This window comes from Saccoglossus kowalevskii, chromosome 20 (genome assembly GCF_978046115.1).
Source record: "Saccoglossus kowalevskii chromosome 20, keSacKowa6.1, whole genome shotgun sequence".
Classification (NCBI taxonomy): Eukaryota; Metazoa; Hemichordata; class Enteropneusta; family Harrimaniidae; genus Saccoglossus; species Saccoglossus kowalevskii.
In genome coordinates, this window is record NC_140660.1 from 19326530 (window position 1) to 19391680 (window position 65151).

The window sequence follows — 65151 nt, forward strand, 5'->3', positions numbered from 1 at the left end:
CAATGAGAAGGGTATATTATCAGGTTGTCAAATGAATATTGCGAAGTATGCACACAAGCAGCGTGGTGTCATATCGACCGGCCCATACCGGGGGTTGTTGTGAACCATACTGTCTGAGTTAGAATCAGACGTCAATAACCTAGAACGTGTCAATGTTTGGGACGTAGTTTACTATTCAGCATTGTGTAAGATTTGAACCTTAACGATACCAGAGCTTCATATTTTGGCTTCTGATTGGCTAGCTAGGACTTATATTTTACACAAGATTATCTCCGTTTCTACCATGAGGCTGAATAAACAGAATATTTAATTGAAGCAGGATTACAAAACTGCAAGCATTTTGGTAGACATTTCAATATATTCTTTCACAAATCATTGAATTTATTTATTTATTTATTCAGTCAACAAATATCCATTGGAAGGTGGAAATAGATGCATATTAACCAAAAACTTTACAATCTAAAAAAAACACAGACACAAATCTAAAAAAAATAAAAGATTATGAAATATACTCATTACATGTACATATTCCTTGAGATAAAAATTACTTGATGCAGATTTTATCTTGAAACAAATATATTTCTCATAACCATACTAGCGTATATAGTTCCACAATAGATTTGGATTATTCTGTTGTTATAATCTAACTGAGATTAACATTCATATTGTCATGGTTTCTGAATAGATTCTGTGTATTTCATTGAAGCAAGATTACAAAACTGGGAGCATTTTAGTAGACATTTTATCATATTTTTTGACAACTCATTGGATTTATTTATTCAATCAACAAATATCCATTAGAATGGTGAAAATAGATAAAATAATTACAAACAAAACAGAAATTGTACAATGTAAAAAAAACAGATAACAATAAAATTCAAAAGATGTCCATTCCTTGAGATAAAATGACTTAATTATATCTTGAAACAAAATATTTCTCATAACCATACGCATATATAGCTCCACAATAGATTTGGTTTATTTTGTGGTTATAACATAACTGAAATTATCACTATTGTCATGGTTTCTGAATAGATTGTTATACATTTGTAACTTTTAATAATACCCCATATTCCTTTCATCTTTTTGTCATTCCATATAAAGTACACATAAAGTGCGTGTGAAATACATGTTGTTTGATACCATGGCTAATATGAGTGAAATAAACTAAAATAAAATGAATGATAAATATAACAAAATGAAAATAACAAACTTCTTCGTATGGGTCTATCATCTACCAAAATTCCAGATTTTGAGTATAGATAATCCAAAAATTTATGAAATTGTCAAAGCTGCCCGAAAATATATAGTCATTCTACTCCCTTCTTGCTTAATTTTACCATGCATGAGACATTTTATCCACGTAGATTTCTGGTCAGGTTGAACATGTACTGGTGACATCACAGGAGTATAACTCAGTATCATGGCTACATACACAACAATGTCATGTACTGCTTCACAGGGACTAAGAAATGCCGACCACAGTTAACATGTATAGGGAATAATAAATAACTCTTAATACATAAATTCAAATTTTACAATTTTGCTTCATTCTACAAACACTTTGATGCAATCATTGCCCCTGCTCACTACAGCTACTCTTCCAGCATTGCATGCTACACCCCATGGAGAACTCAGTGCATCATTATCACTGTCAATCCTACAAATGAACTGACCATAGCTGTCATACTTTGTGACCTCATGTAAACTGCTTACATATACATAATCATTCTTATCTATAGCTACTCCTTTGGGACGATTCATTGGACTGTCACCATTGGAGGAAAATTCAAACATAAACTGGTCATCAGAATTGAATACCTGAATACGGTTGTTGTAACAATCTGGTATATACACCAAACCCTTACTATTAATAGCTAGCATACAAGGGCAAATGAACTCTCCCTGCTTGTCTCCGCTATCCCCAAAAGACTTAATATACACACCTCTATGTGTATACTTTCTAATACAATCTCCATTCCATTCACTCACATACACATTCTTATTAACAGGATTAATTGCAATTCCACATGGATTATCAATTTGGGGACATCCGAAACATCTAATTAACTTTTCGTTCACATCACTCACAACTACTTGTCTGTTATTATGATCTAACATAAAGTATTCATTATCATCTGATATTGCTACATCCCATGGTCTGAATGGCTTTGCAAATCGCTCGGTAAATCTGAATGATTGTTTGTAATTTCCGTCTCTGTCATGAATTGTTACTCTGTTGTCCTTGTAATCAGCTGTGACAAAGTCACCATGTTTATTAATTGTTAGTCCCATTGGCCGGTTGAGCTTCCCTTCGCTTCCTGTTGTTCCTACTGTCTGTACTAATCCATTTATAATGTCAATGTATGATGGAGATCTTAATATTTGTTGGTGACCGATTTTCATGGCAATTTGCAGTCTTCCTGCTCTGCTACCTGTTATTACCACATTAAATGTCCCATCTTTATTGCACGTTACATCAGTGTTATCCCACAAGGCATAAGGATTACCTGTTTTCACTTTAACATCTTTACGGGAAATAGTCTTCATTCCTCTGGAATCTCTGGTTGTGATGAGCAGCTTGACGGATTCACCTTTCAGGAGTTGTTTCGGAATGTTTTCAACTGTGCATTTGGATGGACAGACGTCTGATTTGATCACCCCCATCAATGCGTGTGCAGCAAGGTCACTTCCTGGTTGAAACTCGGTGATATCATGAGTGATTGGCGGTTTTATTTCCATAGCAACCATCTCGTTTATGCACTTCATAGTTTCAATCCTGGTAGATAGCAGATGAACAGAATTTCCATGATGCAGCAGTGTTTCTAGATAATGATGCATGCTTACTATGTTGCCATGGTTAAATTGTTTCTCGTCAATGTTCATTTCCACATCTTTTAATCCCATCCGGGCTTTTTTATCTAGGGCATCTATCAACATCTTACCTTCTTTCTGTATCCTCTCTGTCATTTCCTTTGCTCTTGTTATAACTTTCCTCTTTTCTGCCTCACACTGATCTCTGATTTTTGCTCTTGCAGATTCATCTGCTGATTTTCCTGCCTCTGCTTGTTTCTCTTTCACTTTTAACAATCCTAACATTTCCCTCAGTTGTGTTTTATATTTATCTGCTACCTCCTGTAAATCTCTATGCCTATGTGCAGGAATTCTGTGTTTAACTTTAGTACACTTGTAGCAGACAGGTACCTGGCATGTTTCACAGTAGAATTCTAAATCGCTGTCTTTATGGACACTGCAGATAACTTTAGATTGTACTGTTAAATGACCCCTGGATTCTATCTCCTTGTACTTGGCAATTGTAAGCACTTCATGATAACGGAGAGTTGGTATACGTTTATGAACAGTAAAACATCCGTCGCAAATGAACTGAAGACAGTCTACACACCTGTGAGTTGCGATCTTCTCTTGACATACCTCACACACAGGTGAATGGTCAAGGCTCAGCCGTGTCTGGTATGTGTGTAGTAAGCTCGATAAAAACAAGTTGGACTTCAGTTCCTGGATGGGAGTGTCACACTGAATTCTGCATGTAGCGCACTTCAAAACACCTCCAGATTTAGCCTTTAAAGTTACCAGACATTGCTGACAGAATGTATGAAGACATGGTAGAACTGTGTGATTCTTGTAGATATCCAAACAGATGGAACAGCTGAGGAAATCTTCATTAATTTCATCTTGAAGGGAATCTGATGTGACAGGTGCTCTAGCCATGGTTAACAAAGTGTTTCAATCACTTTCAAAACCTGGGCTCCTTAGAAACGTGTTAATTTGCAATGTGCATATTTTTATGATTAGCAGTTAAAGTAACAAGTCCAGTTTAATGTTAAACAAATCGACACCAGCACCAAATTAGGGGGTATTGTTATTCTTTGCATAGAAGGAAGTACAAGAAATTAAATGATACTCAGGAATTCACTTATCTATTAGGTACGTTGTAAATTTGCCAGCCGGACCATATAAAAAAGTTATAAAAATATATTATGAGCTTAAATGTTTGTTTTGCTTTACATGAAATAATATTTTTATTTCCCAAAAAATGTCAGTAGGCAGCTATGGTTCTTGAGAACACATTTGTTTTATTTTTCCTTGCTTCAACTACTATTTTATATCAACTGAATGTAGTACTATGTTTTATTGTGTTGTTGACTCCCAAGACAAATGAGCTATTTCATACTTGAGGTCTTTTGTTTTATTAGTTACATTGTAAATCTGATAAAAAGTAAACAATATAAAAGATATTTTGAACAGACTTCCTCATAAAGTAAGACACTGCGAGTCTGCAAGGCTGATGTAAATTACTTCATGAAATCTGTACTCAAACTCCTACTTTGAATAATAGTAAATAATAATCCGTGATCATCTATTTGTGAATTCAATCGTATCCCGGATACAACACATTTATTATATTTTCAATCCTGTAGAATACAGTGTTGATTACTCTACCCGCTTTTTTCCAAATAATTAAAAATACTAACATATTAAGTTGTACCCGTTACTTGTAGTACTGTTTCTGTTACAGTACATCTGATTTCAAATTCTACCAGGTTTGAAAGAAATGGTCAACATATAACCTGATTCAATGTCATCACAGACTCAATGGGAAGACAAACGCAACTGATCAAGCTTCATTCATTAATTAATGCAATTTTGTAACAACCTTGGTTAAGATCCCACAGGTGCTTGTGTTCGATCGGGCCCCTTGTCACCAGGATAATGAATTATTATTGGGTAATAGTTATTTGTAGTGTTGCTTGAGATCAGTGCACCAGAGTTCAAATCATTCAAGGGTTGAACAACAAAAAAATTTACAACGTAATCTCTACCCACGGTTAGTCTCTTGCAACCCCAATGGAAAGGACACATCAACTGGTCGAAATACATTCACAACATGATGCGCCTATGGCGGGAACCTTTGTTAAGGTACTACAGGTGATTCTGTTCGATCAGTATCTGATGGCTGGAGAATGCATTATATTGTCAAAATATGGTGGTTACATTATTTTGTAACATTTTTGGTTCTGTGGCATGGAATGTACACACTATTTGAAGTTTGCACATTTAATGACATTCAAGTATAACCATTCAATATCCGGAAATGTCACCTGATAGAAACATATTAATAGGAACAATTGTAGAATTTATTTTGATTTAATAAAATTCCCCATTATTGCAGGGTAAGGTTAAAAATTGGAATGACTTAAATACATTAGGTTTAACCCATATTCACTTTCAACGATGGCAGGGTCTCATTGCGGCTATCCCTAAAGACTGGAAAATAATTAGACCAGTTGTTGTGCGGCCTGATCTTCCAATCAGTGTATATGGTCGAAAGCAAATGATTAATCTGTAACCCAAAAATTCAGCCATAATCTCATCTCTTCTTATTTTTTTATTACTCTATCTAGTCAGCCCTTCTTGAAAGACTGGAGGGGGTAGAAACTGGATGGGATTTTTTCTATTCAATGCCATTTCTTGTTACAATTTGCAGTACTCTTCGTGAATTTCAATGGAAATTAAACCATAACATCCTGTACACAAATGCTATGCTGTATCACTTTCAATCACCTTTAGTTATTTCTGACATGTGTACATTTTGCCATAACTTTAGTGAAATTCTGATTCATCTCTTTTGTGACTGTCATGTGGTGCAAGATATTTGGACAAGGTTTTATGATCACTGGGGTCAACTTTTGCAGTGTCCCCAGCCACTTTCGGCAAAACAGATTCTCCTAGGTGATGAAAGTTTCTCGCACCTTTTGAACCATTTAATTATAATCTTTAAAAATGTATCTATACAAGCAAATTTAAGAAAAAAATTGCCATCCTTTGTTGCCATAAAAGCTGAAATTAGTTATATAAGAAAGATAGAAAATATGATTTCTATAAGAAGAAATACCACTTTACTGTTTCTAGAAAAATGGGCCGATTTTGCACCATAAGACGACGTTACTTTGTTTTGGCGGTGTACCCGTTAGTATGTACGGTTTTTTTTCTTTTTTGTTCTTTTCAAGCCTTTGAGGGAGTATGTACAGACAGTGTCATCTAGTATGTCAATTGTTTCATGCAAATTTTATGATAAAATAAAATATCAAATTTCTTTTTCTTTTGTACAGCAAAGCTTATACTGTATATGATTGTCTATATTTGAATACAAATATGGCAGTTTATTTGTTTACTACACACTAATTGGCTTTTTCTAGTTTCTTTATTTTCTTTTTCCTGTCTGTGTATTTGTAATTTTGAAATGTAATAACATTACTTTAAAAAAAAAAAAAGGTTCCCCATTATTTGGTCATTAGTATTAGTCATGATGGCCGAATAATAGATAAGAGGTAATCTGTGCGAGACCAGGTCTTAATATCTTGTGCAAGATAATCTCTGATTCTGTCATGAAACTGAATAAACATGTATTTGACAAATCGTTGACATTATTTATTTAATCATTGAAATGATGAAAACAGATACAACTAAAACAACGAAAAACGAAATAAAAATACAGATACAATATAAAAAACTAAAAAAAACAATAAATCAAAGTCAAGAAATCTAAGAAATAAAAAGATTATGATTGATGTTTTTGGATTGCCATGTACATGCATTCATTGCTTGCGATAAAAATGACTTAGTCAGTATATTTAATTTAAAAGAAAATTACCGATTTTATCTAGAAAATTAAAGTAATTATCATAAACGGGCTAACATATATAACACCACAATAGAATTAGCTTATTTAGTGGTCATAAGCTAGCTGAGATTATCATTCGTGTTCTGAATAGATCTGTATAGAACATTAACGCCTCTCAGTCACTGCATCACATTTGTGTTTAACATGATCCCATGCAACGTGTATCTGCATAAAATGCATGTAAAATACGTGTTCTTTGATACCATTGCTAAACAATTATGGTTAAAATAAAATAAAATTATATGAAATGAAATAAAATGACGTATGAGTATAAGTAAACCCCAACCAAAACGTTCAAAATTGATTAACATCTTCCCCTTTAACATGGCTAGTGTAAAAAAACTACAAATTATATATATTTTTCTGAGTAAAATCACTGAATAAATTATAAAAAACGAAATAAAATTTGTTTCCAAGGAAACAGTGATATAGTAATTTCACTGCGGCGTTAAGTTGTTAAGTTAAAGTTGGAAATGATTCAGAATACAAACAATTTCATAATTCAGCAATTACGTCAAATACCACAAGCTTTTTAAAACTGAGATTAAACCTTGCATATTAATTAATTGGCTTAAACCTGCATACCATATCTAACCTTAGATTGTTAGTTACCTATCGATATTGATAAGCTAATTTGCATACTAATTAACTCCTAGTACTTTAATTATGTTTTGTTTATATTTAACATTTTATATTTTTTCAAATATATTGTACACACATACTGCTTTTCATGAGTTAATTAATCGTAATCAGTTAATTAATATAATCAATTAGTGTTGGATGTTCTTTGTGGCAGTTTAAAGAAATGAATTGAAGCGGTGTTTGCTTTTTACATGTAAAAACGTATATCTGCAGTACTGTATATACATATTAATTACCTGATTTGCATACTAATAACTTACTAATAACTGTTATCAGTTTTTTAAACATCCCTGGGAGTGTGTTTATGTTAGTTTTGAAACGATCACATTCTATTTTACTATGGTTGTATGGTTTATTTATATGGTGTGCTCCCGAGCTCCTAGTATACTTCAATTGATGTGGTTGGACCGACTTATTGTCTTGCTACTATATTGTATTTATTGTATTTTATTGTGTTTATATGCTTCACTTTTCTAACACTGAGATACACTGATTGTCCCTGTCCACTACAGCTATTCTACCATCATGGCACACTGCTACGCCATGGGGACTATTCAGTCCATCTTTCACACTATCAATCCTACAAATAAACCCACCATTGCTGTCATGCTTAGTTACTTTATGCTCACTACTAACGTACACATGATCATTCTTATCTATGGCTACTGCCCTGGGATGACTCATTGTGCTGCCACCAGTTGAAGAGAATTCAAACATAAACTGGTCATCAGAATTGAATACCTGGATACGATGATTTTTCATATCTGGTATATACACCAATCCTTTACTGTTCGTGGCTAACATGTTTGGTCTATGGAACTCTTTCTGTTTTTTTCCACTTCTTCCAAATGACTTTATATACACGCCACTCTGGGTATACTTTCTAATACAATCTTTATCATACTCACTCACATACACATTCTTATTAACAGGATTAATTGCAATTCCAAATGGGTTATCAATTTCAGAGCTACCAAACTTTCTAATCATTTTTCCATTTTCATCACTCACAACTACTTGTTTGTTACTATCATCCAACATAAAGTATTCATTATCATCTGATATTGCTACATCACATGGACTGAATGGCTTTGCAAACTGATCAGTAAATCTGAATGATTGTCTGTAATTACCATCACTGTCATGAATGGTCACTCTGTTGTTCCATCTATCAGCTGTGACAAAGTCACCATGTTTATTTATGGTTAGTCCCCAAGGATAGCTAAGCTGACCCTCACTTCCTGCTTTTCCCACCAATTGGATGACAGGAATATAGAATGGTGATCCTGGTATATGTTGGTTAGCTATTGTCATGGCAACTTGATGTATTCCCACCATCTTTTTTATTATTGTCACATGAAATGTCCCATCGTTATTGTCTTCAACATCAATGTCTTCCCATGATGCATCAGGATTTTTTGTCTTCACTGTGACATCTTGACGGGGGATGACTTGGTTTCCTTTGGAATCTCTGGTTTTGATGAGCAGCTTGACGGGTACACCTTTCAGAAGTTGTTTCGGAATGTTTTCAACTGTACATTTGGATGGACAGACATCTGATTGAATCACCCCCATCATTGCATGTTCTCTCCATGGATGGAACTCAGTGATATCATGACGATTGAGTGATTTGGTTTCCATAGCAACCATCTCTTTCATGCGCTTCATAGTTTCAGTCCTGGTAGATAGTAGATGAACAGCATTACCATGATGCACCAGTGTTTCTAGATAATGATGTGTGCTGACAATGTTGCCATGGTGAAATTCTCTCTCATTGATACTCATTTCCACATCTTTTAATCCCATCTGGGCTTTTTCGTCTAAGGTTTCGATCAGCATCTTCTCTTCTCTTTTTACTCTCTCTATCATTTCTTTTGCTCTTGTTGCAACTTTCACTTTCTCTGCTTCATAGTGATTTAGGATACCTTCTCTTGTAGATTCAGCAGCTGATTTTAGTTTTTCCACTTGTTTCTCTTTCACTTGTAACTGTCCTAATATTTTCCTCAGTTGTGTTTTATACTCATCTACTACCTGTTGTAAGTCTCTCTGCCTGTGTTCAGGAACTCTGTGTTTAACTATAGTACACTTGTAACAGACAGGTACCTGGCATGTGTCACAGTAGAATTCTAAATGGCTGTCTTTATGGACACTGCAGAAAACTTTGGACTGCTCATTTAGATGACTCTTTGATTCTATCTCTTTGTACTTCTCTAGTGTAAGCACTTCATGAGAACGAAGAGCTAATATGCGTTTATGAATAGTAACACATCCATCGCAATTGAACTGTGGACAGTCTACACACATGTGAGTTGCTGTCTTCTCTTGACATATCTCACACTCTTGTGGATGGTCAGTACTCAGCTGTCTCTGTCGCTGGTATGTGTCAAGTAGGCTTGATAAGAAAAAGTTGGACTTCAGTTCCTGGATGGGAGTGTCACACTGAATTCTGCATGTTGCACACTTCAAAACACCTCCAGATTTAGCCTTAAAAGTCACCAAACATTGCTGACAGAATGTATGAAGACATGGTAGAACTTTAGGATTCTTGTAGATCTCCAAACAGATTGAACAGCTAAGGAAATCTTCACTAATGTCACCGAGAAAGGAATTCGATGTGGCAGGTGCTCCAGCCATGTTGGACAATAAGTTTCAACTACTGTCGGATACTGAGTTGCTTAGGAAAGTTTGAATATGCAGGCGTATTTCTTTATTGGTATTTGCATTGGCCAGAGTACAAGAATGACAAACTATATGGCTTCATAAAACTGTCACGGGCCTAATGGGTATTGTTATAAGTGTAACCCCAACATATGATTTGATGGCAAATATCTTGCATGACTGACCTAAATAACAGGGTGACTACTGACCCTATTCTACATTTCGATATACAAGAATGTGCAGACAACTGGAACAACTGTTTTAGCTTTGCTCACAGTTAAGTTAGCTTTCATTATGAACACGTTTTCCCTATTTTAACTAAGGGCTTGCATTTGACAACATAGAAGGAAGTACACGAAATTAAAAACAATACAATAGAACTATTTGAAATACGAGGTCACTTGTTTTATCAGTGATGTTGTAACCCTACCAGCCAGACCGTAAAAAATGTATACACATATATCATAAAATTAAATGTTTAATAACAAATTTTGGGTTTGTTTGCATGATAGTATATTTCTTAATCAAAATTACGGGTTCAAAGAGTTAAATGTCAATTACCAATTAATTTTCTCTCTATTGTCATCAATGAAAGTGGTAGTCCATGGTAGTATTTTTCATAGAAATACTAGATTTGAATTTGTTAAATGAAGCTGGATTTAACCAATGAAACTCACATACACTATAGTGCAAGTAAACAACTAGCCCGCCATTTTAATGACCCTTGACCCTATCTCAATACTGCCACTAGATGGCGCTATAATTCATAACACATACAGCATATACTATTACCTGGATATGACACTTGTGTGTCTATGACGTAATTATATTCAACCTGCTTGTTTGGCCTTTACACAGTTTATGGGAAAAGATTTGTCCCTCTGGCTAAAAACAAAAGATACACACACCATTCTGCTAGAGGGCAGACTAGTGTATAGATGGCCTAATTCCTATGTTCCCAGCGAACAGTGAGCAAAGTGCAGTTGTTTGCAATTTGATTAACCATATTATTAAGAAAGATGCCAAAAATATTTTTTTTTTATAATTTCACTGCTCATTCAAAATAGCACTCTTACATTCCAGGTCAAGTTTTGTTTACCATTTTTTAGAAAAAGAACAAGAAATGAAAGATTTCAACCAGAACGAATATATAATTATTTTTGAGAAAATACGAATATACGCAAACACAATCTCTGTATTTTCATATTAAATACGCAAATTTTCATTTACTGCGAGAAATTGCGATTCAATTTTTACCTTTTCTTCATAGCTCAATATCGAAATGCTGATCTTTCCTGATGTTGAGATACCATTCCTTCAACAAACCACAGGGAGCCCAGGAACTATAATCAACTGAATGGACTCCTTAAGAGCGGGGGGGGGGGGTTATTGGCTGGTATCTAGTGTAAGAAATAGACAAGACTGGTTACGAACCAGTTGAGCGAGCCTAAGCGAGCCGTAACCTCGGTGTGATTCGTAACCAGTCTTATGATTGGTTGTTGACAAATTTTGAACAGGTTACGCCTCCAACTGAGCTGTGCGTTCGGGTCAACCGTTAATTATTCATAAATGGAGTAAATTTGTGTAGTTTTCTTGATTTATTCTGCAGATATAGGTCAAATATAAGTAAAGCTTTGGCAAAATTTGAAAGAGCAACTAATATTCTTCAACCTGGTATTTATTTTTATTTTTCATTCTGTTCGTGTTTTTTCCAGTTTAAAAAATATGAGCTCTCTGGAGCCTTCATCCCTGGTCTATTTCTTACACGAGACACCAGCCCCGACCCCCCCCCCCTAGGGCAGTGTATGGCAGTGGTTGTTGCAAGGGGCCTACAGCGGGCGCATCAACTCTGTGAGTTTATTCCTGGAGGCCTATCTTCGGTGGCAGAGCTACGTCACAAGACGCTCCACGTTGCTACGACGCGCACCACTGTACATGCATTTCTATGGGCTCTGTGCGCGCTGCTGTGGAACGCCGGTCGAGCCGGTGAAAATTCGAAAAAACAACATAAACTCAACTTTGAAGTAATCCCAAACAACAAAACTTATATATGTTACACACGTAGGGCTAATCTTGTTGCACTGGTCAGAGGAGTCTCAACAATCATCCCAAAGTAACGTTTTCTGCGAGTTTTGGGCCTTTGTTTTCACCGCCGCAGGTTGCCAGGCGGTGAAAATGCCCGGATGTCCGCCCCGAGGATTGCAGACATTAGAATTTTAAAGGGGGCCTATTTGCCTCCTGCGCGGTCCCGTTTTAGAAGGTGAAAAACACCCCCTTTCCCCGCTAAATTTGGAACGCACATGGGGTAGTAACGGCATATAGAGTGACCCCCCCGTCTCATGTTGTTTTTAGAATCAATATAATTTCAAACAAATGAAATGCATTATGCACCCCCCCCCCCTCTTCATAGAAAGCTCATGAAAGATCCTACAAAATCATATTTATTAAATAAGTGCAAGTTTCACTTTTTTCAAACATTGGTAAAGAACAACGACTTTGTAACGCTATGGGAAGTGCGCCCTCACATCAGGACAATAATTTCTCGTATCACACCTAGTCCAGTGTGCCTGGTTTTCATCAATCAATGTTGTGAGTTTGAAGTCACGGCATGGTAAAAATTGTAATTACACTTATAAAGTGCTGTAGAATACTTTACTTTCGCTTGGAATTTATTTTCGCTATTTTCGCTGAAGAGATGATTCCGTGAAAAAAAAATCCAGCGAATATACTTTTTTTTTTATATTACACATTGAACTCATCAAAAATCAGTGAAAGTAAATTACATTCAAAATGCCCAAAAATTAATTCCAGCGAAAATAAAGTATTCCACAGTATATGATAAAACTTTTATGGACTAGATACATATTTTGCTGCCCTTGATTCTGCAGTGTAGCTTACGACGACCGCACAACCTCAGACTGCAGAAGCCATATCCAGTCCATTAAAATTAGTATAATCATTACTTTTATACTGACTAGCACTCTCAAACACAGCTTTATTCATCGGTCGGATCCACAGAATGTTATGACTGGCGGTAGGGCGTCAATGTTCACTCATCAAATGTTTCAAACTGTACACACTGAATGCAGATGTTTATAAATATATGCACAAAACGTTTTCTGGTGCAAATGCTGGGAGGTCATCAAGACTTCTTAAGCTGGCCTAGAATCCAAATGTTTTCCACTGTATGTTTCATAATACGGTATTTAAAGAAATCTGTTTAAATATATTAAAACCAACATATCTATTTTTTTTTACTTTTCTTACAAAAATTAATATTTACAAGTTTCATAAAAAGTAACTAGGGTAAAGACAATAGATTTTTCAAATTACGATCCTGAATTCATCGGTTGCTATGCTACTTATCAGGTGCAAATTTTGCTAGCATGTTGATGGATTTGCTCGCTTTCATTGTTGAACAGTAATCTGAAAATGGTTGTCAATGATGAATTCAGTCTATTAGTTGTCTAAAAACTGACTTCTGAAAAGAAAAATAAATTTTGGAAGGACAACTTTTTTAACCTCAATTTTGGAACAAATTGAAATACAATACAATGAGAAATCTTAACTACAACTGCGATAATGCCACATTTTTTACGCAGGGTCCTACAAGTTTTGGAATATGAAATTTAAGGCATTTTCAAGACTTTTCAAGACCATATTTTTTGGAAATTCAAGAACTATTTTTGCACAGAAACTGGTGTATTGAAGTCTCCGTGCAATTTTGAAATTCCTCACATTTTTAGAATATTTCAAGACGACTGCAAGAAAAAACTGTTTTCCATATTTTCAAGACCTTAAAAATGTGAAACTCAAGATACAACATTTCAATAAGGATTCCAACAACCCAAACCCTGCAAATTATTATTAAAAGCAACGATGAACATTATCAAGATTCAAAGTTTGGATGGTCATACCAACAAGCTTGACTTTAAATGTATTTTATGGAGAACATATATTAAAACAAAGAGTTGTGTTTCTCGATGGATGTCATATTTAACAATTCAATTATTCGTTAGTTACACTGATTGGTTGGTTACCCTGAAAATATATTCTTAGTGATGTGGGATTGGTTAACAATAATGCAAAGATTATGTAAATTTTATGCAAATTCCATTGACAGCATCCTGTGATTGGTTAACAAATAATTATGCAAATTTATGTGCATTCTAAGTGCTAGTTGATATTCTTCTCTTTCAGTGCGTCAATGAAAACTTCCTCACGGTCAATGTATTCATAGCTTATAACATGTGGGTTAGTCTGAAGCTACAAAAAGTTGTGAAAATATTCACTAAAAAATTGGACGTTTATCACTACTGTGCTGGAATCTGCGGAAGTCCAAATTCATCAACTGGAACTCCATCCTGAGAAGAAAAACATACAAAATGTTACATGACCACTTTCTAGAACTGTCTGCAAATCTTATGTCATAATCTCATGAATATTCATGACAACAAACACAAATCTCATGAATATGCATGAGAACAAACGCAAATCTCATGAATATGCATGAGAACAAACACAAATCTCATGAATATGCATGAGAAAAAACACAAATCTCATGAATATGCATGAGAACAAACACAAATCTCATGAATATGCATGAAACACAAATAAAAACTAGTACATGTATATAACTTATGTTTTGCAGTGTTGTTTGTTGTTCAGATACAAAATATTGGTAAATTCCATGGAATTCATAAATATCTGAAAAGCTAAAACATATGGGATTGTTTGTGCTTTCAGAAGTCACGTATACAGCACCCCCAATAAAATCTTGTGTTTTTTTTTAATCAATTGTTGGGATTTTACTCTGATTAAAGATCGTTATCAAATCAGTTGACCATGGTACTTCAACAAAAACATCAAGGAACACTGAAGCCCAGATAATCCAATTGACGTACTCGTCAATCATCAATGTTTAGTTATTACTTTCTTCCATTATCTTTAGTTTATGGTTTCACTATCCAATTACTAACACTAATTGGATATAATTAGATACCGGTAATAGTCCTAACTTAGACAAGGGTGAGTATATTCGCCAGACTTTTTTAATAGTATGACGCATGGATTATAGGCAACACCAGGGATGCTGGATAATCAAGTCATTTAAATCAGTTCTCCATTTTCCTCACATAAAAATATTCTTATTTCAGACTTTTATTAGTGTACCTTTAATATAGCAGAGTGGTTACATTCCCTTCAGCGACAATCCCTTTGAACTGGAATGTACACTGCAACTTAGCCATGAATTCTGCAAAGCCTAGTTTGTGGTGATACACCCCTTTATAATTTTTACTTTAATAGAAATGTTTCTAAATGTTTGACAATACTGACAATTGGTGGGATACACACCTTATTGGTTGCTACACTGTCGGCACCTGGAATTGCGTTTGGAGCCGATGGAGCACTCGCAGCTTCATCCAGATACGAGGTATCATCGTCCATTAAAATCTCGTCACCGAGGGCATCAAGTTCTGTAATTGCAGAAACAAAAATCATTTCAGATATCTGAGCTGAATTTAAAATTGGCAGTATTGAGAATGAGCATTGCGTTATGGGACACAGATTCACAAAATAACAAAAATAGGTTTTAGCTTCTTATCCTAGAGTATGTTTTTTTTTTTTTCAATTTTGCATACCGGCTAAGTAAGCCACATTTGGTAGAATGTGAAAATGTTTTTTTACTAATCCAAATAAACTTTTAAATGCATGTACTGAAAACATTTTTTGATATTCTTTAGGCAGGGGTACCATAGAGAGGGCCACTCAAGCATGCAAACACAGATCTAAATGAAAACACTTGTGAACAATTGAAATGCACTCAAATAATAAACACTGCAGTCAAGAATATATGACTTTTGAATGTTATATACTGTGAAATACTTTATTTTAGCTAGATTTAATTTTTGCTGAAAAGGCTTTTCGGGCGTTTTATATGGAATTTATTTTCACTGATTTTTGATGAGTTGAATGTGAAATATAGGAAAAGAAGCATATTCGCTGGTTTTTATTTTCACGGAATCATTCCTTCAGCGAAAAAAGCAAAAATAAGTTCCAAGCAGAAATAAAGTATTCTACAGTAAATCGTATTTACTGGCTTTCCTGTTGTAATAACAATATCCTTTTTTAGCACAAATATATCTTTGTTTTGTCCAAGTATGGCTTGCGTTTTCCCTGACGTGTACCTCACTTCAGTCAAGCACTGAATGCATACAACGGTGTTGCCATGGCGACATCACCAACTCAAGGAGACTGCTACCCATAAATGGATTACGGATTACGTCCCATGTGTCAAATCACATGCAAAATAAAGACTTATTTGAATTTCTTATGATCCTCAATTTTTTTTTAAATAACTCTTTCCGCAACTTTGAAAAAAAAGCATGTTAACTTTCTGTGTTTGAAATCGTTTTAATTGTTTACATAAAAAACAATGAGGTCATACTCCACATCAAGTTTCACATCTACGAGAATCTTTATTTTTTTTATTGGACGAACAACATGATGCATGTCATTTATTCAAAGCATCAAAACAGAACTGGTTTCAGATGCGTAAATATTTAGTCAAAGGTCAACATCGGGACAACTCTGGGCATTCACACACCACATCAACAGTCGTCATTGAATTCAATACAGCTTGAATACAGCTTGAATACATTTTAATCTTCTCGAGAATGAACCGCTGTATCATGACATTATAAATTTCAGTGAACATATCAGAACTGTTTGTGTCCACTTCATTTTCAGAACATCATTTGATTGACATTGATTGACTGATTGTGTGAAGTCTATATATAGATCTACAATAAATAACTGGGCACTAAACTGATGCAGTGCATTGCAAATACCGAGTACCAAACTACGCAAGTGTTGAAACAATAGCATCACTTATTTTGAATATTTTTGATGAAATGGAAACCTAGATAATTTTATTTATTCACAGTCTTGCCATGATTTTTTTTTGTTACAGTGTCCAAAGACAAAACCAGCAGTTTCAGTGCTTGTTTTCCATGGAGTACTGTCATATTTGCATACAGGCAAAACATTTGCATACATCATCAGAGATGTCAACAACTCCTATATTGGTTCAGTTGGTATGGTACGGCGACTAACGTCTTATCATACAGCGGGAATCGACCGAGCAAAGTGATTTTGATTAATAAGCTTATTTTTTGGATGCTATTATAACCACGACTGAGTAAAAATCCAAAAGTCCATACGAAATTTTAATTCTATCTGACCTTTGGATGGAGTTTCTTCAATAAATCTTTCTACAAGAAATGGCTAGTAGACTGAATGTACACTTTTTTTCACTGCTGAGTATGCAGTCAACTATGAGAGACAACAAATCTCCTCAAAGGGCAGTAAATAAAGCACACTCCAAACTACCAAATAAATGTCAAGACAAGTCCCTTACCTGCTTCCAATTCATCTTCATCTAATTCAGGCATGCCATAACTCCTTCCTAACGTCTCTTGTACTTCATTGGCTTGTTCTAGCATGTCCTCCATTTCGTCCTGGAGATCCTAATAAGAGAAAAACGAAAACACAATGACAACAAGAAATAACCTATCAGCTATTTATTTTATTTATATTCTGGGTAACTCCTTAACTTTCTCACCACCAGACTAAAGTTTTATGCACTTTTTTTCTTGTATTCTTCAATATTTCTGGAGATGAGTCCTAATTTTGGAGCCAACAGACAAAATTTGAATAAATTTTCAGTTTTTAATCAAAACATTAGGCTATTTTTCTCCCAATCTTCAGAAAGAAAGTGCAGACTATAAACAGGACTATTTTGTGAATTGGTAATGAAAGTGGGAACTCATGGTAAAAAGGTAAGGCATTTCAGGCCGAATTCAAATTTTGTACTAACAGTTGTTAAAGCCAGATGAAATACAAATGTACATACATAGTATTAGTTATAGGTTCTATTAGGGGAAAACAGACAAGATACTGTAAAAGGGTTAATTATTCACTGGCTTTTAATTTGGCTTATTTCGCTGACTGGAAAATGCGCTAAATTAAAACCAAGTGAATATGTAAAATTTAGTATAGAACACATTATCTAAATGATAAAAATGTGAATTTAAAACCCACTGAATATGCCTGAAATGGTAAATCAGCGAAATTTAAAGCTAGTGAAAATTAGTCATTTTACAGTATATGTTGCATCACTAAATAATTAACACATCCACAGAGTCAACAGTCAATTCGACTGGATTATTCAAATTTCTCAGACTTATTTTGCTTATGCAAGTTTTCTTTCTGAACCCCCAACCTAGCGACTAGTGGTTCACAGTACCAAAGTTGTTCCTTAAAGCCTATAGTATCCCAAAGCACAAATGTTGCACTTTTGAGAAAACTGTGGCCCACAGCAATGTTGCAATTTTTAAGAAAATAGTGGTCAATGGGAACAATGCTTTTCCTCTAATTTATACAGTGACTTACTTCTATCTGGTCTAGATTGACTTTTTTGTATTCTTTTTTCATTTCTTTGACACCCATTTTCATAGCGTCTACCGTCATTTTTGTGTCCTTTAGCGTCTGTGTCGCGTAATTGGCTTGTTCCATATTAAATGATTGCTGCATAAGACTGTCCCTTTGTTGTTCATACCTAAAGTGTGTGGTACAGAAAAAAAAAAAGAACAAATCATTGTCAATGACACGTCCCCGTTCCGTTCCGTTCATATTTGAGTGACATATACATTCAAATGCACCTGCATATGTACAACACATTGTACTAAATCTGAACAAAATCCATATGACTGAGATCCGGTTCCGGAATTGTGAAAATATGTAATTTTGATGCATTTTCGGCCTTAAAATGGCCATCATTCAGCTATTGTTAAGCAGATCATGAAACAAATGCACGTGCATATGTCCCATATAATGTGTGATGTATGAGTGAAGTTTGAACTTAATCGGTCCATGCATGTTCGAGATACAGGTGATCACGGACGCACAGATGCACGGACGCACACAGGGCAAACCATAAGTCCCTGTTTTCAGACTACGTCCGAACGGGGACTAAAAAGACAAGGCATTATTAATGAATGGAGGAAAATAATTCAAGCTCATATCAACCACAGTCATCTAGTGTACATTTTGAAAAGGCATTTGCCGCAAGTCTCAGAAGTACTGTAAAATGTAAAAGTGGTATTAATGGCCACATCCCTAATAGAAGCACTTTTTTTAACAAATGAGAACCAAGAATTCACCATTTCTCATATGTGGAGATGTTTTAAAGAAGCTACATCCCCTCTGTTAAGTTTCCATCCTACAAAAACGATTATATTTTTTAATAAAGTCAAAAATACCTTTGAGTATTTGTAGTTCGTTTTTTTTCCATCTACATTTGTAATCATAGACAAAAATAACAGAAAATGAAAAAAAAAAAAACATCCAAAACGAGAAAATGGTTTGGTCCAAGTGTAAATATGTGCGTCAAATGAGGTCAATTTCAGGGCATGGACTTAGAGCATGTACAGAACCCTGAAAAGTAGTTTGCGCATGTGTATATTCCGCTTCATTATTACAACCAACTGCTATGCCACACTACTGTCCAATTATCAATTTGTATTTAATGGTTAATGTAGTCTCTAACGCCATGATCAATATTTATCAATTAAGTTTCAGTTGGGAGTGGGGGGTTTTAGGAAAAAACTAAAAGAATTAAGTTTTTTATCAGTCATCGATCTTTTGACGTCGTCCCTAATATGAAAAGAGAGTAGTTTCATTGATTTTTCATTTTAAATTATTATAAATTGTCTCTTTTATTTACATTTTTGTGAGGCAGTTTGTCTCAAGAAAGAAAAACAACCTGGGACAAAAATACAAAACATGAGGCAGATTTCTTATACATGTATCTTGGTTAGAACACTGGAATCAAGGTAAATGTAATAGAAAAAAAAATTATTTGGGCCAAGAAAAAAAATCCTGTTTCTTGTTTCGTGGAAATTTTAAAATGAGGTGATTTTTTTTTTTCCTTTTTTGAACACTGAGCTAAAATTGGGGAAATTTAAGACAAGTGCGAGTACAAGCACACTTTGGAATGCTTTAGAAGGGAAAAAAATGATGCGTGGGCCCGGACACGAGAAACAGAGATATTTTTTCCCCCCGTCTTAGCGATATGGTAACCTTAAAAACCAAGATGCTTCAAGACAAGAAAAGCACAAAAGAATCTATAGAAATGCTTAGTAATGTAAAAAAAAAAAAAAAATTACTGTAAAATACTTTATTTTAGCTGGAATTAATTTTCACTGAAAAGACTTTTTGGGTATTTTGTATGGAATTCATTTTCACTGATTTTTGACGCGTTGAATGTAAAGTACAAGAAAAAAAGATGGATTTTATTTTCGTTGAATCATCCCTTCAGCGATAAATTCCAAGAAATAAATAAAATATTTTACACTATATCTGGCGATCATTAGACATTATGTGCATCTAGCTCTGAAAAAAAACACAACAGAATATGCCGTTCAAAGTTCAAATTTTTATTTATATGGGGGGGGGATTTTTGTCATTTGGGGCAATAATCTCTCATCAAGGTAGAAGCCTACTCATGAATGCAAATAACCAGAATTTATTAATTTTTAAATAAATTGTACTTCCGAGCAATACAAGAATATTAAACTTAAGTTGGGGGGGGGGGCAGTTTAATTTTCTAGAAAATGATGGTTATATTTTAGTGGAAAGGGAAAGTACTGGTATTATACACTTTGACTATAGGTTCATATGGCAAAGATATTTTGCCACACTTTTACCATACGTTTCTATGGCAAAGATATTATGCCACACTTTTACTATGGGTTTCTATGGCAAAGGTATTATGCCACACTTTTACTATAGGTTTCTATGGCAAAGATACTATGCCACACTTTTACCATAGGTTTCTATGGCAAAGATATTATGCCACACTTTTACTATGGGTTTCTATGGCAAAGGTATTATGCCACACTTTTACTATGGGTTTCTATGGCAAAGGTATTATGCCACACTTTTACCATAGGTTTCTATGGCAAAGATATTATGCCACACTTTTACTATGGGTTTCTATGGCAAAGATATTATGCCACACTTTTACTATATGTTTCTATGGCAAAGATATGCCACACTTTTACTATGGGTTTCTATGGCAAAGCTATTATGCCACACTTTTACTATAGGTTTCTATGGCAAAGATACTGTGCCACACTTTTACCATAGGTTTCTATGGCAAAGATATTATGCCACACTTTTACCATGGGTTTCTATGGCAAAGGTATTATGCCACACTTTTACTATAGGTTTCTATGGCAAAGATACTATGCCACACTTTTACCATAGATTTCTATGGCATTCTATGGTATTATGCCACACTTTTACTATGGGTTTCTATGGCAAAGGTATTATGCCACACTTTTACCATAGGTTTCTATGGCAAAGATATTATGCCACACTTTTACCATAGGTTTCTATGGCAAAGATATTATGCCACACTTTTACTATGGGTTTCTATGGCAAAGATATTATGCCACACTTTCACTATAGGTTCCTATGGCAAAGATATTATGCCACACTTTACCAGAGGTTCCTATGGCAAAGATATTATGCCACACTTTTACTATAGGTTCCTATGGCGAAGATATTATGCCACACTTTTACCATAGGTTTCTATGGCAAAGATATGCCACACTTTTACTATGGGTTTCTATGGCAAAGGTATGCCACACTTTTACTATAGGTTTCTATGGCAAAGATACTATGCCACACTATATTGTATTTATTGTATTTTATTGTGTGTATATGCTTCACTTTTCTAACACTGAGATACACTGATTGTCCCTGTCCACTACAGCTATTCTACCATCATGGCACACTGCTACGCCATGGGGACTATTCAGTCCATCTTTCACACTATCAATCCTACAAATAAACCCACCATTGCTGTCATGCTTAGTTACTTTATGCTCACTACTAACGTACACATGATCATTCTTATCTATGGCTACTGCCCTGGGATGACTCATTGTGCTGCCACCAGTTGAAGAGAATTCAAACATAAACTGGTCATCAGAATTGAATACCTGAATACGGTGGTTTTTCATATCTGGTATATACACCAATCCTTTACTGTTCGTGGCTAACATGTTTGGTCTATGGAACTCTTTCTGTTTTTTTCCACTTCTTCCAAATGACTTTATATACACGCCACTCTGGGTATACTTTCTAATACAATCTTTATCATACTCACTCACATACACATTCTTATTAACAGGATTAATTGCAATTCCAAATGGATTATCAATTTCAGAGCTACCAAACTTTCTAATTAACTTTCCATTTTCATCACTCACTACTACATGTTTGTTACTATCATCCAACATAAAGTATTCATTGTCATCTGATATTGCTACATCACATGGACTGAATCGCTTTGCAAACTGATCAGTAAATCTGAATGATTGTCTGTAATTACCATCACTGTCATGAATGGTCACTCTGTTATTCCATCTATCAGCTGTGACAAAGTCACCATGTTTATTTATGGTTAGTCCCCAAGGATAGCTAAGCTGACCCTCACTTCCTGCTTTTCCCACCAATTGGATGACAGGAATATGGAATGGGGATCCTGGTATATGTTGGTTAGCTATTGTCATGGCAACTTGATGTATTCCCACCATCTTTTTCATTATTGTCACATGAAATGTCCCATCGTTATTGTCTTCAACATCAATGTCTTCCCATGATGCATCAGGATTTTTTGTCTTCACTGTGACATCTTGACGGGGGATGACTTGGTTTCCTTTGGAATCTCTGGTTTTGATGAGCAGCTTGACGGGTACACCTTTCAGAAGTTGTTTCGGAATGTTTTCAACTGTACATTTGGATGGACAGACATCTGATTGAATCACCCCCATCATTGCATGTTCTCTCCATGGATGGAACTCAGTGATATCATGACGATAGAGTGATTTGGTTTCCATAGCAACCATCTCTTTCATGCGCTTCATAGTTTCAGTCCTGGTAGATAGTAGATGAACAGCATTACCATGATGCACCAGTGTTTCTAGATAATGATGTGTGCTGACAATGTTGTCATGGTGAAATTCTCTCTCATTGATACTCATTTCCACATCTTTTAATCCCATCCGGGCTTTTTCGTCTAAGGTTTCGATCAGCATCTTCTCTTCTCTTTTTACTCTCTCTATCATTTCTTTTGCTCTTGTTGCAACTTTCACTTTCTCTGCTTCATAGTGATTTAGGATACCTTCTCTTGTAGATTCAGCAGCTGATTTTAGTTTTTCCACTTGTTTCTCTTTCACTTGTAACTGTCCTAATATTTTCCTCAGTTGTGTTTTATACTCATCTACTACCTGTTGTAAGTCTCGCTGCCTGTGTTCAGGAACTCTGTGTTTAACTATAGTACACTTGTAACAGACAGGTACCTGGCATGTGTCACAGTAGAATTCTAAATGGCTGTCTTTATGGACACTGCAGAAAACTTTGGACTGCTCATTTAGATGACTCTTTGATTCTATCTCTTTGTACTTCTCTAGTGTAAGCACTTCATGAGAACGAAGAGCTAATATGCGTTTATGAATAGTAACACATCCGTCGCAATTGAACTGTGGACAGTCTACACACATGTGAGTTGCGATCTTCTCTTCACATATCTCACACCGTTGTGGATGGTCAGTACTCAGCTGTCTCTGTCGCTGGTATGAGTCAATTAGGCTTGATAAGAAAAAGTTGGACTTCAGTTCCTGGATGGGAGTGTCACACTGACTTCTGCATGTTGCACACTTCAAAACACCTCCAGATTTAGCCTTAAAAGTCACCAAACATTGCTGACAGAATGTATGAAGACATGGTAGAACTTTAGGATTCTTGTAGATCTCCAAACAGATTGAACAGCTAAAGAAATCTTCACTAATGTCATCGAGAAAGGAATTCGATGTCGCAGGTGCTGCAGCCATGTTGGACAATAAGTTTCAACTACTGTCGGATACTGAGTGCTTAGGAAAGTTTGAATATGCAGGCGTATTTCTTTATTGGTATTTGCATTGGCCAGAGTACAAGAATGACAAACTATATGGCTTCATAAAACTGTCACGGGCCTAATGGGTATTGTTATAAGTGTAACCCCAACATATGATTTGATGGCAAATATCTTGCATGACTGACCTAAATAACAGGGTGACTACTGACCCTATTCTACATTTCGATATACAAGAATGTGCAGACAACTGGAACAACTGTTTTAGCTTTGCTCACAGTTAAGTTAGCTTTCATTATGAACACGTTTTCCCTATTTTAACTAAGGGCTTGCATTTGACAACATAGAAGGAAGTACACAAACTTAAAAACAATACAATAGAACTATTTGAAATACGAGGTCACTTGTTTTATCAGTGATGTTGTAACCCTACGAGCCAGACCGTAAAAAATGTATACACATATATCATAAAATTAAATGTTTAATAACAAATTTTGGGTTTGTTTGCATGATAGTATATTTCTTAATCAAAATTACGGGTTCAAAGAGTTAAATGTCAATTACCAATTAATTTTCTCTCTATTGTCATCAATGAAAGTGGTAGTCCATGGTAGTATTTTTCATAGAAATACTGAATTTGAATTTGTTAAATGAAGCTGGATTTAACCAATGAAACTCGCATACACTATAGTGCAAGTAAATTAGCCCGCCATTTTAATGACCCTTGACCCTATCTCAATACTGCCACTAGATGGCGCTATAATTCATAACACATACAGCATATACTATTACCTGGATATGACACTTGTGTGTTCATGACGTAATTATATTAAACCTGCTTGTTTGGCCTTTACACAGTTTATGGGAAAAGATTTGTCCCTCTGGCTAAAAACAAAAGATACACACACCATCCTGCTAGAGGGCAGACTAGTGTATAGATGGCCTAATTTCTATGTTCCAAGCGAACAGTGAGCAAAGTGCAGTTGTTTGCAATTTGATTATCCATATTATTAAGAAAGATGCCAAAAATATTTTTTTTTTATAATTTCACTGCTCATTCAAAATAGCCCTCTTACATTCCAGGTCAAGTTTTGTTTACCATTTTTTAGAAAAAGAACAAGAAATGAAAGATTTCAACCAGAACGAATATATAATTATTTTTGAGAAAATACGAATATACGCAAACACAATCTCTGTATTTTCATATTAAATACGCAAATTTTCATTTACTGCGAGAAATTGCGATTCAATTTTTACCTTTTCTTCATAGCTCAATATCGAAATGCTGATCTTTCCTGATGTTGAGATACCATTCCTTCAACAAACCACAGGGAGCCCAGGAACTATAATCAACTGAATGGACTCCTTAAGAGCGGGGGGGGGGGGATTATTGGCTGGTATCTAGTGTAAGAAATAGACAAGACTGGTTACGAACCAGTTGAGCGAGCCTAAGCGAGCCGTAACCTCGGTGTGATTCGTAACCAGTCTTATGATTGGTTGTTGACAAATTTTGAACAGGTTACGCCTCCAACTGAGCTGTGCGTTCGGGCCAACCGTTAATTATTCATAAATGGAGTAAATTTGTGCAGTTTTCTTGATTTATTCTGCAGATATAGGTCAAATATAAGTAAAGCTTTGGCAAAATTTGAAAGAGCAACTAATATTCTTCAACCTGGTATTTATTTTTATTTTTCATTCTGTTCGTGTTTTTTCCAGTTTAAAAAATATGAGCTCTCTGGAGCCTTCATCCCTGGTCTATTTCTTACACGAGACACCAGCCCCGACCCCCCCCCCCCCCGGCCTAGGGCAGTGTATGGCAGCGGTTGTTGCAAGGGGCCTACAGCGGGCGCATCAACTCTGTGAGTTTATTCCTGGAGGCCTATCTTCGGTGGCAGAGCTACGTCACAAGACGCTCCACGTTGCTACGACGCGCACCACTGTACATGCATTTCTATGGGCTCTGTGCGCGCTGCTGTGGAACGCCGGTGAAAATTCGAAAAAACAACATAAACTCAACTTTGAAGTAATCCCAAACAAAACTTATATATGTTACACACGTAGGGCTAATCTTGTTGCACTGGTCAGAGGAGTCTCAACAATCATCCCAAAGTACCATTTTCTGCGAGTTTTGGGCCTTTGTTTTCACCGCCGCAGGTTGCCAGGTTGCAGACATTAGAATTTTAAAGGGGGCCTATTTGCCTCCTGCGCGGTCCCGTTTTAGAAGGTGAAAAACACCCCCTTTCCCCGCTAAATTTGGAACGCACATGGGGGTAGTAACGGCATATAGAGTGACCCCCCCGTCTCATGTTGTTTTTAGAATCAATATAATTTCAAACAAATGAAATGCATTATGCACCCCCCCCCTCTTCATAGAAAGCTCATGAAAGATCCTACAAAATCATATTTATTAAATAAGTGCAAGTTTCACTTTTTTCAAACATTGGTAAAGAACAACGACTTTGTAACGCTATGGGAAGTGCGCCCTCACATCAGGACAATAATTTCTCGTATCACACCTAGTCCAGTGTGCCTGGTTTTCATCAATCAATGTTGTGAGTTTGAAGTCACGGCATGGTAAAAATTGTAATTACACTTATAAAGTGCTGTAGAATACTTTACTTTCGCTTGGAATTTATTTTCGCTATTTTCGCTGAAGAGATGATTCCGTGAAAAAAAAATCCAGCGAATATACTTTTTTTTTTATATTACACATTGAACTCATCAAAAATCAGTGAAAGTAAATTACATTCAAAATGCCCAAAAATTAATTCCAGCGAAAATAAAGTATTCCACAGTATATGATAAAACTTTTATGGACTAGATACATATTTTGCTGCCCTTGATTCTGCAGTGTAGCTTACGACGACCGCACAACCTCAGACTGCAGAAGCCATATCCAGTCCATTAAAATTAGTATAATCATTACTTTTATACTGACTAGCACTCTCAAACACAGCTTTATTCATCGGTCGGATCCACAGAATGTTATGACTGGCGGTAGGGCGTCAATGTTCACTCATCAAATGTTTCAAACTGTACACACTGAATGCAGATGTTTATAAATATATGCACAAAACGTTTTCTGGTGCAAATGCTGGGAGGTCATCAAGACTTCTTAAGCTGGCCTAGAATCCAAATGTTTTCCACTGTATGTTTCATAATACGGTATTTAAAGAAATCTGTTTAAATATATTAAAACCAACATATCTATTTTTTTTTACTTTTCTTACAAAAATTAATATTTACAAGTTTCATAAAAAGTAACTAGGGTAAAGACAATAGATTTTTCAAATTACGATCCTGAATTCATCGGTTGCTATGCTACTTATCAGGTGCAAATTTTGCTAGCATGTTGATGGATTTGCTCGCTTTCATTGTTGAACAGTAATCTGAAAATGGTTGTCAATGATGAATTCAGTCTATTAGTTGTCTAAAAACTGACTTCTGAAAAGAAAAATAAATTTTGGAAGGACAACTTTTTTAACCTCAATTTTGGAACAAATTGAAATACAATACAATGAGAAATCTTAACTACAACTGCGATAATGCCACATTTTTTACGCAGGGTCCTACAAGTTTTGGAATATGAAATTTAAGGCATTTTCAAGACTTTTCAAGACCATATTTTTTGGAAATTCAAGAACTATTTTTGCACAGAAACTGGTGTATTGAAGTCTCCGTGCAATTTTGAAATTCCTCACATTTTTAGAATATTTCAAGACGACTGCAAGAAAAAACTGTTTTCCATATTTTCAAGACCTTAAAAATGTGAAACTCAAGATACAACATTTCAATAAGGATTCCAACAACCCAAACCCTGCAAATTATTATTAAAAGCAACGATGAACATTATCAAGATTCAAAGTTTGGATGGTCATACCAACAAGCTTGACTTTAAATGTATTTTATGGAGAACATATATTAAAACAAAGAGTTGTGTTTCTCGATGGATGTCATATTTAACAATTCAATTATTCGTTAGTTACACTGATTGGTTGGTTACCCTGAAAATATATTCTCAGTGATGTGGGATTGGTTAACAATAATGCAAAGATTATGTAAATTTTATGCAAATTCCATTGACAGCATCCTGTGATTGGTTAACAAATAATTATGCAAATTTATGTGCATTCTAAGTGCTAGTTGATATTCTTCTCTTTCAGTGCGTCAATGAAAACTTCCTCACGGTCAATGTATTCATAGCTTATAACATGTGGGTTAGTCTGAAGCTACAAAAAGTTGTGAAAATATTCACTAAAAAATTGGACGTTTATCACTACTGTGCTGGAATCTGCGGAAGTCCAAATTCATCAACTGGAACTCCATCCTGAGAAGAAAAACATACAAAATGTTACATGACCACTTTCTAGAACTGTCTGCAAATCTTATGTCATAATCTCATGAATATTCATGACAACAAACACAAATCTCATGAATATGCATGAGAACAAACGCAAATCTCATGAATATGCATGAGAACAAACACAAATCTCATGAATATGCATGAGAAAAAACACAAATCTCATGAATATGCATGAGAACAAACACAAATCTCATGAATATGCATGAAACACAAATAAAAACTAGTACATGTATATAACTGTTATGTTTTGCAGTGTTGTTTGTTGTTCAGATACAAAATATTGGTAAATTCCATGGAATTCATAAATATCTGAAAAGCTAAAACATATGGGATTGTTTGTGCTTTCAGAAGTCACGTATACAGCACCCCCAATAAAATCTTGTGTTTTTTTTTAATCAATTGTTGGGATTTTACTCTGATTAAAGATCGTTGTCAAATCAGTTGACCATGGTACTTCAACAAAAACATCAAGGAACACTGCCCAGATAATCCAATTGACGTACTCGTCAATCATCAATGTTTAGTTATTACTTTCTTCCATTATCTTTAGTTTATGGTTTCACTATCCAATTACTAACACTAATTGGATATAATTAGATACCGGTAATAGTCCTAACTTAGACAAGGGTGAGTATATTCGCCAGACTTTTTTAATAGTATGACGCATGGATTATAGGCAACACCAGGGATGCTGGATAATCAAGTCATTTAAATCAGTTCTCCATTTTCCTCACATAAAAATATTCTTATTTCAGACTTTTATTAGTGTACCTTTAATATAGCAGAGTGGTTACATTCCCTTCAGCGACAATCCCTTTGAACTGGAATGTACACTGCAACTTAGCCATGAATTCTGCAAAGCCTAGTTTGTGGTGATACACCCCTTTATAATTTTTACTTTAATAGAAATGTTTCTAAATGTTTGACAATACTGACAATTGGTGGGATACACACCTTATTGGTTGCTACACTGTCTGCACCTGGAATTGCGTTTGGAGCCGACGGAGCACTCGCAGCTTCATCCAGATACGAGGTATCATCGTCCATTAAAATCTCGTCACCGAGGGCATCAAGTTCTGTAATTGCAGAAACAAAAATCATTTCAGATATCTGAGCTGAATTTAAAATTGGCAGTATTGAGAATGAGCATTGCATTATGGGACACAGATTCACAAAATAACAAAAATAGGTTTTAGCTTCTTATCCTAGAGTATGTTTTTTTTTTTTTTAATTTTGCATACCGGCTAAGTAAGCCACATTTGGTAGAATGTGAAAATGTTTTTTTACTAATCCAAATAAACTTTTAAATGCATGTACTGAAAACATTTTTTGATATTCTTTAGGCAGGGGTACCATAGAGAGGGCCACTCAAGCATGCAAACACAGATCTAAATGAAAACACTTGTGAAAAATTGAAATGCACTCAAATAATAAACACTGCAGTCAAGAATATATGACTTTTGAATGTTATATACTGTGAAATACTTTATTTTAGCTAGATTTAATTTTCGCTGAAAAGGCTTTTCGGGCGTTTTATATGGAATTTATTTTCACTGATTTTTGATGAGTTGAATGTGAAATATAGGAAAAGAAGCATATTCGCTGGTTTTTATTTTCACGGAATCATTCCTTCAGCGAAAAAAGCAAAAATAAGTTCCAAGCAGAAATAAAGTATTCTACAGTAAATCGTATTTACTGGCTTTCCTGTTGTAATAACAATATCCTTTTTTAGCACAAATATATCTTTGTTTTGTCCAAGTATGGCTTGCGTTTTCCCTGACTTGTACCTCACTTCAGTCAAGCACTGAATGCATACAACGGTGTTGCCATGGCGACATCACCAACTCAAGGAGACTGCTACCCATAAATGGATTACGGATTACGTCCCATGTGTCAAATCACATGCAAAATAAAGACTTATTTGAATTTCTTATGATCCTCAATTTTTTTTAAATAACTCTTTCCGGAACTTTGAAAAAAAAGCATGTTAACTTTCTGTGTTTGAAATTGTTTTAATTGTTTACATCAAAAACAATGAGGTCATACTCCACATCAAGTTTCACATCTACGAGAATCTTTATTTTTTTATTGGACGAACAACATGATGCATGTCATTTATTCAAAGCATCAAAACAGAACTGGTTTCAGATGCGTAAATATTTAGTCAAAGGTCAACATCGGGACAACTCTGGGCATTCACACACCACATCAACAGTCGTCATTGAATTCAATACACCTTGAATACAGCTTGAATACAGCTTGAATGCAGCTTGAATACATTTTAATCTTCTCGAGAATGAACCGCTGTATCATGACATTATAAATTTCAGTGAACATATCAGAACTGTTTGTGTCCACTTCATTTTCAGAACATCATTTGATTGACATTGATTGACTGATTGCGTGAAGTCTAGATCTAAAATAAATCACTGGGCACTAAACTGATGCAGTGCGTTGCAAATACCGAGTACATAGTGTTGAAACAATAGCATCACTTATTTTGAATATTTTTGATGAAATGGAAACCAAGATAATTTTATTTACTCACAATCTTGCCACGATTTTTTTTGTTACAGCGTCCAAAGACAAAACCAGCAGTTTCAGTGCTTGTTTTCCATGGAGTACTGTCATATTTGCATACAGGCAAAACATTTGCATACATCATCAGAGATGTCAACAACTCCTATATTGGTTCAGTTGGTATGGTACGGCGACTAACGTCTTATCATACAGCGGGAATCGACCGAGCAAAGTGATTTTGATTAATAAGTTTATTTTTTTGGATGCTATTATAACCACGACTGAGAAAAAATCCATTTTGTCCATTTAAAATTTTAAGTCTATCAGACCTTCAGATGGAATTTTTTCAATAAATCTTTTAATAAGAAATGGCAAGTAGACTGAATGTACACTTTTTTTCACTGCTGAGTATGCAGTCGACTATGAGAGACAAAAAATTGCAATCTCCTCAAAGGGCAGTAAATAAAGCACATTCCAAACTACCAAATAAATGTCATAACAAGCCCCTTACCTGCTTCCAATTCATCTTCATCTAATTCAGGCATGCCATAACTCCTTCCTAATGTCTCTTGTACTTCATTGGCTTGTTCTAACATGTCTTCCATGTCATCTTGGAGATCCTAATATGAGAAAAAAAAACATGATGACAACAAGGACCTATCAACTATTTTTTTTTTTTTATTTATTTATTTATACTCTGGGTAACTCCTCAACTTTTTCACCACCAGACAAAATTTGTCTGCACTTTTTTCTTATATTGTTTAATATTTCTGGAAATGAACCCTAATTTTGGAGCCACCAGACAAAATTTTAGTTAATTTTCAGTTTTCACTCAAAACATTTGTCTATTTTTGTCCCAATCTTCGGAAAGAAAGTGTAGACTATAAACAGGACTATTTTGTGAATTTGTAATGAAAGTGGGAACTAATGGTAAAAAGGTTAAGGCATTTCAGGCCGAATTCAAATTTTGCACTACCAACAGTTGTTAAAGCCAGATGAAATACAAATGTATATACATAGTATTAGATATGGGCATATGGGCAACGTAACTATAGGTTCTATTAGGGGAAAACAGACAAGATATATGTTGCATCACTAAATAATTAACATATCCACTGGGTCAACAGTCAACTCGGCTGGATTATTCAAATTTCAGACTTATTTTGCTTATGCAATTATTCTTGCTGAACCCCCAACCTAGCGACTAGTGGCTCACAGCACCAAAGTTGTTCCTTAAAGGCTATAGTATCCCAAAGAACAAATGTTGCACTTTTGAGAAAACTGTGGCCCACAGCAATGTTGCAATTTTTAAGAAAATAGTGGTCAATGGGAACAATGCTTTTCCTTTAATTTATACAGTGACTTACTTCTATCTGGTCTAGATTGACTTTCTTGTATTCTTTTTTCATTTCTTTGACACCCATTTTCATAGCGTCTACTGTCATTTTTGTGTCCTTTAGTGTCTGTGTCGCGTAGTTGGCTTGTTCCATATTAAATGATTGCTGCATAAGACTGTCCCTTTGTTGTTCATACCTAGAGTGTGTGGTACAGAAAAAAAAAGAACAAGTCATTGTCAATGACACGTCCCCGTTCCGTTCCGTTCCGTTTCGTTTCGTTCCGTTCATATTTGAGTGACATATACATTCAAATGCACCTGCATATGTACAACACATTGTACTAAATCTGAACAAAATCCATATGACTGAGATCCGGTTCCGGAATTGTGAAAATATGTAATTTTGATGCATTTTCGGCCTTAAAATGGCAATCATTCAGCTATTGTTAAGCAGATCATGAAACAAATGCACATGCATATGTCCCATATAATGTGTGATGTATGAGTGAAGTTTGAACTTAATCGGTCCATGCATGTTCGAGATACAGGTGATCACGGATGCACAGATGCACAGACACACGAACGCACACAGGGCAAACCATAAGTCCCTGTTTTCAGACTACGTCCGAACGGGGACTAAAAAGACAAGGCATTATTAATGAATGGAGGAAAATAATTCAAGCTCATATCAACCACAGTCAGCTGGTGTACATTTTGAAAACACATTCACAGCAAGTCTCAGAAGTACTGTAAAATGTAAAAGTGGTATTAATGTCCACATCCCATTTTTGTTTAACAAATGAGAACCAAAAATTCACCATTTCTCATATGTGGAGATGTTTTAAAGAAGCTGCATCCCCTCTGTTCTGGGAGTGATGTATACATATGCAAAGTAGGAATGCCGTGTTCTCACCAGGAATTAAATAAGTGGAGTGGAATTGTTCCATTGGTTTAGGAAGTATAAGACAATTACCGAAAAATAAAATATTTTGTTCCGCCTATACTGGAGATCGTGTACTCAAATGAACGCTCAAAATTGTTTGTTGTAAAATGACATAATGTAGTTTGTTTAAGGGATGATGTCAAAAGATCAATGTCGAATAAAAAACTTATTACCAAACGCTTCAGCGTGGTATTAAGAGTTTGTTTTCAGGGGTGGGTGATACCAAGGTGGGAAATGGATGCACATATGGGGTTAATTCCTTGAATTGCAATATAGAGGGTTCAGGCTGAAATACAATATATAGTGTTTTCATGTTTCGTCTGATATTTCTGTGGTATTCTGCTGCTGTAAGTAATGCACGATTTGTTCCGAAATTCAGTATATTGTGTGTATTCCAGGGTTATTCGTTTTTTGCTGAAAACACCCCTATTTTTTAGTGGCAGAGTTTGAATAGTCTCACTCCCACTGGGAAATCTGCATTGTTGCTTGAATGTGAGTTAATTAAACACATTTTCCAGACCGGCGAAAGAGTATGCAACAGCCAATTTTAACAGCCTGTCACGTGATTTTAGTCTGAATGTCAACATGAACAGGCTAGTCCATTTTACGCAGGAGTAATTGGGAGTAGAATATGTGAGGGATAGTATCAACAGAGATGTGTATAGTGAAAAGTAATATCTATCCTTCATTTACATCTCTGAGCATTTCTGTTTTAGTATATTGGTTTGAAAATGTTGAACTTGCATGATTTGCAATGTTTTTTTTAATGGGACTCCCCTATTGATCGAATCCCGGGTTTGAACGAGAACGGCACACCACGTGATTCGTTTGAATACAATGCTGATGGCAAACATGCCGTGTTACTGCGGTACTCCACTGACGGGATGACTTAACTGCATGCTACAACTTCGCTTGTGATGTTGCTTGTTAGCCATGGATTACATGAATCTTGATTACCAGTCAAATGTTGCTCATTTGACGTTGGTAATCTTTATTTGGAACTGAGTAACTTCCTGGTACTTCGTACTATGATAAAAATCAGTCAACATACATCAAGTTCTCACAATCGTAGTATTCCATGTGATGTACACCTAATATGCCAAAAATGTTGCTGAACGATTTGAACTGAATAAAAATAGCAGACGAAAATTTGTTTACAAAATAAAAATACTTCGGTTGCCAATGAAAACCGGTAAAAAACAAGCAATATGTTTTCGGCTGTTATCATGGAAGGGACATGAACGTGAAGCTAACGTCTGTTTATAACTAAAACCGGGCACCTGATACGAGGTTTGCAAAATAACATGGCAGTCATTAGAAGTCACTTTATTTTATTGTTAGGACGTATTCAACCGTTAAATGTATAATTTCCAATCGTTTTGCGATAGTATTTTCTAGATTGAAAGCAGCATTTACATTTTATTCAAAGTTCAAAGCTGCGTTGGGATTCCGTTGACAGTGGTAACAATGTCGGCGCCGGTGATCTCTTACCAGTGCGCAACGTAGCCAAAATAAAGGCATGATCATTTGGGCACTGCTATTACTAGAATTTGGCTGTTGCCATGGTAGCGGTGGGTCAGGATTGTTTTTCCAATTAGTGATGGTACGACCTGCCTGTCAAGTATGAACCGTGACAAAATCAGCCAAGCCAAAAAAAAAATCACAGAAGAGTTAAAAAGCCATTCCTGCTGAACAGTTACTTTAACTTCGGGGTCAACTTTCTCATTAATGAAAAAAGATATCAAAAATTCAAATAGAAACTTTTTGCCCACACTCCAGCCGAGGACAATGAGCTATATCTGAGGTGTTGTATCACAGGGAGTTGGACAAACTTGTGTATTTTAATAAATTATTGAATAATAAAATGTTATATAACTTTTCTTTTACCCCCCTCCCCTTCCTGGTATCTATTTCAAGTATTTTTGTCAGGTTCAAATCGTTCACCAGCATTTTTGGCATGTTAGATGTACATCACATAGAATACTAGGATTGGGAGAACTTAATGTTTGTTGACCACCTGGAATCTGAGTTTTATAAATCTTGAAGGGCTCTCGGAAGATCCACCCGCTGCCTGGACCCGCAGTAAAATCACCGATTAATATGGAGCCACAACCATCAACATCGATATACCATGAGGTTTCTGCTGGCGACGTTGCGGCGTTACTCAGTTCCAAATAAAGATTACCAACGCCAGATTAGCAAAATTTAACCGGTAACCAAGACTCAGTCTATCCACGACAAGCAAGCAACATCACAAACGAGGTTGTAGTGTGCAGCTCACGAGTCAGCGACGACCGATTTCAACGAAAGTCATTCCGTCAGTGGAGTACCGCAGTTGCACGGCATGTTTGCCAATGTACAGATCTGTGGAGGAACTTTTAACTTCAACATCAACCGTGTATCGTAGTCGCCCAGTTTAAGTTCTGGTTCTGTCGTGGTCCCAACTAAAGGGCGACAGTCGTCGTGTCGCGTCCTGTTCGATATGGGACTCACAGCGACGTATACAACGCGTGTAAAATACATTGTTTATTTACATGAAATTCGAACACACGCTGTGCTACGACCACCGCGCTTAAACATCCACAAGTTATTTATTCGGACAATGACTTAAATTAGACGTCTGATTATTTTATTTTCACACGTACAGCGACACGCGTTCTACACTGACAAGCGTTGCTAGGTCGCAGCACTGTCTTGGAGCATATTAATGGGCAATTGGGTTCCCCGATCTAAATTTCTATCCCGGTTTGTTGCACGTTCTTTTTTTAATATGAAATAATCAAATATGGGACATGTGTATAATAACAGAACCCCACACCCTCCCCGTGGCTTCGCTCGTGAAAGTACGGCAGCAGGATACACCGCATCACTCGTGAAAATAACTTCCATACGCAATGAAAGCCACGGGGAGGGTATCTGTCATAATACTTCATTATCACTGAAAACATTTTTCCCCTGAAATAAATTCCAGTGAATATGCCATTTCCCTCATACTATATTGAGACACAGCGCAGTGAAAATTAGATTCACATGTAATGCTTGAAAACATGTCAGCAAAAATAAATTATGTGAAATTCTACGTGACTTCATAATAGTTGGAAATGAACACATTACACCCGACCCTACCACTCCATATACAATGTAAACTACACCCCAAAACATCCTTTCACCCACAGTTACTACCGTGTTTCACCAGTGTATTCTATTTGACGTCAGAAGAAATTGAAATAAACAAATTAATTATAATTTCAGCCTCTAGTTGACCACTGATTAAATAAACTACCTCGTCTTTATGTCAACTTGCAGTTATTCGTTGCCTACATCAGTGACTTCAAAATATATGTTTCAATCCCAGGAATTTCACTCGCTGTTAATTGCATGGGAGTGGCAGTCTGTAATGAATTTCTATTGTCATGTCAATTTCTTGCGATTACTCGAACATTAAGCTGTAACCACATACCGCCTAGGTGCTGTAATTAAATCTTGGTGTAAGCACCATATGAACTATGAACAATGCATGTGAAGCCAGCTGTGGGGTATATTCAATCCTATAGATTTCTCATTGTTTGGTAACTATTTGCTGCAAATGCAACAAAAATCAATATAAAAAATATTACCCACACAGTATTCTACAGGTTACTTGTTTGCTTTAGTTTTTTTTTTTATCGTAGTAGATTGCGCATGCGTATATTCCACTTCATTATTACAACCAACTGCTATGCCATACTACTGTCCGATTATCAATTTGTATTTAATGGTGAATGTAGTCTGACGCCATGACCAATATTTATCAATTAAGTTTCAGTGGGGGGTGGGGGTGGGGGATTTTGGGAAAAAACTAAAAGAATTAAGTTTTTTATCCGTCATCGATCTTTTGACGTCGTTTCTAATATGAAAAGAGAGTAGTTCCATTGATTTTTCATTTTAAATTATTATAAATTGTCACTTTTATTTACATTTTTGTTAGGCAGTTTGTCTCAAGGAAGAAAACAACCTGCGACAAAAATACAAAACAGTAGGCAGATTTCTTATACATGTATCTTGGTTAGAACACTGGAGATATAACTGTAATCAAGGTAAATGTAATATGAAAAAAAAATTATTTGGGCCAAGAAAAAAAATCCTGTTTCTTGTTTCGTGGAAATTTTAAAATGAGGCGGCGAGGCGATTTTTTCTTCTTCTTTTTTTGAATACCGAGCTAAAATTGGGGAAATTTGAGACAAGTGCGAGTACAAGCACACTTTGGAATGCTTTAGAAGGGGAAAAAATGATGCGTGGGCGCGGACACGAGAAACAGAGATATTTTTTTCCCCATCTTAGCGATATGGTAACCTTAAAATCCTAGATGCTGCAAGACAAGAAAAGCACAAAAGAATCTATAGAAATGCTTAGTAATGTAAAATTAAAACAAGCAGCCTATCGGCTGAGATAGCTCCGCTGTTAGCAATGCACATTTCAATTAAAGAACTGAAGACATCATTAGAAAATGAACAATATGAATAGTATCAAAGCAATCGGACTTACAGTTTTTAACAAGAAGTCGAAAATATCACTTTTTACCAAAAATTACAAAAATATTCACCAAAATAAATTAATTAGAGAATTGAAGATATCATCACAAAACGAACAAATCTGAGAGAGGTCCACATGTAGTACCTATATATGTAATATCAAAGCAATCGGACTTACAGTTTTCAACAAGAAGTCGAAAATATCACTTTTTACCAAAAATGACAAAAATATTCACCAAAATTAGAGAATTGAAGATATCATCACAAAATGAACAAATCTGAGAGAGGTCCACATGTAGTACCTATATATGTAATATCAAAGCAATCGGACTTGCGGTTTTTAACAAGAAGTCAAAAATATCACTTTTTACCAAAAATGACAAAAATATTCACCAAAATTAGAGAATTGAAGATATCATCACGAAATAAACAAATCTGAGAGAGGTCCACATGTAGTACCTATATATGTAGTATCAAAGCAATTGGACTTGCGGTTTTTAACAAGAAGTCGAAAATATCACTTTTCACCAAAAAATGACAAAAATATTCACCAAAATTAGAGAATTAAAGATATCATTACAAAATGAACAAATCTGAGAGAGGTCCACATGTAGTACCTATATATGTAATATCAAAGCATTTACACTTGCGGTTTTTAACAAGAAGTCGAAAATATCAGTTTTTACCAAAAATGACAAAAATATTCACCAAAATTAGAGAATTAAAGATATCATTACAAAATGAACAAATCTGAGAGAGGTCCACATGTAGTACCTATATATGTAATATCAAAGCAATTGCACTTGCGGTTTTTAACAAGAAGTCGAAAATATCAGTTTTTACCAAAAATGACAAAAATATTCACCAAAATTAGAGAATTAAAGATATCATTACAAAATGAACAAATCTGAGAGAGGTCCACATGTAGTATCTATATATGTAATATCAAAGCAATTGCACTTGCGGTTTTTAACAAGAAGTCGAAAATATCAGTTTTTACCGAAAATGACAAAAATATTCACCAAAATTAGAGAATTAAAGATATCATTACAAAATGAACAAATCTGAGAGAGGTCCACATGTAGTATCTATATATGTAATATCAAAGCAATTGCACTTGCGGTTTTTAACAAGAAGTCGAAAATATCAGTTTTTACCGAAAATGACAAAAATATTCACCAAAATTAAAAAATTAAAGATATCATTACAAAATTAACAAATCTGAGAGAGGTCCACATGTAGTACCTATAGATGTAGTATCAAAGCAATTGCACTTGCGGTTTTTAACAAGAAGTCGAAAATATCAGTTTTTACCAAAAATGACAAAAATATTCATCAAAATTAGAGAATTAAAGATATCAACATGAAATGAACAAACCTAAGAGAGGTCTACCCAAGGTACATATACACCAAGTATCAAAGCATTTAGGCTTGTAGTTTTCAAGAAGAAGTCGAAAAAGTAAAACATTGACACGGACGACGACGACGACGACGACGGACAATCACTCATATGATAAGCTCCGTTCGACAAAGTCGACAGCGGAGCTAAAAAACATAGTTAAACTCTGGTGACCTTGCCCTTTGTTATATAATATAATTCCCTTTATCATAGTTTGTTTCAATATAAATATGCATTGTCATAATTAATTTTGAATACAAACAAGTTTTGGGATTGAACCAACAGTGGGGAATCAGTCTACCGAATGTCCTTAAAAGATGTAAATATCTTACAAAAACATTGGTGCCTTATTTGTTTAATTATTTTAAGGAACATAATTTCCAGCTTTATTCAAAGTAATTCAGATATTTTAGAATAAAAACAAATGTCTCATTGCAAAAAAAAGTGCTGCATTTAGATGTGAATAGATTCATAAAACGTGCAAGATAACAGAAAAATTTAGCTGGCTTTAGTCTGGTACAGGTGTCTGCCAAAAATTAATGATTCACTAAGACAAATATGAACTGCCTCATTGTGTGACTACTGTATTATATGAAAAGTAAAAAAAAAACACCCTTTATGAATAGCTATCATGTTGCCAGCTCTGCTTTGTATGAAAATCAACTTAAATAGTTGGTGTCCAGTGGAGGGAGAAGTCAACAGTACTGTTGCCTCCTGAGAATCTACATCTTCAAACAGAATACATATATTTTAGAATAATTTTCTTTTTAAAATGTGGATGAAATGTTTTGCTTTTAATGTATTTTTTATGTATTGTTTTTGATTTGATAACTTTGAACTAAACAGATTTTCTATTAGCTTCAGATCTTGATCAAAGTTAGGCACCCAGTTCATAGGAGTGCTTATATTGATTTTCTGACATCTTGTTTTCTGTAAAGATTTTATTGGTAGGTTTGCAAATGTGTATCAGACTGCGCAATCTCTCCATGAGTTGGTTTTGAAACCCAGGATATTATTACAAGATAAATCATTTGCTGCATTGAACACATACAACAATGCATATTTCCACTGAGATCAGTGACCTTTGATGTGTATCACCAGTGATCAGTCAAGTAGAAACAGTCAAAATATTTTATCAGATTTTCTCAATTTTTGCATGATATTTTCATACAGGACATCTGTTGTTCAAACTCAGGGAAGACTTTATACTGATGAATAAGGTGACCAAGTTTGATAAAGTTTGGAATAGAATTAGTAAAGTTATTATGCACACAATGACAATTATTAACGACGACGACGACGACGACGACAACGCCGGACAAAATTTTTCCCTTAATATACCTTTCCCTTCCATCTTTGATGGTACGGGCAAGGTAATTACTGTAAAATACTTTAATTTAGCTGGAATTAATTTTCACTGAAAAGACTTTTTGGGTGTTTTGTATGGAATTCATTTTCACTGATTTTTGACGAGTTGAATGTAAAGTACAAGAAAAAAAGATGGATTTTACTTTCGTTGAACCATCCCTTCAGCGATAAATTCCAAGAAATAAATAAAATATTTTACACTATATCTGGCGATCATTAGACATTATGTGCATCTAGCTCTGAAAAAAAAAAAAACAGAATATGCCGTTCAAAGTTCAAATTTTTATTTATATGGGGGGGGGGGGATTTTTGTCATTTGGGGCAATAATCTCTCATTAAGGTAGAAGCCTACTCATGAATGCAAATATCAGAATTTATTAATTTTTAAATAAATTGTACTTCCGAGCAATACAAGAATATTAAACTTAAGTTGGGGGGGGGGAGTGGCCAGTTTAATTTTCTAGAAAATGATGGTTATATTTTAGTGGAACGGGAAAGTACTGGTATTATACACTTTGACTATAGGTTCATATGGCAAAGATATTATGCCACACTTTTACTATGGGTTTCTATGGCAAAGATATTATGCCACACTTTTACCATAGGTTTCTATGGCAAAGATATTATGCCACACTTTTACCATAGGTTTCTATGGCAAAGATATTATGCCACACTTTTACTATAGGTTTCTATGGTAGAGATATTATGCCACACTTTTACTATAGGTTTCTATGGTAGAGATATTATGCCACACTTTTACTATGGGTTTCTATGGCAAAGATATTATGCCACACTTTTACTATAGGTTTCTATGGCAAAGATATGCCACACTTTTACCATAGGTTTCTATGGCAAAGATATTATGCCACACTTTTACCATAGGTTTCTATGGCAAAGATATTATGCCACACTTTTATCATAGGTTTCTATGGCAAAGATATTATGCCACACTTTACCATAGGTTCATATGGCAAAGATATTATGCCACACTTTTACTATAGGTTCCTATGGCGAAGATATTATGCCACACTTTTACTATAGGTTCCTATGGCGAAGATATTATGCCACAATTTTACTATAAGTTTCTATGGTAGAGATATTATGCCACACTTTTACTATAGGTTTCTATGGTAGAGATATTATGCCACACTTTTACTATGGGTTTCTATGGCAAAGATATTATGCCACACTTTTACTATAGGTTTCTATGGCAAAGATATGCCACACTTTTACCATAGGTTTCTATGGCAAAGATATTGTGCCACACTTTTACCATAGGTTTCTATGGCAAAGATATTATGCCACACTTTTATCATAGGTTTCTATGGCAAAGATATTATGCCACACTTTACCATAGGTTCATATGGCAAAGATATTATGCCACACTTTTACTATAGGTTCCTATGGCGAAGATATTATGCCACACTTTTACTATAGGTTCCTATGGCGAAGATATTATGCCACAATTTTACTATAAGTTCTTATGGCAAAGATATTATGCCACACTTTTACCATAGGTTCCTATGGCGAAGATATTATGCCACACTTTTACCCTAGGTTCCTATGGCAAAGATATTGTCACACTTTTACCATAGGTTCCTATGGCAAAGATATTATGTCACACTTTTACCCTAGGTTCCTATGGCAAAGATATTATGCCACACTTTTACCATAGGTTCCTATGGCGAAGATATGCCACACTTTTACCCTAGGTTCCTATGGCAAAGATATTATGCCACACTTTACCATAGGTTCCTATGGCAAAGATATTATGCCACACTTTTACCATAGGTTCCTATGGCGAAGATATTATGCCACACTTTTACCCTAGGTTCCTATGGCAAAGATATTATGCCACACTTCACCATAGGTTCCTATGGCAAAGATATTATGCCACACTTTACCATAGGTTCCTATGGCAAAGATATTATGCCACACTTTTACCATAGGTTCCTATGGCGAAGATATTATGCCACACTTTTACCCTAGGTTCCTATGGCAAAGATATTATGCCACACTTTTACCATAGGTTCCTATGGCAAAGATATTATGCCACACTTTTACCATCGGTTCCTATGGCAAAGATATTATGCCACACTTTTACCATAGGTTCCTATGGCAAAGATATTATGCCACACTTTTACCATAGGTTCCTATGGCGAAGATATTATGCCACACTTTTACCCTAGGTTCCTATGGCAAAGATATTATGCCACACTTTTACCCTAGGTTCCTATGGCAAAGATATTATGCCACACTTTACCATAGGTTCCTATGGCAAAGATATTATGCCACACTTTTACCATAGGTTCCTATGGCGAAGATATTATGCCACACTTTTACCCTAGGTTCCTATGGCAAAGATATTATGCCACACTTTTACCCTAGGTTCCTATGGCAAAGATATTATGCCACACTTTTACCATAGGTTCCTATGGCAAAGATATTATGCCACACTTTTACCATAGGTTCCTATGGCGAAGATATTATGCCACACTTTTACCATAGGTTCATATGGCGAAGATATTATGCCACACTTTTACCCTAGGTTCCTATGGCAAAGATATTATGCCACACTTTTACCATAGGTTCCTATGGCGAAGATATTATGCCACACTTTTACCATAGGTTCCTATGGCGAAGATATTATGCCACACTTTTACCCTAGGTTCCTATGGCAAAGATATTATGCCACACTTTTACCATAGGTTCCTATGGCGAAGATATGCCACACTTTTACCCTAGATTCCTATGGCAAAGATATTATGCCACACTTTTACCATAGGTTCCTATGGCAAAGATATTATGTCACACTTTTACCATAGGTTCCTATGGCAAAGATATTATGCTATATCTCAAATTATAGTCTGGTGACATAGGCTAAAAATTATATATTGTGAATGATAGGACACATTTTGGTGTTCTCAATTATTTAAAAAATCTGGGTTCTAAAAAGCGTCAAAAAATGCAATGCGCTTTATGGAATTGTTGTAAAAATAGTGATTTTTGAATTTTATCAAAAAATACGTCACTGTAGCAGACAAAAGAATGCTATTTCATAGTACCATGGTACAATAGCACAGTGATTGTACATAATAAACCAATGAACATTGTCATGCGATTTATGACCAACTTTCTCAAATATTATCACTAGGCTTCTGTCTTAACCCTTTTCAGGTCAGGGGAGTTTCAAACTATCAGGTTAAGTGATGAAAAACGGTCATGATTCAATGCACTCCTGTAGCCAGCATCTGTGCATGCCATACATTTTTGCAAAAATAGGCCATAGTTAACAGACTGTATCAACCTCAGTTTTCACATCTGTTTGCATACCCACTTCATTGCATACACATTCCATGGACAACAATTTCTCATAAAAAAAAAAAAATCAGTTTTATTTGAATACACATTTTTTTTTAGTGTTGTTAAGTAACAATGGTTTGCCCGTTGTACAGTCTCAATAAACATGTGTTAAACATTGAAATACAAATGTAAGTATTGCTTAATTGAAAACACATTGCAAGCAAGTACAAGGTCACTACATGAATGCAAGTTTGAAGTAAGAAGAATAATAGTATAGGAGTATTTGAGGCATGTACAAAGAAAACGCATTTGACATGCAACCTGGCAGTGTACATTTCAATTTTTCAAGTTCTAATGTATATTAAAGGACTTGACCGTTGGAGTAAACCATCAATTACAATCTATATTAAATGACTCAAAATGAAACAAAAACGAACGAGAAAGCAACTGCAGTGACTTGATCGGGGTTACCTTCACACGGTAACGTATATTCCCCGACATGACCCGGTTAACTAACTAAAAATTACAACATATATTTAAAAACTTGAACTAAAAGAACGAGGGAGAACGTAACTGCAGGGACTTGGCATGTATATATACTCACACAGAAACGTATATATACTCATGCAGAAACGTGTATCCACCGACTAGACCCAATAAACTAACCCATCATTAAAATGTATGGATAACGAGTGAGTATTAAACTAAATTAAGGATAACATATTTTTACCAACTCATACTATTGTACAATTGTGACGCTGCAATAAGTTCCAAATTTATTTCTTACATGCCTTTCTTAGTCGTCCACCCCGGTGGGCTGCACCCATGCGTTTGCCTGATGTCGAGGGCTGCTCTTCCGTACTTCGTGTTTGTGTTCCCACGGTGCGTTTCCCCCTCAGTGCCATGTTGTGATGAAATGCAGCAAAACACTCGCCCGCATGAAGGTGAACTTTACAAATTGGGCATCCTTTCGATGTTTCTGATAATCGGCCACTTGCTGTTTTTTTCCCGTCCTTGCTACACTGCTTACACGATTTTTGTCGCCCGGGTAGTCTGCATATTTCGTGCGAATCCATGTTTTCACTACGAATAAATGACGTGTTACTTGGAAGGGAGCCAACTTCTCTTATGGACTTTTGAATTCTACTTGAGTGTCCACCAATCAGTTGTTTTCCTGTGCGGATATTGAAGAATTTGTGCGTTACTTTAGTCGTGCGATTCAATGCCTTGAAACATTCATAAGCATTGACCAATGCAACATCTATGAGATAACAGGCCATGTAGATCCACCAACGATTGTTTTTTCTGCCCGTGTGATAGTATTTTCGCCTTTGGTTAGAACGATCCACACCACCCATGTGATGTCTATAACATTGTAACGATACAGGCACGTATCTCTCATCATCTGCCACTTCTGCCGATGTAGCCAGTGGGGGATAGACTGTATTTAAAATAAATATTTGTGCACATTCATCCTGGTATGCAGTAATATTGATTGTGTCATCAGGTCTAGTTGCTGCTTTCATTTCACCAATTTTCAATTTCAGCTTCTTGCTTTTCCCCTCAGGAATTAATTGCGGTGGCATCGTTTTCCGGTTTCTTCGGTTAAAACTACCGACCATGTACACTTTCTTGTCTTGTAATTCAAGGGCTGTGTCAACTGACGTAAAAAGCGAATCACAGAAAAGAATATGGTTTTTTTCTGTGAAGGGCTGTAACAACCGGTGCACAGTCTTCTTGATTGTCCCAGTTTCTTTCTTTCTTCCCTCATTTGCAGTTGTATATTTCACCCCCAAATATGGTTCAAAGTTCGCAATGTAAGAGGTTGTTGAGTCGCATACCTGCCATATTTTGAAGCCATCACGGTCGGGTTTGTGGGGCAATCTCTGCCTAAATTTGGACCTTCCTTTGAATCTCACCATACCCTCGTCGATTGAAATTTCCTGTCCCATCTGATAATATCGACGACAATTTTCGAGTACGGGTTTCAGCCATGGGTTGATTTTATACAAAGGGTCGGCCTCTGAACGTTGATGACGACGTTCAATGTCAGGATCCCGCCGTGGGTCATTTACTGGGTCGGCTAAATGGAAATAACGCATTAGCATTTGAAATCTGGCCCGAGTCATTACTGATGCAATTCCCGTATTCTGCAGAAAGGGGTCACTCGACCAATAATCGTCGATTGCCGATTTGCGGTCAACACCCATACATATTATCACACCAAAGAATGCTTGCATTTCACTGTAATTTGTATTACGCCAGCGGGCATTTAATTTTTTTGCAATGTATTTTTGATGATATTTGGCGTATTTATTAGTCTCGTTGGAAGCCAGTTCGATCAGTTCTGGTGGGATAAATTTATAGAAATATTCCACCTCACGAGCATATGAAGGCAGTTCGAAAGTTGGTCCAGGTTTTTGTCCAAAAACTGGAATAGTAAATATATCACTGTCTTCCTCTGTGGCCATTCTCCATTCACTAGTGCTGGAGGCAACATAATCAAATGTAGCATCCATTTCTGTGTCGGATTCAATTTCAATGTCGCTATCGAGTGCAGGTGGGTAACGTTGCTCTAAAAAATCGTCATTCTCAGCACAATCTTCATCGATTTCGGAATCTGTATCATCGTCATTTGTAACAACAAAGTCATCTGGAACTTTGTGTCGTAGTTCACCAGTTTTGTCGTCCAATACAAGTTCATCATCACGCGTGTCTATTGGAGATGCGTGTGCATACACAACATGTTTTTTAATAGTTTGTTTTTTGGGGAAACTCGCAAAAGTAGACTGTTTTGTATCGCAAACATTTTCTTGTAGCAATTCTTTGGCGACATCAACATTTTCTTGTGTACCCACTGCGTTGATATATTCAGGTCCCTGCTTTTCTGTGTTGAGAGTCATGGCGGATGTCAAAAGATCTGAATCGATAATATTTTCTTGTAAAAATTGTATCACATCTTCGACGGCACGTTGTATTTCTGCTTGGCCAACTTGTGTTTCTTCGGCATTTGCTTCGTCGGCAACTGGAGATTCAACAACTGTACGGTTTGTCTTTGATTTACGTTTGCCTCCGGGTTTGCCCTCGCAATCTTTCGAAAGACTTTCTTCTGTAATCGCATGTTCATTGTTAGAGTGGACAGCAGTCTCCGATTTGTGTTTGTTCATTTTACGCCTTTTCTTGAGAGGACTATAATCACTGCTGTCCGTGGTACGTTCAGTTGGCAACTCACCAATGTCAAACCTTTCCTTTGCTTTGGATTTCTTTTCAATGTTAACTTTATCATACCCAATGCCACTACACGATTGACGAGTTTTCTTCAGTTTCCTTCTTGCCTTCATTAAATACTTCCTGTGTATAAAGGACGGTATATTAACGTGTGTCGGAAAGGAAGCACTGCGAGTCTGAACTTGTACTCATTCTCCTCGGCCATATTTATACTGAACGACCACATGTCCACAAGACTGCATCTCCCCACCATTTGAATACAAATTGTCATGTAAATAAATACGTTATTTTTCATAACACCAATTATAACTAAAATTTGTATACACATGGAAGTGCATATGCTGGCCCAGACGGTGGACTTGAATATCTCCCACCAGCTGTCGCAGTCATTCTACGTAGTTGATTGCTGACATTCCAAGCTCAGCCGTTGTGGTATTCTATGTAAATGCTGAGACTATTTGCCAAGCTAGCCAAAATACGGTACTACGGTTATAATCACGAATCATATCGTTCAATACAGTTGCAGTTTGCAATGTGGTCAAGGCGCATGTTTTTTTTCATTTACATTTTTTTTTACATTATCATAAACGTCCCTTTGTGAGGGTAAAATAATGAAATGGACAGATAAGTGTATAGAATTACATTCTTTATTGCTCAGATAGTTTATTTGACGTGGCGAAATAAAAAAAAAAAATTCTCCCTCCATAGTTCTACAAGTGTAAAATATTCAGGTTCCGTACAATGTATTATAAACGCTTGACGGTCTGAGCAACCAAAATAGCTAGCCATTTTTCAATGACTTAACTAGTTAGCTTGCGAGAGTGGTAAATACTAGCATACCCATATTGAGGGCGGTAGATAGGAAAGGGGTTAAATTCCTTATATGGGGTAAACGAGCTATGTCATCAACCTTTATGATTTACAAATTATTGACGTCACCTTCGAACACTTTCCCCTTGTTTACATTTGACACAGAAGCTCTATAGCACGAGATGGAAATCAAATCGTATATCTTGCACGTACTGCAAAACATTTTTCATTGTCTTTTTATCTTGCAATGAATTATTACAACAAAATGTATAATAATAAGGTTACCATGAGAATACTGCAAAATATGAATTCAGGCAGTACAGGGTTGCGGTATTCACATGATAACCTCACAATACTATATAACTTTGGTATAAGTATTAATACAGAAGCAGACTTACATTTTTTTCTGTTTCAAAACTCTCATCGCTTTCTGCTTCACCATGTTCTGAAAAACAGAGAAATGATTTACTATTTCCAGTGTTCATTAAGGTAGAGCAGTTTACCTGACAGGTATTTAATTAGTTAATTAAGAAACCAAGATGACCTCCTTTGTCCACAAAACTATATATTTTCGGAAAGCTTATTGTATGAATTTTAAAATTTTGTTAGTATTTTTTTTTTATGGACACTGTAGTTTGAAATATGCACAAAAATGTGCTTTTTTGGTCAAAAGTGATTTAAAAAAAAGCTTCTAAACCATGCTTCTGTTTCCTGTCAAAATTGGTTTATGAGTACATCTGTTTACTTTGAAGAAAGTGCCATCTTGAAAACTGTCTACCAGTTGTCAATTTTGCAGGGCAGCAGCTCAAATTTCACTACTTCAAGTTTATGCATAAATTTACACCCAGGCTAGTTGTCTGTACGATTGTTGTAAGACTGTTCAACCAAAAACAATGCCTCGATGGCGTTTTCAAAATAAACACATTGTCAATCATTTGTGAAAATTTCAAAACAAAAGGTCAAAGCGTCTAGGAGCTATTTTTTAAAAGTTCTGGAATGTGCACTAAAAAGAAGCTGAGATAATTACCAATTTGCATAACAATTCACTAAGTAAGAAGTTTGCTAATGTAACAGTTCCAAATTTAAATGTATTATCGTTTTGTAAAAAGTTAAATATAGTGCATAATATGGAGATCCCGTCATTTCTTTTTTTCACCATGTTTCTTTTTTATTATTTATGTACAGCCTTGCTAAATCTTGCTAAGCATTCAAAAGAGAATGTTTGCACCTGTTATCTATATTTTAAAATCGTTTTTTGAGTATGTTCCTCTATTCACAATTCTACAAAATTTTAACAGACTATAGCCAAGATCGTTTGGATAATAAAAAGCCAAAAAAAAAGAAAATCACTCCCAAGTGCCCACAAACCTGCAACCTTAATTAACACGTTAAATTGAAAAAACAGAATTGGCTCTTGCTAGCAGACTGAAAGGAACTGTGAAGCTTGGTTTCCAGTGTTCTCCCCAGGAATTTAAACCACTGTGGTGGCCTAATTTGCATATAATTTGCATATAATTTACATAATAATAGAAATTGACCAAAGCACATTTACACCCACACAATAAACATATATTTTCGAAAACAAAGTGGCAGATATTTATTTGCTTCACACAGTGTTATAAACACTTTTATTTTGGGCACTTTTGTAATATTAATGAGCTCCGTCACAGGGAAAATATTTTTTTTTTGGAGTCAAAATATTACGTTTTACAACTTAGAAGAGTTTGAATTTAAAAATGAAACATTCTCGAAATGCAAATGCTGCAGACTAAAAAGAAACAAATAAATTGTAAAAGGTTAAATGAAACTCATCTGAAACGTTTTAGCCAGGATTATGTTCACGACTTTCATGATCTTATTTACTACAAAATTCTCCTTTAAAAAATCGACCACGTAATTATTTGGCGGATTGCTGGTTATTATTCCGACCATCAGCTTCTACAACGTTTACATTTACAGTAAATGAACAAACAAATAACACTTCCAAACAATCATCGAAGTTACGACGTGACATAACTTACTTCGCGATGTTATACACCGGTTATACCAATAATTTCTCTTACTCAGTCATGATGCCATGCAAAAATTAAATACTTCTTGTTTTATATGAAAAAAACGTAAAATTTGAACTAGTTTTATCGGGAGAAATTATTTTTGATCACTCGATCACTTCGTGAAAAACACAGACCCACCATGATAGCTGTGACGCGTTAGTTGACCGCATGTGTCCTTTGACCCGGTGGGTCAAAAACGCCATTAACCAATCAGAATGCCGCATGGTAATGCCGGTAGAACCCGAAGTTTTTCGAATGATCGTGATCATAAAAATTACATTGCGGAAGTAAAGCGATGTCGTAGCACGATGTGTTGGTATGGATTTCAGATAAAAACTGCATGATGGTTTTCGAAAGAGGTGATTAGCAATTTTTGAAGGGTAAAAGAAGTCTTGAAAGATAACAGTTCAAATGTATTTTACCCAATCACGCAATAAACACGTTGTTTTTTCTTGAGTAGCGTAAACTGATCGTGAACTCCGATTTGCCCATGTTACATCAGGGTGGAATTGATTTTGAATGAATTTTTGCTATCAATCTAAAGACTGCGTCTATCGTCAGAAAGTATTTACTGACAAACAAAGAGGTGTTAATTTTACAAAATTGACTTGTATTGTTTAAAACCGCTACCACATCGCACAACTATGTCTATTGTTTACAAATTATTATCCACGACTGGCAGGATGCTTGTCGGTTGGTACGTAAGTATAATAACAATATGACAATAGTCGGACGCGTTTCCGAGGTGGACGCTAATTTTGAGTGCCGGTCGGGCCGACCAGCGTGACGAGATCCCCAATGAAAAAAGCACTGTGGTGGTCTTTCTAATCACCGTGACGGTGTCAGACCGGTGTGGCGGCAAATCGAAGCACTGTGGCGGGACCGCCACGCTGTTTACATCCTGGAGAGAACACTGGTTTCCATGGTGTTCAAATGTCAAACGGCTGTCCCACACAATTTTCATCTTCTAAATTTCTCAAGATAAACGTTCTAAAGTTGTTTTGTTTACTAGAAGGGAATGTCCTTTGGCAGCATTCCTTGTAATAATTTCCATTGCACAAAAAAGCAGCAAACACTGTTACCGAAGCACAGAATTTGCATCAATTTTTTCCCCAGCAATTCACGCAAACTGCAAATCAAGGCTATTACCACATCCATAGTTGTTGATACTTTGCAGCCGCCATGTTGGATGTAATGTGGCATATTTTGACCCTGGATTCTGACCTTGCATTCTAGCTGTTCAATTTCCTTTCATTATTTCATCCAGATTTCATGATACTCAATATATTAAAACCAATCTTCGCTCCACAGTCACTCTAGTTTTCATTTTGCTAAAATTATTTTACTGATTAAATAACTTATCACTCCCATTATGCAACTTCCGTAGACACAGCAATGAAAACCATAATAAATACAAAGAAGCCTCGCTCCTGGGAGCTGGGGAATAAATGAAAAAGATTTTTCCTAACGGCAGCCATGTTTTTTAACTGTTAGCAAATTACCAGCATATGTGTGAAGCTAATTAAGGGAACAGTAAAGCAAAGGAATAGGGAGGGAAGGGGTCAAATTCAAGTTATTCTCCATTTTAATGATGACTCATAGTTATAATTTTTTTTTCAAAACTTCAGATATGAATTGTATATAATTGTAACCAATTAACAATATTGTATTAACTTATATATTTTTGGCAATATATCACATTTTACTTAACTAAATGTGTTTCACTGTATACAGTAAATCTTGTTTATTTAAAAAAATATAACTATAAATTATGTTAATTAGTATGCAAATAAATATGCAAATTAGTCACAACACTGTACATTTACATTATAAATTGAACCCTTTTTTTGTTAACACTGGATCAAGAGTCACACAGGCACAAATAAAATACTAAAAGTGCAAGAGTGAATGAAATAACAGATAAAATTTGTAAATTAAAGCGAGAGGGCGTTACCTACGCACACGCGGGAATTGAGGCCCAAACGACGATAACACAAACTAAAACGCAAAGGCTTATGGGTAAATGCTTGTTTGTAAACAATGACACGCTATGGCCATCTGACGCATTCGCAGGTGACGACTCCCCTGCTTTAAAATGCCACAGTACTTTGGAGTCACATTTTCCCTGATTTAGGTAACCTGGTGATAATGTATGCGTAGACAAAAGGACAATTTAAGAAACATGTTTTGATCTTCCCAGTTAAAAAAAAAAATAAAGATCAAAGTGGCAGTCTCAATAGGTGATTTTCCGTACAATTGCGAGATCTTGCGAGAAGCATGAAAGACGCGCGTCGAACATCTGCCGCAAAAGTAAAGCGATTTGATTTTGAACTCGAATTTGTTAATTTTGTAGCACACATCGACCGGCCGATCTTTGACAGAGGAATATTGCTTCCGAATACCCTTACTTAATCGAAATTGCCTATCATCAAATGTGGACAGCACATTATTAGGCATGGAAATGCCCCAAAAATATTCGCGTTTTTCGAATCCCACGCAACGTTTGACGCCACTACGACACTATGACCTTTGTTTGTCCTGTTTTTACGTTCGATTTCACGCATAACGCGTGATTCTCGCAGTGAACAGAAAATTGTCAATTTACTTCATAGCCAAGTAATGATTTCACTGTGAGCAAGTTTGATTTTCGTTTCACATACCTTTGAAGGACCATCTCGCATTTTCTTCATTTGATCTTTGTATTTTTTAAGTTCTAAATCCAGCTTTGATATTTTCTTATCAATGGAGTCTGTTCTGCTATCAACCTGTGTACAGACAAGACATGTAAAGCATTGTAGTCAAATTTAATGGAAACAACGTTTGTTTTTTTACAAGAATTGTATACACGCATGGGACTCGCATATCCAGCATGATGTATCAGGGGATCACCCTCAGGCTGTTGGTCAAGACCCTAATACTGATGATGTCAGAGCCCAAGGTCATGACCATCATCCTTTGGGCAGGCAACAAATCGTGATATTGCCCTCAGAAACATGTTATTATTTAATTAGTGACTTTTGTTTTTTTATGAATGCCATAAAATTGGTAGCAGCAAAAATTTTGTGGTTTCGAACCAGTTGAGCAGGGCTAACTGAGTCGTGACCTCGATGTGGTTCGGTAAAAGTCTTGTGAGTGGTTATTGACAAAATACTGAACAGGCCACGCCTCCAACTGTGCCGTGCGTTCGGGCAAACCGTTAGGAATTCCTAAATGGAGTCAATTTGTGTAGTTTTCTTGATTTATTCTGCAGATATCGGTAAAATGTAGGTAATGCTTTGGCAAAATCTGAAGGAGCAACTAATATTCTTCAACCTGGTATTTTTTTTAGATTTTATTTTTCATTCTTTTCGTCCGTTTTTTTGAGTTTAAAAAATGTGAGCTGGCTGGAGCCTTCATCCCTTGTCTATTTCTTACCACTAGATACCAGCAGATAACCCCCCCCCCCCCCACTCATAGAGACTGCGTACTACAGTTGATTATGGTTCCTGGGCTCCCTGTGTTGACATATCAAATTAGTACTGATATAGGGTAAATCTGTATTTTTCCAAGGACACCAAAGCAAATTCCTAGGGCGTCATAGCAACTGCTTTTAACCTTTTCCACCACCAGTTCCCTCTTCTCATCGCAAATTTACAAAATAATTCTGCTTACAGTCTGTACCTTCCTTTAGAAGATTGGGACAAAAACAGCCAAATTTTTTGAGTGAAAACTGAAAATTGACTCAACTTGTGTCTTTTGGCTCCAAAAATAGGGTCCATTTACAGAAATTTCGAAGAATATAAAAAAAAAGTGCAGAAAAATTTGGGCGAGAAAGTCCAGTGACGAAAAGGTTTACACATTTGTGAAGCACAGCCATGATCTGGGATAGTGCAATTCAGAATTGTCAAAACTAAAGCTCAAATGGAAATCATAATGCTCTGGCATAACAGATTACAGTGCAAGAGGATGAAAATGCATCAACCCCCACATTCTAGCCCCACAAGTTTAATTGGTCCATCCCTATAAAACAACTCAAACCCATGTGATGTTTACCAGCCAGGCCAGTCATCGCCAGGAGACATCGTGAATAGGCGGAAAAAACAACGATCACAGATAATACTACAAAGGTTGGAACTTAATATTGTGAATCAAGGTGCATCAGCTTCTAAGCGTCAACAAAATAACGCGTATATGGAGTTAAATATCACGAGAAACGAAGTGCTTTTTTTGAATAAATTAAAAACAAACAAAAAGGAAGTTGACATACTAAGGGTCATTCCAGTTTTTGTCCACACCCCCCCTACGGATGGTTTAAATCCGAGGGGTCATATTTCTACAAAAAGTATGGATGGTTCAATTCCGAGAGGTGTCATTTTTTGACTATTTTTTTTTCTATATCCACACCCCTACAGATGATTTAATTCCGAGGGGGGTCATATTTTTGATTAATTTTTTTTTCATATTATCCACACTCCCCACAGATGATGTGAATCCATGCGGTCGTAATTTTTAAGCTTCCAAGGGGTAGGTTTGTAAAAAAAAAACTGTCAGCCAAGAGACCTGGGGGAGGGTGTACGCCCTTTTAAAATGCATGCAGTCACACGTGGCTGTACCCCTACTTGCAAACTGTTTTAATCCAACAAAATTTATTTATTATTCTACGACTGTGTCGATCAAGCCCACACAAACATATCAGTCGCAACATAGAATAAAGAATAAACCAATGTGTTGGGGCAAATACTAATTCATGTGTATACTTGATACATTCATTTAAAAGAGTCTGACTTACTTGTACATTTCAGTTGTTCTCAAATTTCATTGGCATCCATGAATAGTTCACATTATAAATTAAAATAAACTCAACTCGACATGTGGCTATTACATCGGACATTACAACACTTGTATATATTTTATTTATAATATTTTAAATCTCTGTATTTTACTGGCTGGCATAATTAGAAAGCTTCGCGTTCATTCCCTTTATTCTAACTCTATTTTATTCACACGCGTAAGTCTGGTTTGCGCGCAGGTTATCATTAGAATGCCATGCACAAGTCTGATTTGGGCATACGCGCAAGTGGCATATATACAAAACTGCGTCTCACCTTTTCCACGTGCAACTACCCTGTAGAGGCACCCTTACTAGTACATACACGGCAATTCACATTTATTGTCAAGACCATGAATGAACACAAAGGACTGGGAAATTACAAGGATCACAAAAATTTCAAATGGAAAATTAAATAAATTTTGCTTAGTCAAAAGCTTGGAAACTAGTCTATAATAGTTGGCAGAAGAACATTTGTTTTATTTACCTGAGCCTTGGAATGAAAGACGTACATAATATAAAATATGATTTTGTGAATATACATCATGCATGGTCTCAGATATTAATGTTTAGAAAGTTTAATGTTCCGCGTAGACCAAATATAATCACGCAAAGTATAAATTCAAAGTGTTTTAATACATTGGTGAGAGGTCGTATTTTACGTGAACAAGAACATGCACTTAGAAAAAAAAGCCGAAGTCAAAATTTGGTACAACATACGCCGCGACAACTGAGTGATCAGCGACGTCATTTTGGGCGCAATTGAATTCAAGTACTTCTTTGCGAAACTTGCTGCTGACATCAAGTGTATGTTGACCGAAGTTTGGCACGTTACCTTAGCAACCCGTTTCGTTCTTGCCTCGTGTGTCGTTCTAGTAAAATTGTTATGATATCCGACGGTACTGTAATTATGCAACTTGTACACAACTCTGTACTGGCTTTTCTAATTACGCAATTTTGTTTACAATATTGTACCAGCTCTGATTAATATTTCAACATTGTAATTGCTTTCATAATAATTACGCAAACTCAAGTTATTTTTACTATTGTTAGGGTACTGACCCGGGGTATTGGGTCTGTGAGTATCTCAATATTACCGACTTGATAATGTTGCATTCGTAATAATTACGCAAACTTACACATGTGCGCATTTAAATCATTGAAAAAGATAGTAGTCAGGTGTCTACCGAATGTCGGGAAAATATTTTAAATACTTCATCGATGTTCCTATTGTGAATTATTTTATTCGAAATGAAATTAATATGCAATTTAAACCATACAATAACATACCATATCATGCGCAATGTTTAAATTTTACTATAATATAATAAACTCTGGGCAGCGCACTTCGATTACATTATTCATGTACATTTCAACTGATATCCACATGTTTGAATTACATGCGACGATGGGCAATGACCTCCAGAGTTCATGCACTGACATTTAAAGCGGGAGAGTTGTCATCTACGCATGCGTCCATAGTGTGTCTACCCATGCCTACCCTTAGCTGAAGTTGACAATACATAAATACATACATTATGTATTAATTGGTTAACTTGTGTCTTTTGTCACACCAAAATGTTTCAATATTTCAGGGCAAAAGTATTGAGGACTGTTCACAATTATAATTATCAAACTTTTGACATATCATATGAACATTTAGGTTTTAAAGTTGTATTATGTTTTAATTTTTGTTGAAAATTGATCATTTCCTCATTTCAGAAATATGTTTACAGCATACATTATAAGGCCTAAAACCAGTTGATTTGAGTTTTCAACAACTTAGGGAGTCTCAATTCAACATTGTAAATAAACTATGAACTTTTGTACTGCTGGCAGGTTCTACTGTTATCACAATACTTTTTCGCTAAATTTCGCTGTGTTATAACATTTCTTTTCATTAGTTTACGCTTTTAATGTGCAGCCAGACTCCACAGGCCAATGTTGGTAAGTTACTCACTGTTGCATCATGGGATTTAAGTTGTTTTCCTAACTTAAATAACTTGGCCATTTTTCAGGCAAAACCCATAGATGTTGTCCTGGATTTTGTTTTTGGATTTAGTTAAGGGGTCAAATTAACCTATTTACAAAGGGCTTTCAACTAAATATAAAACATAATATATACAACTTTAAATTAATGTTTTTGTGACATTAAATCCAAAGCAGTAAACCTGTGTAATAAAGTTTTACCAATAGTCATTAGACCTTGCTTGCTTTTATGTATAAAGCAAATTGTGAGCATTAAAAAAATGTTATTATATAACACTACATGTATATATGCACTCTAGATGTATATTTTTGCATTTACACTGAGCGCCATATTGCCTCATACATATGATTTGTGAATCAGTCTGCAAATTACCTGACCATTCAGTTGAACGTACTTCTACATTGCAATTACTAGAGACATATCACAATAAAAAAAAATCAACACCAATGACAAAAGTTATTCAACTAATTTTCGGACCGATTTGCAAATCAGGTGCACAAAACAATGTGGGACACACACATCCCTCTAGGTGACGTCATCATATTATGACATCACTCTAGTTGTGCAGACCCCTCCTCTCCAAAAAAATCATTGACTCCTTCCAACTGCACTGCTCTTCGCAACATATCATCCCAATTCACCAATTTCTTTTTTATAATTAGAAGACCCAAGTAGGCCACTTGCAAGTCACACTGCTTTTTTCCGAGGGGTTCTGTTTTTGTGTGTATCCGAGGGGTATAATTTTTTCACATACCCATCCGTACACGTCAAATCAGTAGTTTCCAGGGGGTGTGTTAGTTAACAAAAATCCGACACCTGAATGGTGGATTTGAATCCATAGGGTGTCATAACCTTAATATCCATCCGTAGGGGGGGGTGGATAAAAACTGGAATGACCCGAAGCGACGGGAATTTCGTGCATTTTTGATAACGGTCGACATACGACGTGCGTCAACACTGAACAAATAATGTATGGAGTATGGCGGAAGACTATAGAGTTATTAAAAAAATTGAACAAACTGCGATTGTTGATGTTGAAATGGGTTCGTCCTTGACTTTGCAGGTCGAATGTCATGATACTGTCAACTCCATTGCCAACTTACATTTGATATGCAGTCCGTCAAATTCGGCGGTGGGTCTTTTGGTTTCGATTTCCCGAAGATACGGTTCATAGTGATCTATATTCTTATGAATACGGGCCTCGCTGCAAAGATGAAAATAAAGCCGGAAACGTTCCAAATAACGACGAAAACTATCGAATTTTCTTCGCTTCGCTGTTGTTTGAGGCTGCGCAGAAGATATGCGTTGGGAAACGATGATGTCACTTCCGCGTGACAGTGACTACTAGTAGTTTCGCAGGGTGAGGGCGCTGTCAAAAATATCTTCAGGTCCAGTTCGCTGAACTGTGTGTCAGATCACGTGACCCGGCTGGGCTTTGAGCTTGCGCGCAGAGGCGGGGACCAGCCAACAGGTCCAGTCCCATTCTTTACCATCAGTCCCTGATCAGTCCCAGGCAACAGGGATGGCGCGTGACCCTTGTTACGCAGGATGGTCCAGTCCATTCCGAGTTTATTGGGTCACAGTACGGCTTAGTCAGCCAAAAGAAAATCGATCAATGAACTACCGTGAAAGTACGCATGTCTATTTTAGGACATTTTACTATTGTTTCATATGGCAAGGATATATTCATACAAGGTCCGTTTTTATGTCTAAAAGTATTAAAAAAAATGACAATATTATTAACAAATTTGGTTGGTTGTCTGAGGTTTTAGCGAGAAAATGTGTTTTCATTGTGAACCGCGGCAGCTGCTTACGAATTGAGTTTTGTGCAAATTATTTTACCGTTTTTCTAAAAAAAAACAAAAAAAGAGATTAACAGTGAACCAAAACAGATCACTGCTATATTCGGCGCTAACATATGCGCACATTTAAAGCGGAAGGTCGTCACCTGCGCACCCCCCGCTGCGCACGCGCGGGAATTGAGTACCAAGCGACGATAACAACACACGCTTAAAAACGCAAAGGCTCATGGGTAGACGCTTGTTTGTAAACAATGACACGCTATGCCCACCTGACGCATGCGTAGGTGACGACACCCCCGCTTTAAATAACTCACGAGTAGTACTTTACCTCAAGCTCGATTTAAAATATTTGAATATGTTCGTATTTCAAATTCCTCACAGTCGGTTACTGAACACAGTTATGTTCAAGACATCCGGTTACTAAAATCAATTGAACGTAATTTGAGTTAAAAAAATGCAATCCTTCAACCTTTTCACCACCAGACTTTCTTGACCAAATTTTTCGCCACTTTGTTTTTTATATTCTTCAATATTTCTGGAAATGAACCCTAATTTTGAAGTCAACAGACAAAATTTGAGTTGATTTTCATTTTCCAATCAAAAAAATTTGCTATTTTTGTTTGCTCCAATGATGCTCTGAAGGAAACTGCAGACTATAAATGGGACTTTTTGTTAATTTGTGATGAAAAGGCGGAAGTGGCGGTGAAAAAGTTAAAGCGGGAGGGTCGTCACCTGCGCACGCGTGGTAATTGACAACACACGCTAAACACGCAAAGGCTCATAGGTAGACGCTTGTTTGTAGATGCGCAGGTGACGACTCCTCCGCTTTAAGAATGTCAAAACATTATATTACCCGATAATTGTCTAAACATTATAAACTTACTAAAATTGCTGTGTTTCGTGACCGTTATAGACGCATAGATTCGAATTCAGTGTTCAGTCAGAATTATCATTTTATTGCAATATTCACCAGGAAACAAAATAAACCGAGAGGTTTTGAAATCCATTTGAATAAGAATACGTAAACAGAACGATGTTATAGTATTACGTGTGACCACAGTCCCTCTATCATGACTGTGGTGTGACGTTTCACTCTTAAATCGGGAGAGTCGTCATCTGCGCACGCGCGGGAATTGAGGCACAATCGACGATAACAACACGTGCTTGAAACGCAAAGGCTCATGGGTGGACGCTTGTTTGTAAACAATGACACGCTATGGTCATCTGACGCATGCGCGGGTGACGGCACCCCAGCTTTAACATTCCCTTCAGTTTCCCAACGTAGTCCCCGATAAAATTGTTTATGTTTATTGCATTTCCACGGAAGTTAGACATTACTAATAAAGAGTTGGATGTCACAAACAATCTATTTTACGATCTGTAGTACGTTTTCAGGTAAGTGTTGAAAGATAGCCGTACGTAGTGAGGTGGTTGACCACAAAATTGAAGGCTGCCATAGGCAGAGATACTATTGCGTGAAGCGCAAAGACCTATGGGAAGGGAATTGATTGTTTATTTGTTTTAAGAATAGGACCCTCCAGCGCTCTTAAAATTTAACACTGCGCTGCACTGCATCTATATACAACGCTAGATTCTCACAATGGCATGCGTAAAATATTAAACATATATTTTACTTCGAATGTGTTACTGCACGCATATACACATGGAAACGCATTTCACGTGAAAACGCGCCCATGCGCGCCGCACTCAACGGACGCAGCGGACCCAGGAAATGATAATAGACACGGTCACATGGGACGTTATCCCCTAATATAAGGTGTCAGTCTGACGTCGTCAATGTTTATTTCAGAACACAGACCACGTGACACTCAGCTCTAACACCTGCGTTCTCAGGAGCATGAAACAAAACAAAAAAACGGGAGAAAAACAACCGGAATATAATTCAAGTGTTTTATGTAGTGATAGAAAAAAAGGCGTATCCCATCAACAATGGGCATACTGTTCGTATGAACTGCACTGATTTACCACTCTAACTTTAATTTCCCATGTTTCCACGTGCACATAATGTGTGCTACAATAATGGGAATACGTCCATGTTTTCCGGTGTTAATACTTTGCCGGATGCGCTGTAATTCTTTTTTGGTGAGTTAATTAAAAAAGATACGGTACAGGTGGTTGGGTTGTCATGGTGGAATCGTTTTAAAGAAATAAATACACACATATATACCACACCTGTGAGAACGGAACGTGAAGGCACAGCGGCCAACACGTTAGCGGCTACGGCTGGATTATAGGAGCGCTCTCAAGTCTCACTCGCTCAACATTTCAATAACCGTCAGAAGCGCGGAGCTTACCCGTGGGATCGTTTCTGTGACGACGCCGGACGGCGCGGATACTTGCAGTCCCATCGCCACGCGTCCTTCTACTTGTGAGTATCGGTAAGTTATGATCGGATCTATCACTTGACAGGGGCAATTGAGGATTTCGCCCAGCAGATATCTAAAATTCACACTGATTAATATATAGAAGTAATTTACAATATCTACATACAATATATGCAGCAAATGTTGGATATACGAATACCGGTATATATATATTTTTGTTCAAAACAAAGGCTGCCTGAAAAAAAAAATAGCACATAGAGTCAAAAATACATAGCTCATATATTGCAAGTAAAAACATATATCAAATGGCATATTATCAAAATTTTGTAATTATGAGTTTGAGTATGACCTTATCAAAAAATCTGACATATCATGCAATAATTTAAATGGATCGAACCTAATCATTTTGCCAACTATGATGTACGAGAACAGAATCTTATTTTCTATTCTCCGTTAGATGTCGTATTATTGTCTTAGACTTGTGACGTCGGCGACACAAATCTCAATACATGTCTTTCCCCTTCCTTGTGCGAACTTGGTGTTGCTCTGTGTCTATGTTTTTGCATATTTTTTCAGACTACGAATAAGCTCAATTTGTTGTCTCTTTGTCTCTCTTTTCCTATTTTTTTCCGATCAGTGTGAGCTTGTCGAGTCCATCCCTTCGATGAACGTGCCCTGTGAATTGAACCTCCATCTCGTTTTACCATCCTTATGCGAACTTGGTGTTGCTCTGTGTCTATGTTTTTGCCTATTTTTTCAGACTACGAATAAGCTCAATTTGTTGTCTCTTTGTCTCTCTTTTCCTATTTTTTTTCCATCAGTGTGAGCTTGTCGAGTCCATCCCTTCGATGAACGTGTCATGTGAATTGACCCCCCCCCCTGTCTCTATTTATTGCGTTCATCTGTGATGTATTTTGTGTTTGCTTTCCCCCAGTCTTGATGTGTAATGTTTTCATGAAATTAATCACGGTGTTTTGATATATTGAAAAATTACATGACACAGTAGTAGTACACAATACTCTCTTCAAAACGCACGATGCTACTAACCATGGCAACGGGAGACTAGTTGCCTTAAAACCGACTTGGCAACAGGGCTTTACACGCTTTGTGTGGGACCGTATTGAACACGACGCGTTGGAAAAAAAGTTTGCGCATTATATATATTCTAAAAATATTCAAACCTTGGCAATTGTGTATAGATACGTGCCTGTATGTTTTTTTTAAGTTAGAGACTTCTGCTTGAAGTGGAGAGGTCGGATATTAAACTTAAAATGTACGTAGTCGAGATTGATTTGGTTACAAAGGTGCTGACAATACATAGATATATCGGTAGTGATTGTGAATTATTTGAAAGTTATTATAATTTTACAAGTGTTGTAGTGTTGTTGTTTTGTCGAGGGTTCAATAATGAAAATTTGAACCAAATCAGGTAAAACAGTCTAAAATGTATGTATAAGCCAACAATTCAGCCGACATCATGACTACTATAGTAGTCTGAGGTCACGAATACCGACAGTGTCACTGAGGGGGCAGAGATTCATTATCTCGGGGTCGGGATCAGCTGTGCACGATGTTTTCTTTGCTTGTCAACGGTGCAAATTAATTTGTTGTTTATTTCCACTGTCAGCACCAATGCGCATGTACACGAGATGAGTCTCATCCGACAGCTGATGTTGTCGACGTTTACAAAATATTTTCAAAATTGGTCAAGTACTAGTTTTTATTATTAATAAATTTATGGTCGATCATATATAGATGGTTTGATAGCAGGTGGTAGCCGATGGCATCATATACTCAGCTTATGAAAAATATTACATATTGTCAAATACCGTTAATAAAGTGAAACAGAAACGCTGACAACCTGTGTCAATTGGAATCAATTAGAAAATGCAACGTATGGTTCAAATTAGGCGAGTAAAACGAAACTCTACAAATGTTTGGTTTTTTCTGAGCGATGGGTTCCATAAAATAAAGGAGGAAAAATGTAATTCATAAGGGTATCGGACGCTGTCTCATTAGGAATACCAACATTATTATTTTAAAAAATTATACAATTTTAATCGATCGGTGATTAAAATGCTCCTACCAGAGGTTCGTAATTTAAAAACTAGTAACCCCAGGTTGTTTCTTCAGAATTTCAAATCGCTAGTTTCAGGTAGTTTCTATATCTAAATGATTTTTAACCATCAGTTATTCATGCATTAAAAATGTTATAAATTCGGTGCGGAATATGATTAGCAAGACATTGAAAGTTTGCTTGAAATCTGCTATATACCGGAAAACAAACTAAAATGCAAAACAATATGAATGCAGGCAGTGATTGGTAGAATACGCAACAGAGACAAGAACATACAATTTGTAATATGGAAGTTCGATACTATGCTGGTGATTACATTGGACTATGGTTTATTATTACTTGGAAACGCTGTTCTTGTAGCATATACCTGGTTTTGCATTCGATGACACAATTAAATTCTCTATTAGTAGTACGCGTGTGAAACGGTTGTTTTGGTACGTACGTTAAAATCACTGCACATGCGTAATATTTTGATACTTTTATTTTTCCTTCTGACGAATAATTCTGTGTGCCAAGAAAACGCAACAGTGCTAGTTCATGATAAATAAAGTCGCGATCAAAAGAAAACAAAACTTCGATTCGAGTAATTAATTTCAAGTTCCTGTGGATTGTTTCGTCTGACTGGAAAACACCCTCATCGGTTTTTCCGGTGTGATGATTGTAAGAAACACGCAACGAAATGAGAATTAAGTCTAGGGTCACTGACTTTCAGTTACTTTAACATTTTTCCTTGCCGTTTGACGAACTCAACAGCACGTCGCTATGGTAACCGACCGAGTTAATGTCGTAACTGATGTTGACTGGATGTGAACTGTTAACCTGACTGATTTTAGCCTGTTATTAGACACGCTTCGCTGGTTCCCGGCGCCCCTTGCGAATGGCCCAAAGGCAAGTGACTGAGTGACGTAATTTGAAAACATTCCTAGTTTCGTTCTACGTAAACGTGTTTGTAATACTACAATAAAGCCATGCTCAATCATTCCGCCTGCTTAGACTTTATACTTGAGGTGGTTCTAATATTTCTCGCTATTTTTGTGCAAAGTGATAACAGAAATAACAGTTTTATATTCATGCAACTTTTGAGAGCGTGGGAAATCCATGTTTTTTTTTTTTATATGGAACGACTACGAGGGTAAGCGCTGACGTCAGGTAACCAAGGGAAATAGAGCAAGCAACGGAAAAGTCATGGACCAATAACAGGGGCGGATCTAGGATTCTAGAATAGGGGGGATAAGTTGGCGAAGCCCTGTTGGTTGTTAAAAATAGGGGGCGCGGCTCCCTCGGCCCCCCTCTGAATCCGCTCATGAATCAGAATGTCTGATCCATTACTAGTTGAGGCTGGAACCAGCCAAGATTTATCAAGTGAACGACCACTGTAACATCAAACTAATTTTGATGAACACAATTCTACTGTTTTTCACAATTTTGTGGCGAATCATTGGTGTTAGGGCAATGTGTATTCACTTCGCCTGGTCAACGCGCGAGTTTCTGCACCCTTACCGACGGAACACTGGAAAGCAAAATAGTATATGTACTAACACCGACCGTTAGACTGGCCCAGCCATTGCAATTTTATTGTTTTATGACAATTACCACACCTGAGTTCCACATACGTCACTACATATCGTGAATAATTAATAGCAATGTGGACGCAACAGAATAGGCGAGTCGTTGACATTTCACGGCATTACCAGAGATTTTACAAATTCGTCCTCAGAAGGAATTATTATATAGAACAATTAAATTGCCACGGCTTGACCAGTGTTACCGAGCGTGTCTTGTATTTACCTTATTCAGGTGTAAAATATTACCCACACCGACTATATGCGAGTTTCAGATAAGCGTGATATTCAGATTCAGTAGGCAGTAGAACCGAGGCCATTCGATTCACACGGTCACCGAAGTTCATGCATAACTAAAATTATAGGAAGCGACTATTCTGTATCGCTAATATCGCAGTATATCAAAACTAACATTTACTACGTAATATGTATACGTCTTGTGGTTATTAAACAACTAGCCGCGAACAAGGGTGAATACGGATGGCGGTTTTGATGAAGAACTCAGACGAATTACCACGTGACACCAAAATCACAAACAGCGCCCAACTTTAACGTGATCTAGTTAAACCAGGTTATTTGAACCAATTTATGCGACATTGTTGTATTTTTGTTATAATATAACAAAATATATGCTTTATTTGTTATTTATTCGTAAGGACACCTGCTAATCTTAATACAAAAATACGGCATATTTTTTATTCGTAGCTATGTACGTGTGATATATTGGTTATTTTAATTTTCGGTAC

At 36.1% G+C, this 65151-nt stretch overlaps 5 protein-coding genes across 5 annotated transcripts; all 5 read right to left on the minus strand.

The window, feature by feature from the left end:
• Positions 1-1548: 1548 nt before the first annotated feature.
• On the minus strand, positions 1549-3729 carry LOC146730094 (E3 ubiquitin-protein ligase TRIM45-like). Its single transcript, XM_085494416.1, has one exon. It carries the CDS (start codon positions 3727-3729, stop codon positions 1549-1551), a length of 2181 nt encoding a protein of 726 aa, XP_085350542.1.
• Positions 3730-7810: 4081 nt separating this feature from the next.
• LOC146730095 (E3 ubiquitin-protein ligase TRIM71-like) lies at positions 7811-9979 on the minus strand. Its single transcript, XM_085494417.1, has one exon. It carries the CDS (start codon positions 9977-9979, stop codon positions 7811-7813), a length of 2169 nt encoding a protein of 722 aa, XP_085350543.1.
• A 2449-nt stretch (positions 9980-12428) lies between these two features.
• LOC102803693 (charged multivesicular body protein 5-like) lies at positions 12429-18800 on the minus strand. Its single transcript, XM_085494570.1, has 4 exons — positions 18458-18800; positions 17424-17532; positions 15359-15480; positions 12429-14367 (listed from the first exon to the last, which is right to left on the minus strand). The coding sequence occupies exons 1-4, from the start codon at positions 18743-18745 to the stop codon at positions 14317-14319; spliced, it is 570 nt and encodes a 189-aa protein (XP_085350696.1). The 5' UTR covers positions 18746-18800; the 3' UTR covers positions 12429-14316.
• Positions 18801-21798: 2998 nt separating this feature from the next.
• LOC146730096 (E3 ubiquitin-protein ligase TRIM71-like) lies at positions 21799-23967 on the minus strand. Its single transcript, XM_085494418.1, has one exon. It carries the CDS (start codon positions 23965-23967, stop codon positions 21799-21801), a length of 2169 nt encoding a protein of 722 aa, XP_085350544.1.
• Positions 23968-26375: 2408 nt separating this feature from the next.
• Positions 26376-57956, minus strand: LOC146730097 (charged multivesicular body protein 5-like). Its single transcript, XM_085494569.1, has 7 exons — positions 57723-57956; positions 52483-52587; positions 48167-48213; positions 32238-32403; positions 31382-31490; positions 29305-29426; positions 26376-28314 (listed from the first exon to the last, which is right to left on the minus strand). The coding sequence occupies exons 1-7, from the start codon at positions 57789-57791 to the stop codon at positions 28264-28266; spliced, it is 669 nt and encodes a 222-aa protein (XP_085350695.1). The 5' UTR covers positions 57792-57956; the 3' UTR covers positions 26376-28263.
• Positions 57957-65151: the final 7195 nt, after the last annotated feature.

Coding starts and splice junctions, on each gene's coding strand:
- LOC146730095 (XM_085494417.1), bottom strand. CDS start 9,979: ATGGCTGGAGCACCTGCCACATCGAATTCCTTTCTCGGTGACATTAGT.
- LOC146730094 (XM_085494416.1), bottom strand. CDS start 3,729: ATGGCTAGAGCACCTGTCACATCAGATTCCCTTCAAGATGAAATTAAT.
- LOC102803693 (XM_085494570.1), bottom strand. CDS start 18,745: ATGTGTTGTACATATGCAGGTGCATTTGAATGTATATGTCACTCAAAT. Junction 15,481..17,423: donor TGAAGATGAATTGGAAGCAG/GTAAGGGACTTG, acceptor CTGCAATTACAG/AACTTGATGCCCTCGGTGAC. Junction 14,368..15,358: donor ACAGTGTAGCAACCAATAAG/GTGTGTATCCCA, acceptor TTTTCTTCTCAG/GATGGAGTTCCAGTTGATGA.
- LOC146730096 (XM_085494418.1), bottom strand. CDS start 23,967: ATGGCTGCAGCACCTGCGACATCGAATTCCTTTCTCGATGACATTAGT.
- LOC146730097 (XM_085494569.1), bottom strand. CDS start 57,791: ATGAACCGTATCTTCGGGAAATCGAAACCAAAAGACCCACCGCCGAAT. Junction 48,214..52,482: donor TGCGAGATGGTCCTTCAAAG/GTATGTGAAACG, acceptor TCTGTTTTTCAG/AACATGGTGAAGCAGAAAGC. Junction 31,491..32,237: donor TCAATCTAGACCAGATAGAA/GTAAGTCACTGT, acceptor TTCTCATATTAG/GATCTCCAAGATGACATGGA.